The sequence below is a fragment of the Corvus kubaryi genome, unplaced genomic scaffold (assembly GCF_017639235.1).
Source record: "Corvus kubaryi isolate FWS band 111438036 unplaced genomic scaffold, C.kubaryi_AGA036_p1.0 65485, whole genome shotgun sequence".
NCBI classification, from domain to species: domain Eukaryota; kingdom Metazoa; phylum Chordata; class Aves; order Passeriformes; family Corvidae; genus Corvus; species Corvus kubaryi.
Genome location: NW_024582043.1, coordinates 7,501 through 64,342, shown reverse-complemented (window position 1 = coordinate 64,342; position 56,842 = coordinate 7,501). Strand labels below are relative to the sequence as shown.

Sequence of the window (56,842 nt, the reverse complement as noted above, 5' to 3'; positions counted from 1 at the left end):
CCCTTCCCGCGGGCAGCCGGGCGGCAGCGGGGCGGCGGCGGGCCGGGGTGCAGCCTCGGAGGAGGAAGCCCCCGGCTGCGGGGAAGGGCGGCGGGCGCCCTGCCCGGAAGAGGGGGCGTGGCGGCGCCGTGGGCTGTCCCGGCCGGCGGGCCGAGGAGCCGGGGGCTGCTGCCGCCGCCCTCCCTGGCCGCCGGGCCCCGGCCGCTGGCGGCCCCTCGCGCAGGCTGCCAGGGGTTGGGTTTCAAAAAAGAGCGCCTGACCCGCCCACTTCTCGCTCCTTCGCTTTGCGGTCCGTGTGGGAGCTAATTTGCCTTTTTAATTAAGGCTTTACAAAGCATAGGACCTCTGTGGGATGCTTCCAGACAGAAACAGCTGAAAACGAAATTTAAATGGAAAAAAGTTCAGTATTTTGTTGTAGCTGGGGCGTCCTGGGACAGGCCAGCAGTAGGTGGTGGGTGATGCTCCTGGTTTGGTTTTGCTTGTTTCCTTGTCTGTGGCACTCATCTGGAGAAACTTTTTATGGTCCCAGTGGAAGTTTCTGAGGTCAGTAAATTGTGAGAGAACTCTGAGCAGAACTGGAGATTCAATTTGAAAGGTAGAACTTGTGTTCTTTGTAATGGTAAATATCTAAAAAATATTGACATAAAGTGAAGTCACTAAGTTTGCAAGAAGCACCCATTTAAAAAGCATTGCCCATTCCTTTAAGGGAGAGCTCTGTATGTCTGTATGCAAGGCCTTGATTATGAGTTGCTAACTTCTTTTTTTTTCTTTTAATATGTCTTCCCTTGATGTTTCTCAGTCTTGAATTTCAGCATGTCAGTTATTGAAATTTATTTAGGAGACTGAGTTTTTGGAGAACTTCTAACCTTTAAAACATTAACAAGCCTGAAGAAATTTGAGACTGAGTTGATAAAAGTGTAATGAGATCATGAAGCTATTTTCTCCACCTGGGTGGATGGGTGTGGATGACTTCGTGGATTTATGCCTCTTTCAAAAGAGAAGCTTTTTCTGCTCTGGTCTCTTAGTCTGGCACTTCTGCTTTTAAATAAATAATGTACATGTTTTGGAAGTAGAAGAGCTGCTATCTATTTTTTTCTTGAGTGAGTCAGGTAACAAAATTGGTAGTAGTGTTTTCTTAAGATTCTCTGTTCAGTGTTTTTAACGATTCTGTTGTCTGTTTTAAGCCTAGGACATGTTGCAGCTGTCTTACTTGTGTATTGAATCTGTGATAATGGACGTGGAAATAAGTTCAACTGCACTACTGCTTAGTCAGTGGCATGCACAGCTCTGTGCTAGAATGCAGCCTTCAGAAGGGAAAAGTGCTATGCAATAATTCGTTGGTTAGGGAATGGGAAGGCAGAACATATGGAAGATCTCTTGCCATGAATAGCAGGATATTAGTGGTGGGTATGTGGAGTGGCGAGGAAGGAGGAGAGTTTGAAGCAGTTGAAGACAAGTTGTGTTGTCATGTCAAAAAGAAGAGAGGGGAAAAAGGAAATCATAGAAGATTCTCCATCTCCTCACTGAGGATTCAGTGACTAAACTGCAAATGTGAATCTAGTGGCCCTAATCCTTTAATACCTCTTTGGGGAAGGGTTTTGGTAGTATTATAGACTTGCAGAGCAGCATCTGTAAAGCCTGTCGTCATCATAGCTCCTGTAAAATCACATGTGTAAGTGACACTTGCCAGACCTGTTTCTCTTCTGAGCATTTGCCAGATATTTAAAAAAACTTGCGTAGCAATAGCTCTGTGAATGTGTTATTGATATAAGTCAGTGTCACCAATAGCTCATGGATGACCTATTCCCAAAAGATCCTTTAACACTTCTAGTGGAGAGGTTCTCAAACTATGGTTTGAAGGAAAATGGCACACACAAAGGCTGTGTGAGCATCTCTGTGTCTCTCTATGTCCACCCCTAACAGCAGTGGCAGTGCTAGGAAAGCAAGCTAGATTTGCGAGCTTTGTGCTAGCTTTACAGACTTCTCAATTGGCTATTTGACATAGTATCTTGATTGCAAAACACTATGAAAGCCATCTATCTCTGTAGAAATATCTGGGAAGAAAGTGTATGCACAGATCTACTGCAATACCTGCCATGCAAAAACTTACCTGTATCTGCAAAGTCACAGGTGTGTAAAATTCTTGGTGTTGGATTGGGTTTGGAAAAAAAAAAAAAAAAGACTGCTGTTTTACTGAGGTGAGTTGCTGCAGTAGTGATTATTTTGAGAATTTGTTCGAGTCCAAGGGGTAATTGCTTTTTCCATATCTCACCCCTTTGTGGTACTAATTTGGCAGCAGCAGAGCTAATTGGCCCATCTGTTCCAGCTTAATTTTCATGGCATTTCCAGTATGGATTTCCTTATCTTTAAGGATTGACTTCTGAAACCAATAGGGCCTATAGTTCTGAAGTCCTTGGCTTTCTTAAAAGATGATGAGGTTACCAGACTACAGTAGTGTTTGTGCTAGTGAGCAGTGCATATCCTATACATATTAACTTGTTCTAACAGCCTCAGACAATTTGAAAACAAATTTGGATTGAAATATACCTTTCCATTTTTGGCCAAAGGAAACTTAATAAATGAGATAATAATCACTTACATATTATTATTCTGTCTAGCTAGATCAGTGCTTTGTTTTAATAAGTGTTGGTGTTTCATTCCAGAATGAAAAAGGTTTGAGCCCTGGTTGGGATTGAGTATTAGTTTACTGTCAGGGTTGTTTTGAACTGATTATTTTTTCGTTCAACAGATAAAAAACTTGTAAATTAAATGACTGGAGAGAAATTCTGCCATCCGAAAGTTCAAAGTCCCTTGATTCAACTACCTTCTGATGGAAAGTTGCTACAATTTTAGTTCAGGAACTTAGACCCAGATCATCAAATTAGTGTTGTTCATGGGTTCCAGGTTTGTAGGGTGAGGTGAGCTGCTTTTGCGGCTTTGGAACTGTTTTAGTGTAATTTGATGTGCAGAGAAGACCTGCCAATGTAGTGCTTTTGTATAGCAGATGAAATCTTTGAAACTGGTTATTTGAACTTAAAACTGAGCATACAAAAGAAAATAGTGCTATCATGTGTATTCTTACTGATGAGAGCATAAAAAGGAAGTAGATTTATTTGAGAAGCTTTCTCATGAACAGAAGGATGTTAATGCTGAATGCCTAGAGTGACAGCTGAAAAGGAACACTGAGTTATGCTTATGGGAAGCAGAGGAAACAACTGGAAATCAGTATCTTGAATAATCTTGCCCAGTACTAAGTTTTTATAATTGTTTTTCTGCTGGAGCATTTTGGTGTCTCTTTTCGCAGTTACTTTGTGCCTGTGTTTTTGGGACTCCCTTCTGGTTAAGTATTTCCAAAATAAAAATGACTTTGGCCACATCTGAGCTGATCAACTGACTTACAAGATGGCCTATGAATCAGAAAACTGGATTTAAAAATAACACGTAGGTAGATAGCAAGACTATGGCTTTATGCAATATTTTGATTTCTTAAGATGTTGGAATGAATTTGAGAGTCTTTGATTATGTCGTTAGATTGCTCCTAAGTGCTTAATACTTTATTTCTAGCTGTGAATTCTTGTAGAAGATTGATAGCTCTGCCAACATTTGTCCAGAACAGAAGATGGGTGGATTAATTTCAAGGTGGAGGGTAAGTAACATTGTGTAACAATGTAGTAATCTTTACTCTAGAAGACTAGGACATGTTGGCTGTTAATGCTGGCTGAATGTTAGTGCTAAACTTTTCCTGTATGTCCCTTAAAAGTCCAGTAGTGAGGTATCATGACTAAAAGCATTCTTTGCTAAATCAGTAAGCTGTGAAACTCTGCTGTTGTCCTTTATTTCCTCTGTAGTACCAGTCTGTCACTGGCTTGGTTAACTTAGAAAAATAGAGTTTTAACTCTTTCTGTAAATCTAAATACTTTTGTGGTGCATCATTAGGATAGAGACTGCAGCATCTGTGACTTGAGAAGTTGGTGACCTAGGTAAAAATGAATATGTGCAGAATACATTTCTGTCTGTTTTAACAAAGTTTGGTAGCTTCTTAGTCCTGTACAAGTCTGTCTTCTTACCTGCTTTTACTGCTTTGTATGTTCTTGAGTGGTGTGCTGAGTTTATGAGGAAGAAGGGGCATGAGGTTTTTGACTACTCTCCTGGCAGGTGTGAGTTGTTTGAGTCTAGAATTGCCTTTGCTTATTAGCAGTTGGCTTCAGAGCCTTCCATACAAAACTCCTTTACAGGTGAAACTTAGGTGGAATGTCAGTTTTGTATAGTAGAAACTCACTTTCAAGGGTGATTCACTGTGAGCTATGCTTTTTGAATTTGTGGTGTGAAGGGTGGGGAAAGATTGTGGCTTGATAATTCTCAGAAATTAGGAAAGATTCCTAGAAGGTGGATTTCCAGTTGCTCCTATGAGGAATTTTATTGGAGATGGCAACACTTACTTGCAGTTGCTTATGATTTATTTATACTATGTGTCCTTATATGGAAAGAATAGTAAGAAAAAGCTGGAGTACTCAGGTTAGGGCTTCCTCTCTATATGCTCTGTGTTTTGCCTATTTCTTCCACTCATCAACTCTGTTCTTGTTTTACTTTCCACCCATGCATTCATTATTGCTGTAGATGCATTATAGGTTTTCATTTTTTGTGATGTAGGAGAGGAGCCTTCTGTTAAGAATAATGCCAGCTGTAAAATAGTGATTCATTATGGTCCCTTCTATTTGTCACTATTAAAGTAGGAAAACTTCTTACCTTTATGTAAAATAGATAATTTATTAATCTATTATGAATATGTCTTTTTGTTAGGAAACTGTTAATGTACAGTAATCCTCCAAATACTGAGTTTTTAAAAGTGAGATTAATATCTTTGTTCTTTCCCTTGTAAGCAGGCAAAACCTTCCACTGTAGAAGTGTTAGAAAAAATAGATAAGGTATGTGTTTGCTTTTTGGTGCTTTGTTTGATTTTTGTTTAGAAATATGCCTCATTTTTGCTGTCCATGTATTTCTCTCATATTAGGTAAAATACTCTAATGAAATTTTAAATTATTTGGTAATTATTCCAGTAGTAGAGATTCTGCATTTCAGAGGAATTATCTTTTTTCCCCTTATTGTTTAGTCATTTATAAAATACCAATACTGTATAATAGATAGTGAGAAACTACAGGGCAAGTATTTATTTAGAGAGCCTGAAATGGGAATGAATATTAAGCTGCCTTGATTACACAATTCAGTTATAACTAATGGTTAAAGTCCCATGTAATGGAAAATGTCACTAATGCAAAGTTCCATTCATCAGGTTGATTAGAAAAGCTTCAATGTATGCTTTTATATGTAGAAGTTGTAACTGTAGTGGTGGTAAGTAAAGTCAGGGGCAGAATAACTGGATAGATTGTTCAGTAATCCATTGTGATTTTTCACCAGCATTTGTGACAGATGTCTGTACTCTGTGGGGAAATTAACTGTTTTGAAATATGCTGCTGATATTTTTGTTTTCCTTTTAATGAAAGTGCGAGTACTTCTGTTGTCACTTAAAATCCAGTCAAAATGGTTCACATAGCAGAGCATTGCTCCATCACTTACTAATATGCTGGAAGCATCATACAGATGTTTAGGATTTCACTTTTAATGTGAGGAAAGCACTGAAAGGAAAACAAGTGAGGTGATGGAGAGGTTTCAGCAATTCCCCATGTTAGTAAAAAGTGTTAGAGGCATTTAAAATTCCACAGGTACCTGATGAAAGATTTAGAATGCTGAGTATGGTTAGTAGTGACTTATGTGATTGTGAAGACTGCCATTCATAAGATACTGGTATTTTTCACTTGTCCCAAATATACTAATGCATTACAAATGTGGAAAAGTGCTGATTTTTGACTTTTCTTACTGATTGCTAATAAGGTGCAAGTGGCCCATATCATAACCTTAGTAGTGTCATTTATCAAAAAGGTGCTTGACTTTTCTAATCAAGTACCAAAGTGATAGGGCTGATTTTAGGAAACAGTTCAAGGCAGCTTAGTAAAACTACCTACTAATTTCACTAAAAAGGCTGAACCCTGTTTATTTGCAGGAAATACAGACATTAGAAGAATTTAGAGAAAAAAATCAGAGGCTACAGAAACTATGGGTTGGAAGGCTTCTTCTCTACTCCTCACTTCTTTACCTTATTACTTGCTTAATTGTATATTTGTGGTGTCTTCCTGACGAATGGACAGCAAGGCTGACAATGACACTTCCATTTTTTGCATTTCCATTGATGTAAGTAAATATGCCTTTTTATTTTGTAACTGCTGTCTCTTTGATAAAAGGAGATGGAAAATACATCTCAGCAGGGGTTTGGGTTTTCTTTGACAATCCTTGAGATGTCATAACTTGCTGAATTTTTTCTTCTAAAATAAATTCAAGTAGTTAGGCAGACACTTTCTTTGAGGGGAATGTCTCTCATGGGTCTGGGTTTAGTATAGAACAAAGTCTTGTCATCAAAAGATAATAGCATCTAAAGTTACTTGGTTTGTCCAAATTATACTGGGGCTAGAGAGCTGTATCTGAACAGCTGTAATGTATAAGCACAAGAGCATTATCTTGGGTTTTATTTTTACTGCAATTTGAAAAGTAACATTACTATATGGAAGCAACCAAAGGCATGTCACCTGCACGTAAAATGTAGTGTATAAAGCCTGGGAAAAATACAAAAATGAATGGAAAAACTTACTTTCATGTGTTAGGTGGCTATTAACACAGAATTGACTTGAAAGGTCGTCACCCTAAGTGTATTGAAGACCAGTTTTACACAATTAGCTGTTTTTCTGGAAAATCATTGACTGTTTTGTTCAGCAAGAAGGTATGCAGACTTCATCGTATGTGAACTGGAGGAAGTATTGCCTACATTTTTGTTCCACTGAGCTGATTGGCTGCTTATCCTGATGAGTGGCTTTTGTTTTCCAAGAAATCTACTTTTCTAAAAGTAATAAAATGGGCTTCCACCTCACTGAACAGCTGCTTTGCTGTTCCAGACCATCAGGGAGGTGAAAGCAGCCTGCTGAGCATCTTTCCTACCGGCGGGGAACACAGTGCATTTGCTAATTTGCTGAAATGATCATGAGTACTTCTGTATTTGTACAGCACCTTTGTGTGAAAGCATGGCTTATAGGTGCCTTAGCTTTAGACTTGAAAGGCAGAGTCAAAAGTAAATATTTAAGGCCTTGCAAGTTTGATGAGTGTGGGTCAGCATAACATGCAGAAAACCCCCAACCTGAAGATGCTTTTTGTATGTCGTACTTTGTTATGCATAATATACTGATACTCTGCTGTTGTGGGTTCCTGTGGAGAAGATACATGGGCAGCAGTATCTTGACTGGAAAGGATTAATATAGAAATTAGAGCTCAAATTAATCTTTGGCAGTAATATGAATTAATTTTGTTCTTAAGGACAAGCATTTTGAAGTCTTTGTTGTTAGTGTGTGAGGCTTGCTCATGCTGATAGAGAAGCTTGTAAAAGAGGAAGTATTACCTGCCTCCTTTTGCATAGATGTGTTAGAATTAGTGTAGAAATTTTATTATTGAAGGTGATGGCTTCTAGTGCTGTGGTTTGAATTTACATGTTGGACTTCAATTCTCTAGTTTGTCTTCCAATTCTGCTTGTTTTTCTCAGGATGGCTCTCTGTAAAACTCTGACTTAGATATCAGCTTACTAGGACTTAGATTGTTGTTCTCTTATGACTTGCAACTGTTTATCAGATTTTTTTCCTTTAAGCTATTCCTCTTCAGCTTTTTTTTGGCAGATATGAGTGGCAAGCAGCTGCCAGCTTGTCTTTGTTCTCGGTCAAGAGGTGACTCCATGCTGAATGCCTGGTGCCACCCAGTAATAGCTCTAGAGATTTTTCAGCCCTAATCAAACTGGAGTATGTCTGCCTTTTCCAGCTTGCAGTCAGTCACCAACTTATTTCTGCCTTAGGTCAGTCCCTCAGGGTCTCAGCAAGTTACTGATGTTGGTGGAGCAAGTTAAGTTTTAGGAATATAACTTCATTAATTTTAAATGTATGCTGAGATACTGGAACAGTTGAAAAAATATGTTAGCATTTTAGAAGGGTGCTCTTCTTGAACTGATTTTTATTTGAATTAGTTTTAATTTGAGTGTTCTGATTTTCACTGAAATATGGTGGGTTTTGGTTTGGTTTTTTTTGGGTTTTTTTTTGGTTTTTTTTTTTTTTGTTTTTTTTTTTTTTTTTTTTGATAAAATTGGTCTGAAATGGTCTGCTATTAAATTTTCATCTTGGATTTCTTAAAGTGGAAATGCTTTTTTATTTCATGGTGTCCTACCATATTTAGAATACAGCTTTAGGCAGAAGACTCTAAGGCATACATTAAAAAAGAAGTAATGCTTTTGCCTGTGTAACAAGATATTTAAGGCAATTTAAACCCTGTAAACACTTATTTCTTCTGGTAGTTTATGAAGACACGTTTTGTGTTGTGTAAGCAGATAAATCAACCTGTATTCTTAGATCAGTTATTTTAGCACACCTTTGAACATGAAATAGTTAAACTTCTTTGTTTTTCCTACCTTGGATAGGTTGCTCTCAGATTCCAGTTGCATCATCTAACTTGCCTAATTTGGGTTGTGTTGTTAATGTGTGAGGACATTTTTAATTGGGCAACCATTATATAAATACAGACAATGTTCTTATGAATTAAGTCAAAACTATTTGAAATCTTAGAGCCTTTTGCGTGCTTTCTTATGCATGTTGTTAGTCAGATAACCTTTCTAGCCTTTATGATTGTTTTTTTTTCTTAGATGAAACATTGCTAATTTAGGCTCTATTATTTAATTAACATTAGGAGGGCTTTAAATAAGATGCTTGGAATAGCTTGATGTATGAGGTTTGCCCCTTGGCTTAGACTGAATAACTTACCAGGAAATGTATTGGCTTAATACTTATAAGCAATTCTAAGCTTTAAAACAAATGAAGTCCTGATGATTGCAGAGAGACCTTTCAAATGTAAAATGGTCATAGATCAGTTTATCTTGACATAAACTGCTCCAGCTAAGTCAGCTGAAACCCTACAGAAACTGAGTAGACTTAGAGCTCTAAAATCACTAGGACTCAGGTCAGTTAATTCTGCTTGGGAGAACATTTATACAATAGCTGTATCTCATGGTTTTCGTTGGTATTAGAATTCTTCCCACAAATCTCTGGGGCCTTAATTTTGGGCCTTAACTGGTAAGTTTCTTTTTTTGGAAAAAATACATTATGAAAGTATCAAATAAGAAGTGATGACTAAGTAATTTTCAGCTGAACATTTTTTAGCAAGTGATGATGTTGCTGCTGCTGCCTTAGTATTTCTGCCTTAAGTAACAATTGTAGTAGAAAATACGATTTTATTTAGAGCAATGTTGATGTCTTGTTGACAAGATGCTGATTTAATTTTTAGTTTTTATATAAATACTGTTTGAAGTTTTCTGTCCTTTGTATTTGCAAAATAAAATCTCATCTGGTAAGTATTCTGTTTGCTAAATGATTTCAGAAATGTTTGCTGTAATATATTTTAATTAATATAATTCTTCTTTGTCTTCTAAAGAATCTGGTGTATAAGAACACTGCTCATTTTTTTCTTTTCCAAACGGACAGAAAGGAATAGTAAGTACTTTCTCCTTGTGGTGTTTGTTTGTTTGCTTTTTTAATATGTAGCTAGTTGAGAATGATGCTTGCTATGATAATGGAAATGCTTTGATCATTTGGCTTCCAGGAGGACAAGAGTAGCCTTTTAGTTGATGCTGGGTAGTATGAGCTGAACTTTTTTTCTACCACATAATTCATGAAAGAACAGGAAGGAAACTGCTTGACCTTCCACTTCATTTATAAAATTGTGCTAACTTTCTCCTGTCTTTGCATGTGTCAAAAGTGTAATGGAATAAAATATGGTGTAGAAGTGGGAGCACGGGGAAAGGAAATATAAACAATAGTAGTAGTTCCCTTGATACTTGCATCTCGCAAGTATTCCAGCAGTCTTAATCTGTTATCCTTATACAAAAGGGAAGAGATTTATAGCTGATGTGTCTAATTTATTTGTCAAGATAGCTTTTCTCTCTCAAGTTCTCCAAAGCATACTTACGTTTTCCTGAGTGGGAAAGGTGTAAGCAGGTGTTTTTCTGCTTTTTTTAAGAGCTAAGGAAAATTGGAAGTCGTGTAACAAAACCAAAAAGTAATGGAGGTGTTCAAATATATATAAAAAGTTGTTAAATTTTGCATTAGAATGAATCTGCATGCTATTTAAAAACAGCATCTGTGGCACTTGTCTGCAGTAGTTAGAATTCATTTGAGACTTTGCTTGAAAGCAGTCCAGCCTGTAACAATATCTCATGGTGATGTGAGCAATAATACAGGAAAACCTCAATGTTGCACTGTGTTTTATGACTTGCAGAACAGCATGATGTATTTAATTTGTGACAGCTTACAAGTTAAACATCACTTTTAGAATTTTTCTTAAACTTAATGTTTGTATTTGATATGCAAGTGCAGAACATACATTTTTATGTAGAAATAAAATTGTCCATATATTCCATGGTGCTGTGTGATTCATTTCTAAGGTGAAATGAATGATTTGCATTTCATGGCTGAATAGGAAAAAAAAGTATGTTTTTCTATTTTGCTTAAATGTCTTTATTGCTGTTTTGAGCATAGAGGCAAGTCTAGTGCTTTTGTTGAACCTGTGTTTAAAGGGTTTAGTAGATGATAGAACATGCCAAAAGGGATTATTTTTGTGTGGTTCCAGAGACTGGATAAAAATGAAGTGTTTTAGCTCAGAGATAAAAGTCCTATGTTTGAAAAAGAAAAATCGGCTGTAGAGTTGAAGCAGTAAAGCAGGAGAAAGTGTAGCTGAGAGAGCAAACTGTCAACCAAGTTGCTCAAAACTAAGTTTTTATTCTGGGATAAGTTAGTATAACATACTGAGACACTGGAGGTGGTTATTTAATACAACAAAGCCCTGTGCTGGATAACCAGTATACACCAGATTTGGGAATGATGCTGTGAATGAAGAAAATTTTTAGCTAGACTCCAGGAAAGGCGATGCAGAGAAATGATAGAATTTCAGTTTTTAGGACTGGTCAGGCAAACAACTGTTAAGGGAGGTTTAGGCTGATCTGTCCCAAAGCGTGGAGAAAAGAAATGAGGTATATTGCAGGTATTGACTTCTCTAGTATGAATTCTTTTTTTTTCTGTAGGTTTAATTAAGATGAGATATATTAGTTTCTTGAGAGTACTTTGCAGTAATTGCCATTTGGCTACATTAGAAGGGGCAGGTGTTTCATGAGGTTCTTGTTGAATACAGGAGGTACAGTGATCAGAAAGAAACACCCACACTTTAAAATGATTGCATTGCTTCATGGAAGGCTATGCCTGAAGATGTTCTAGGCATTTCTGTAGCAAAAGCAATTTCAGTTTCTTGAGTAACCAGCCATTAACAGTTGGCTGTAGTCTGCTGTTTATTTGGCTTTGTGATACCACACTGCATTGCAGTACATTTCAAGATGTTAATCTGTGTGGAGCAACATGTGAGATTGCGTTCTAATATAAATGTAAAATTTATTGAAAGGAACCTTACTAATTTGAAGATGCACACTTTCTGGAATTGTCCAGCTTCTGTGCTCCAGCCTAGTATTAAATACGGTCTTGTTTTCATGTCCTATTAACAAATACGGATAGTTGTAGTTACCCTTTTATCGCATAAAAAATAACCTTTTGGATATGTGCATGCCAGTTTCAGTATTGTGGACATTTAATAAGAGGTTTATTTGATCAAAATGGATTTTCTGCATTCTGCTAGTAATTATTTGTTCCCTTAATTTTAAGTAACAGTTTTCCTGAAGTAAATTTAAATGGTATAGGATACTTACTTATAAATAAATAAAGGTACAAAAAAAAGTGTATTTAGTTTGGTTGGTTTTGGTTTTGTCTTATAGTTGTATGAAGCTTTTCCTTTCTTTGAAATCTAAAAAAATGGGTAAAAATAGGTAAACTGCTGGTGTTCAATAGAGCTGAGAAGGGGTAAAAAGTTGTACAGCTTATTGTTACAATCTTCTTGCTGTGAATGATGGTAGTAGAAAGCTAATTTGTTGAGAGAGTATCTTCTGCATTAGGTGATGGTTCATTACAGTGAGTTTTCCTTGAGTGTCAAGCTCCAAACACTGACTTCCAGGAAAATCCCACATGCATTTGGTCTTTCTTCTTCCTCTTAGAGAGGTTAGGTGCTGTGCCTACTTGTTGTAACAGTTTCTTAACATTTAGTAGTAGAATGACCTTCTGGTAGCTGTTCTTACAAAACTGGGGGGTTTTGCTGTAGTCTGAATGTATAGAAAGGGGGAAATAGATTGAGCTTTGAAGCTTGGAATTGACCTGGCATTTGAAACTAGTATGTGTTAAGAGGTTTATGTGGAAATACTGAACCCAGTAAATCTGGTGCTCAGATATATTAATGCTTAGACCTCAAGCTTTTTTCTGTATTTTGACTCATGAGATTAAATGTATTTGGTCCATTGTTTTACCAGTTTTAATGTAGGTCAAAGCAGGGCACTGGCTAGAATTGGTTTGCTTAATGAGGAAATGGTACATAAAATTTTTTAATAGTTATAACTGTAAAGTGATAACAGTGGGCTATAATTTATAAGTGATTTCAGCATTTTAAGTGATTTATTTTCACATAAAATCTCTAGTTATTTTATACAAAGTTTACTGATGTGTAGAGTTGGTAGTGGTCAGTGCATAATTTTTCCTCATTTCACAAGGCGAAGTCAATGTTTAGAGTGTGCTAAAATTATCTTAATTTATATTTGAAAACTAATGTATAATATTCTTCTTTTAGATGATGCGCTGGAAGATTTAAAATCTCAAAAGAAAAAAATAGTAAGTAAAATGTCAAGAAAAAATGGTTGCTATGGTCCACTAAAACTGGTGTATGCCACATATTTGCACCAAACTTGATCAACATTTAATCTTAGACAAATTTAGGATGGAAAAGGTTCCAAGTCTTGGATAACTTGCCCTCTTTGCAAAGTTTGTAACACTGAAAGCTGTTTCCTCTCTGTTTAATAATTCCATAAGGAAGCTTGCTGTTTTCTCACATGGTTGGCTTCAGCTGCCTTGTAAGGCAAAACTTAAAAGCCACCACAACCCTAACACTCTCAGCCCCCCCAACCCTACCCCACCAAAGCAACTCCTCCTCCCTCCAAAAACTCCAAAAATTGTATTATGAGGCTTTGTTATTAATGAGTTGCCCAAAGTGTTCACCTCATACCTTCTGGATTTTGCCATGGTAGCTAAATTAATAGAAAACCCACAACAAAGGTACCAAAAATGAGTTGCATAAGAGTCTGGTATTATGTCATGATCTGTGTTTTACCACTTCTGAAATGTAGATGTAGAAAAGATAACCTGTAACCTACTGATGTCATTGTCCTTTGGTGTAGAAGATTTGCTAGTATTTAAATGGATGTGTCCTTTGGTTGTAGTAGTGATACAAAGGGGTTTGAGAGGCTTACATTTTCTGGGAAAGAAACAAATGAGCATGACAACTGCATTGTTACGTTTATTTTATGAAAACTGCTTAACTGAAATTAGTTAATGTTTCCAATTAACATTGTCATTTGGTAGCGTTCAAGGAAAAGTTCTTGAAGCCGAAAAAGCGCAGTGGAGAACAAAAGAGTTTTTGGAATCTTAAATGTAAAGTCTTCATTTCAGTTTAAGTTTAGTTTTCTGTAATCATGAAAATCTTTATTGTAGAAGAACTAGTAATGCTGAATTTTTGTACGTGAGAAGCAATTAAGAATAAAGGCATTGAATAAAAGATTAGTCAGGAAAAACCTAAATGTGTATTTTGCATATGCAAAACATCAAACCAGCATACTGTAGAAGAACCAGGAGTAGTTAAAAATGAAGCAACTGCACAAATACTTTGTAAACAATAATGAAATTATAGTGTAACTACGGGGAATTTAAATCTGGAAGTATAAATTGCCATTAGTATATATGCAAGTCAAACTTTAATCATTAAAGACAAACTTCTAAATAGGATTAGTGAAACTGAGTTCTGGGAAGTCCAGTAACATATAACTCAGATATTTTTCACAGTCTGTGATTATCACGTGGTCTTGTGGGTGCCTGGTTCCTAGCAAGGAACCAGAAACAGAGGACTTACTGCAACTTCTTGAATCAGTGCAGTGTTGGTATTTTTTACTCAGAAGATGGACTCAGGAGGTTCATCATAATTTAAGATATTCAATTAAGCATTAAAATTAGATAATTATACACGATACAGAATATGTTGAAATGAGCTGGAAGGGGATGCAGGTAACAAGACAGAATATAATTCATGTTTTAGATAAAAACACTGTTAAAATTGCATTCTTTAAAATTTTGTTTTGATAATACTCAGATTTGATTTTGTTTTGTTTTATTAACTTCCTAAGGAGTGCCTTTGGCTATGAGTAACCTACTTTTGAGTAAAACAAAACAAAAATCAAGTGAAATAATGGGGAGGGAGAGGTTTTTTTTTTCCCCTGTTGAATTCTGATTTGCTGCTAAGTTTGCAAATAGGATTAGTTACTAAGAAATTTACATTGTGGTCCTCAAAGTATCTAGGGTAAGTAAATTATGTGTTTCCTGTTTATTTGTAATGCAAATTGTTGCCTAGGCACAGATCCTGTTGAAACAGCTGTGCTTTTTCACTTTGTTGGAGCTCAGCTACCTAATTGCTGGATCAATCTTATACTGAAGACAATTGTCCTTTTGAAAAATGTTACAGTACTTGTGTTTTACTGTCATGTGGCCCACCTTTTCCCTACAGACATTACTTGCATGCTGAAGGGATATAAGGCTGTTACAGGGCTTACCTATAAATGGTGTAAGCTCCTCATTGGCTAAAATGTCCTTGTGGGTTTGCAGTGACTGCTCAATAGAAATTAATTTCTGCTTAATTTATGTTCTGGCTTTGGTGATAGTCATGTGGATACTCATGTGGGTAAAATACTTGACAAATACAGATGCTTCATCTGGAAATTACCATTAGTATTGTCTATCCTGTACTTTGACTTAAAGTTTGTGTAATACTTATTTCTCACAGAACTGACTGTCTTATATTTTTTTCCTAGTGAATACTTTAAAGCTTGTTGAGTTATGAGTTAGGGGTAGGGATTAAGTTAATTAGCTGTAATTAAGGCACTACTTCAAGATACAACTTTGTTTCCCTCCTTGATCATAAGGGATACTGTGGTTGTGTTTGTGACTCTTTAGCTGTGATTTTTGGCCTCAGAGTTTCTCAGTTAATGAGGATGTCAGCCCTTAAGCCTGAACATGGGTAGATGAGCAAGTTCAGAGGGTTAAGCATATTAAAGCAAGGGCGTAGGACATGTATCAAGCTGATACCATGGGGAATTAGTGGAGAGTTTACCTGGAACAGCAGTCTTAAAGATAGGATAATTCTTAGCCTGAGGACAAAGTCGTGAAGCTAGTGTAGTAATTACCTTGCTAATTTTAGAATTAAACTTTGCTGAAGCTTGCTCAGCTACTCTGAATAGTAGGCTAAGTGTAATATTAGACTTTGACAGACTTCCTAGCCATTTCAGGTAAGAGTTTAGAAAGTTGCATTTGTTAATCTAGGAAAAAGCCCCCAACTAGTCTGATTTCAAGGCTGTCTTGGAGTTATGTTAGTAATGGGAAAGAAAATTCAGCATATGAGTTCTGCTACTTAAAGTAATTACTCTTTAATCAACTTTGTCTTCAGCATTCTAGGTGTAGACAACCTTTGATATTTTGATAACTTTCATATGTGATAAAAACACTGCGAGGAGTTGGTTGTTGTATAAGCTCCATTTTGTCTACCTGGTATATGCTAGAGTACTGCAAACATGCAGTTGGAAACTCAAAATACAGTTAAAAATCATATTTACTGACGATGGGTCAAATGAATTATTTCTTTCATGTAGCATTCACGCAAAGCAGTTACTTTGGTGGTTTTAATGTTGGCATGGATCTGTTCAGAGTACACTTGATTACTGTGACTTAAATGATTTATTTTGGATTTTAATGAAACTTCTGTTATGTGTACTGTTATATCTTAAATGGTGGACTGGAATGAGTGTCATGGCTTTGTGTGAACATAAAGAAAGACCTCTTTGTAGTTGGATTTGAAATACCAAGTAATTCTCAGTTCATGAACTCACATAGTAGTATGGTGAATAATGAGTGGTTGGCACCACACCAATACTTAAGTCTGTGGTTGCTAAATTGCATTTACAAGAAGCTTAAAATACATTACTTGTATTACTTTTCAATTTAGTCAACTGATGTTGTTCCCAAAGGAATTCTGTTTGGTTGCCTGTTGGGAAGGAGTTCATTGATACAGTTGCTCATGTGAAGAGAATGTGATTCCATACTTCTTTTTTAATATCTGATTAATTCCATGAGAAATTCATGATTAGGCTGGTATTAACTTTCTTAGAGAGTTCACTTGTAATTCTGGTTGCTCAGTATTATAATTTTATTGATAAGGATAGACTACAAGTTAGCCCTTGGCAGAAAGCAGAAAATGGTTTTATAGGAAAAGTTTTGGGTCTCAGAGAAGACTGTATTACAGAAAAAGAGGAAGAGGTGTTGAGCAATTTGCTATGTTAGTGAGCCAGTGCTCGGTGTTAAGTTAACCCTTCCCAGATTATGCTTCAGGATGGTGAATGTTCCAGAAGTCAGTGTGTTGGTTTACATTCATCAGTGAGCTTCCTGTGTTGGCACACAAGCAGTTTTCCTCTGCTATGCAAACATAGAAGTAGTATTTAAATTTTACACAGGCTCTTACTTTCTTCTAGTAATTACACTAATTTGCTCACAGTAAGTAAACTTGGACTTTTTTGGTTCTTTATTTGGTATTGTCAGCCAAAATGCAATTTACTTTAGAAGAGTATATTCTATAAGTGAAAGCATGAGAAATGTGGCTATGCTTATAGAAATCCTGACAATTTCTATATATTTTCAAGAAATTTGTAAAGAGTCAGTTGTGATATTGAATTCTTGTTCAGATTCAGCTTTACTAGAATTTTAAAGCTATATATGAATTTCAAAATATGAAGAGTAACTCGTTGAATTATCCAATAACTGTGTAATGTGAAGGATAACTTCGACATCTGAATCTTGTGGTGAGAGTTGAATTATGTTTCAAAATAATGTTACTGTATTTGCAAAACTTATGTATCCACAAATAGCTATGATACTGTCTAATACTGCTGTGGCAGGAAGTGCTTTAGATAAAGAAAGTGTCGAGTGATGGTGGAGCATTCTGGTTTTTCTCTCCCCGAAAGGTCACTTTGTCCTGCAGAAGGTTATTTCTCTTTTTGGCTATACAGACAACTGCATGCATTTTATGTTCATTGATGTGAAGTGATTTGGGTTTTTTAAATTTTGATTTGCTGGCCAGATATTAGCACTGACTGTTAATGCTTCCCTGCTTTGCAGCTTCACCTCACTAGCCTTACCCCTTTATATAAAAATCTGTCTTACGATTTTTACTTTTATAAGCAATAAGTACTTTATTTTTCCTATTAGGCCATTAATTCTGCTCTTATTGCACTGTGTGGCATTTGTTTTATGAAGTTAGTGGGTTAACTCCAAAGTGATGCTGAAATACAAGTTTAGGAAATTGATTTTTACTTCCTTCTTCACTCCCTTTTGTTTCAACAGTCCTTAATTAACAGCCTGGAAAGTATTCCTTGCCTCAAACGTCAAGAAATGTGTGGAGGAGTGAGTGTTAAATGAATACACAGTAGCCATTAAATGGAGTGAATTTTTATTTAGCTTCTGAGGTCTATTTGTAATCCTGAGGTCTGTCAAAATGTAAAACTCCTCCACAGACTGTATATGCAGAATGGCTGAAACTTTAGTTTCTCACTAGCTAAATAATGGCATAAAATTCATGTTAACCTGCACCATTTGTTATTTTAGCAGTGATAAATGAGTTTGAGAGAATTTAATTTTTTGACCACTGACCTTTTCAGTTTTGCAGTTTATGCCAACAGCAAACTTCAGAACAAACAAAGCCCCCACTTTTAGCTGAACATGGCCATTAGTCAGCATATCTAGAAAGGTCTGCTTAAGATACTGTAAAATGTATTATAATTTCTATACATATTAGGTATTTGTCATAACTTCAACTATCTCACTTTTAAAGTTAAGATGCTTCTGATGTTGGCTGTTAACCACTAAAATGATACTTTACTAGTGATTACTTTTTTTAATTAAGCCTGTGTATTAGCAATAAAGCCACTTGAGTGCATTGTAAATAAAATGCTGTAATAATGAAGTGCTTTAATTACACTCCCTAAAGTATGCATAGTTCTCAGTAAATTTTTTTATTTAAATTCTTAACGTGTTCCTTTTTCTGAAAAGCAGTTTGAATTGCTGTAAAGATGTAGATCTAGCCTTTAAAGTCATTTGAGCAAATTCCATGGCTGTTCTCTAGTTAGTGAGTTTTCACAGCATTTGCAGCAAGCTAATTGCTTCTGCTAATAAATAATCTAAAATCGATGCTGACAGCAGTTAATTGGCACAGGGACTTTATTCTGTAAAGCACTTGGCTAACGACCTTCCTTAAATTAATAGCATTAAGTGCTATGAGGAAATAAATCTAAGGAATTGCCTGTCATTTGCTTGTCATGTCTAATAACTTCCAATAATGATGGCTGATAGATTTTTGCACATTCCATTATTGAAGTTGGTGCTTGTAATTATTCTCCTCATTATATGTAAACAATTAGCAATATTTGGTGTTTCCTTGCAATAAAGCTGTTAAGTACAAGTAGTCCATTAGAGTTCAGAAACTCTTTTTGGAAGCAAAATTTATTTTCCATTGAATACAGCAAATCTGCAGGTATCTGAAAATGCTACTGGTTCATTGGATGAGCCTCACCTTTTGGTAACATTAATAAGATGCTTGTAAATGGGAGGCTGTGGTGCTATGGTGGGGGAGAAATACTTTGAAAAATTCTCTACTGATGTGTGGAACCTTTTTGTTTCCAGCTTGAGGAAGTAATGGAAAAGGAAACATACAAGACTGCTAAACTAATCCTTGAAAGGTTTGATCCAGAATCAAGTGGAAAGGTGAGTCTTGTTATTGATACTGATGTTATATGAAAGGTACTATGGAGCTGAGCATTCAGATAATGTTATTTATAATTAATTGGCAGGAGACTGAGCTACCATCTGCTGGAACATCTGCAACCCCAAGACCTGGACAAGGTAATAGCCCTGTAAAACAGGTGCTCTTTAGCATAGATACTCATCTTTCACAGCAATTTCCACTCTAGAAGTCTGTCTGTGATAAAATTTGTAGATCAATTGACCTTTATTTAGGGTTAATAGACTGTTCATTAGGCTGTGCCCATTACTGTTCTGTATTTTTCAGATAAGGGATCTATTACTAAAGCCTGATGTTCTAGACAGCAGAATATTTAATGCTGCTTGATGTTAAAGCTGAGAGAAAATTAACTCCTTGTGGCATACTTGCAACTTTTCTAGAATACTAAGGTGTTTTCAAATCTAGTGTAATATTCATTGACTTAGCTTTTCAATTGTGTTTCTATTTATGGCTAGTTAGACCTTTCCTAATGCAGTGCTTAAACTACTTCTGTTTAGTGCCCAGAGAGGAAAAAGAAGCTGGTGTGTAATTCAACTACTTTCTAGTTGCAAAGAGTGGACACTTCTTTACTGGTTTATGATGTTCCATTTAAAGGTGCTATTGAATAAAATAATAAAATAGAAGGAAAACTTGAATGTGTTTCAAGGAAGCCTTGTTTCTAGATTATCCACACAAGTTTCAAAACTCTAAAGATATCACACACAGTAGAATGCTTACATTAAAAAGGTGGTATTTATGCAAATATTTATGTGACCAAGCTACTGTTACTTTTTGTTAAGGTTGAGTGTAATATGCTGTGCTGTAGTTAAACTGAGTATGCTTGTATGAACACAGTATGAAGGCTGCCTCGTATTATACTACTGAGGATTGTACTCGCACTTTAAGAGAGATCTTTGCTGTTAACTTGCTGTTATAACCTGAAAGGGCTGATGCGCAAAATAAACTGCAGAATCTGATATGCATAATTTTTCATAAAATAGACAGATTGCTTTAGAATTTATTATTAGAATTGTCAACTTTGTGTTAAATTCTTGTGAGTAACCAAACTTCCATTTTTCCCATTTCTCAGTCTTAGTAGTCATTTTGTTGGGTGCAGAGCACCTGGATTTACTGACAAGGGTATTTAAAAACTGCACCATCAAATTTGCTGTTTTGTTGTTCTTGCTTAGCTTCAAATTGCCATGAAAATGTTTTAAAACTATCCTTACTTGTTGACATTGACAGTGAATAGTTGCTGTGCAGTACCTCGATAGTGAAGCTTTAATCTCTTCTGGTGTCTTAGGCACAACAGCTTTTTTTCAAGTTTGCTCCTTACCTGCTCTCCCATCATTCCATTTCTTCAGCATTCATAGTTTTATTCAGGCTGAAGGGCCATTCTGACACCCTGTTCTGTTCTCTGCCTTAATACAGCTCATGTGTGGTTGCCAAGAATTTTCTGTTATACCTGTAATGTGTAGGTAGTCTGTTGGCTTTTTTTAACTCTTTATAAAATTCATCCTCCTTAAGCTATGTTAGAAATTACTCCAATAGTCTGGTGGTAGGGTGACAGATCTGCTTATAGAATGCAAGTAACACTGACCAGGGTATGAAACTGCCTGGAAATGTGTTTCTGTATAGAAATCTACAGATAATTAGCTATAAATTAGATGGTGATAAGTCTTTAGTCACTCTGGCTTTATTAAGAGAGAGCAGCAGCAGTTTTGAAACTCCTTTGGAGGTACATGACTGATCTCTTCCCCCCTACCCAGGCAGTAAGGAGCAAGTAAGTGTAAGGAGCAGTGCTGAGAAGTGAGTTGGTGAGTCTCTATTAATTAGTCTTGTGTGTGTTTGGGTTTTCAAAGCATAGTGCCCCTGCTTTTGATCCAGAGTCTGCCAAAAGCAGATCAGTTGGGTCCAGCATATGCTGTGTTGTGTTGATTGTGTCTTGACTGTTAATAGAAGGGCTGGGAGGGAGAGGTTCTGAGATAGAATTATTTCTGAGAGCCAGTGACTGTAGGCTGTGGTCTACATTAATAAGTGTGGTATGAGTCGATTTGTGAACCAGTTTTTGCTGAGGAGTTTGCTCACACTGTGCTTTAGAACTTTTTATTTAGAGCCAGCTGGAAACAGGTCTCATGGGCTTGGTGGAAGGAATCTTTTAGTACAGTTTCATTTGCAAAGAATGTTCTCTGAGACTGTCATGTTGTGAACCAATGGCCTCTAAGTGGGGACACAACTGAGAAAATGTACAGTTCTCTTTCAAAGAGATTCAACTTTTTGGGGTGCATGGACATTCTTGCTTGAACCTGAATAAAAGTGCAGTTTAGCTTTGGGAAGGATTTTGGAAAATAAATTTTCTAGGTTGTCATGGCTTATAGTTGGATTTTATGATCTTAAGGATCTTTTCCAACCTAAATTATTCTAGGAGTCAATGTAACTTTGTTCATATACAGCACAATTTTATTTTATTTTTTCTGATCTGTTCTCTAACACATTGAATTTGGAATCGGTGCAACTTTTATCTCCATGTAAGTGGTTAGTCAGTCTATTCTATTTGGAGGTGTGTTATAGTTCAAAGGGACATGCTGTGTTTGGCTTTGGCTTGTGAAATTATGGAGACTTAATTTCCAAATAACTTGTTCTTGTTATATGCAGTAATTATTTCAATTTTTCGCTATCAAAAAACCTGCTAGCTTACTGCTGTTCACACTAAATGTCTGCCCAAAATGAGTATTAGCTTTTGTTCTGTGCAGTATATAACTTACTGTAACTAGATGACACCTGCATTCTATGTGGTTGTGGTATAATTTGGTGCATGTAGTATGTGGTAGAATTAGAGTGGTTAGGAATAATAAAATATCTGTTAGCAAGTTAACATTAAATCTTCCCTGATCTTGTCTTTGCTCACTTTGGACACAAGCTAGCTAAGCAACAGAACTCATTTTCTTGAGCTCTGTAATGGAGTCTTTTTGAAAAGAGGGTAAATAATGACTGATATATAATCAAGTTGGACAATGTTGTGTGTGAGTCAGCTGATGAAAGGTTAGTTAGTTGGTATGTTTTTGACTTACTGGTTGAAATGAAAGCTTGCACGTCATACTAATTGGTACAAAGGTTTAATCAGTATTGCGTAATAGTTGGTTCTCAGAAAACCAACTGGTAGTGCCTCAATTTTCCTGTGTATTCAGCTCTTTTTGCAGTTCTCGTGATTTTGACATGTACTGCTTGAATAAGTAATGGTAGTTTTAACAGATGATTTAGGTCAATCTTGTGTTTGGCATAAAAAAAGCCATGAGGAAATCCAGAAGGAAAGGAATTTGAAAATTTAAGTGCTATTTTATCTGTTCAGAAATGTTTTGAGGGGTACAGTTAGTGAATATATGCTTATTCAGTACTTTGGCCATAGAGAAAAATAGTGTAAGTATATATTTGCAGTGGAATATTTATCAACAATATCCTGTTGTTACCTGTTCTTCTCATTTTGCTAACACCACTGTTAGCAGGGGTGTATTGTAAATGAGATCACTCTGTGACCTGAATTAAAAGTAATGCAATAAAAGATGGTTGCAGGCTGTCGGATGGATATAGGCATGAGGAGGAAGAAAGAAAATTACTGGTTGGGCTTTGATACTAAAGCCAACAAGTTATGTAAACTATCTACTGACCTGCAGTGTACTGTAGCTCTATAAAAATAATATATTCTTCTCTACAAAAGTCAAGGTGTTTCAAAGTGAGGGAAAAATAAAATAGTTATGCTTGTAAACATGAAACATATCACTGCCTCGCCACTGCAGCATTGTAATAGTCTTTAAGAGCTCATACTGAATCATCAGTTGAGTAGATACCTCTTAAGTAATGTGTCTGCTTATATGTGTGAATTGTACAGTGCCTGTAACTGCAGAATTTGAACTGTGTTCTATTTTTAAGCTATTTGTCTGTCTTCATGCAGTTGACTTTTGGATACACAAATACCGTTACTGAAGAGAATCCTTGGAAAATGGCAAAACTTCGTTAAAACTACATCAGCAGTACCTGTATATTGTGTTAGTGTTGAGGTCAATGGACATGTTTCTTAGCTAAGCTGTGTAACTTGGAATTACGGAAATCTGGAACTTTGCAAGAGGCTCATTTCTAACACGTTGTATCTTAAGGCAATTTGAGAAGTATATAGATCATATTCAGTTACATCAGAAGAATATTAGGGCTGCTGTTGTGGAAGTGCACAGCAGATTTAAAAGGAATTAGGGGAGTTCATGGGTAAAGAGTCCACATGTGATACTAAGATGATGAGACAGGGCTCTACTTGCTATGCCCATGACAATGCATTTATGGATCCTGGGGATGCTATCAGAAATGTAAGCATCAGAAATTCAAGTTTGTGTGTTGTCACTGAATAACATCTGCAGCCACTCTATGAAAGGAAACACTGGAATGGATGGGCTGTTGGTCTTGCCAAGGAGAGTGTTTCTCACTTTCTCATAATGCAAGTTCTGGTGACTTCTCTTACTTGGGGAGCAGCAGAGTGTTGGCAAGTTCTCTTAAGTATGAATCATAGAATAGAGTGAAAGCCAAGTGAACTTCTAAGTGAAGGCAAAAAATAAAGGCATTGTGCATAACCTAATATTTTGTGGAAATTAGCAATGAGTCTTGCATTCTTAACTCTGTAATGAGACTAAAACTACTGAAGCACATCTCTCTAATACTGACGGTAAAGTACTGGTTCAGCATCTTTATAGGAACAAAAATATGGGGAAAGAGTTGTTAAAGTAGCAGTATCTTTTTAATTGAAAGTCATTTAAAGAAGACTTGCCAAAAATGACCCTTCAGAAAGAACAGGCATAAGGGGCAAAGCTCTTGCTGGCGGCACGGAAATTGCTTAGAAATAGTGTATTATGGACTCAGAATAAATGTGAGTATAGCCATGACCTATTGAAACAGACTCAGAACTCTTAGCAATTAAAATTAATATGCTTAAACCACGTGATCTAGTAAGACAGCCTTCAAAATGTAAAACTAACATCCATTTTTGGATTTTGTTTGGTTTTGTAATGAAAAAAGAATGGTTTAAGATCTCTTTTTATACATGTTGAAAATTATCTTGGAACAAGTGGAATTGGGCTTTATCACTCATTTTTTGTACATATGTGGACCAGAGAAGACTTGAGAAATTACATACCTTGTAGCCTGATTTTGGAAACTAACACACGACTGGAAACTGTAAACCAAACTTGACAATAATGGTTAAATAAATCATGGATTTTAATCAGTATTTTGTATTTGGAGGTGGGTCATGCCTGTTGGTCAGATGGCATAGAGAGAATGCAGTTGTCCTAGTGTAGTAAAACTTGAAAGGTTGCTGCTAATGTCTCTCACAAAAAGCTCTTGAAGACATGTTAATGGGGAGGTTCATCATAAATGAATTCTTACTTCAGATAAAACTCTCAACACCAGGAGCAGTTTTCAAACTAGAAGCAAGTCACCAAGGAAAAGCTGATGGGATTTCTGCAACTACCTCACCAATTAATCCTGGTTTCCAGATTCTGAGCATCTTAAATAGTGAGGGGGCAAGCATTAACTTCTAACTTGTTAAAATCAAGTTAAAATACAGAACCTTCAGACTTATGGGGTGATGTAATTTGGATGATGAAGTTGTGTGAAGTAATGCAGCTATGCACATGAAGGTGTGGCAGGGGAAAAGTAGTAATTTGTTCTGCTTTGTAGGAAACTGAACTAGATGGATTTTTAGTAAGACTGTAGTTTTTTAACTTGTAGTTTTTAAAGTGGTGATACCAACAAAATTTTAATTCTTTCTTCTGTTGTGTATTAATCCTATTTATATGTACAGATAAGTAGGCAAGACCATAACCTATGTATGTTGCAATTTTCATGGCACTAGATTGGCTGTTTTCCCACAGAATTGTTATGTTTGACCTAGTACTTCAGTGATAGCAGCTTTTTCTTAGCTAGTGCAAGCCGATGTAGCATGCTCCCCTCCTCCACCCAAAGCAGGAGCTTGGCGTGGTAGTATTGTACTTTTGGGGGCAGGGATCGTTCCTTCAGGCTCAGCACACCCATTTTCCAGTGGCTGGTTGCCAGTGGACCTATAAACTGCCTGCGAAGCATTTAAACTCTTCCAGCCTGACACAAAGTCAGCAGATAAAATCCCTCTAATCTTGACACTCATGGAAATGATTTTAGAGTCCAAATGTAGTGTTAAATTCCATTTGCTGTGAAGGAAGACATGCAAGCTTGTTCAAAGTGACTTGGGTGCTATATGCTAACTGTGTAGGGTATTACAGCCTTAGGTGTGGGTGTTACTGGGGTGTCCCTTTTAGAGACTAAGCTGGTACTTTTTAACCATGTGAATATCTGCAGACCTAAAGCAATGGTTACATTTCAGTTCAATTTGTTGCAATAGTGACTATTACAGCATTGAAACCATAGTATATTACTCTGGTGATATTTGGCTTCAGGTAAGAACAACTGAGGAAGTATGTTAAGGTTTTCGTGATAGAGATTCAATACTAACTGATAGTGGTGTGAGAAGAGGTAAAAGTAGGGATGTGTTCCAGCAGAGCCCATTCTTGCTTTGTGAGAATCCATGCATGTGGTTTGATAACAGGGTTACTGAAACAAGTGAGTGAAACTACGTTACTTGAAAGAAGCATTACCTTTTCTTCTGTTTTTAGAGTTGTTTCATTTATCCAATGTGATATGTTAAAATAACTCTGGGCACTTAGCCTGGGCATTTTAGGTACTGACTGAGTAATTTTGGTCCCATGAAAAGCTGAATACTTGGAAGCATTCTTAAGCCATGGAGTAAAAAGTGGTCAGTTCTGTGCATTGTGGTTTGAGTCTAACTATTCATATGTCCAGCATTCTGCCTTAGCAGATACTTTATGATTCTGTTCTCTAATTGCCTTCTAGAAGAATTTTGCCCAAAGTGTTTAACTGTTATGATAATTGCTATTGAAATACAGTATTCTGTGGTATTTACTTCTGCATGGTATTTACTTCTGTGACATGCTCAGCTGATGATATTTAGTTTAAGACCTTCCTGGTTTTGTTTGATTCTGTAATTTGCTAATTGGTATAACGATATTAATGTACCTTTACTAATATCTTGCCTATAATGCTAGATACTAAATTCAGTATGTACATGTTCTTGTCAGAAATTCGTCAGAGGACTGCAGCTCAAAGAAATGTTTCTACACCTCAACCTGCAACTCCTAAACAAGGCTCTCCAAAGTCCCTGCTTCCAGCATCTCCGAATCTGCAGAGAGAGACACCAGCTGTGAGCGGGCTCCTGGAAAGAGCTGCTGTGGCATCCTTGCAATCAAACGTTTTACCAAGACGCCCTGGATCCCCTGCTACTTCAGTGCCTGGAATGGGTAAACACAGCACTTAATGTTATTTACAGTTTATATTGTTTTCTCTGGTTACCAATAAAATAGGCCATTTTCAGACAGTATGGAAATGGCATTTCATTTGGAGATAGCAGAGCAGTTATCTGATTAAGCAGGAGTTCCATATTCAATTAGCCATAACTCTTTACATCTGGCACCTTTTGATGCTGAAACCTATTGCCTGAGCTCATTTAACTCTTATGGCTTCTTTGTTTAAATGGCAATAAAACTTTGCAGTATTCTGTAGTCAACAATATAGCATACCTTTTTATGTTCTTAGTTTAGAAGAGCTCTATGCTTGTATAAATCAGGTACAGAGGAGAACACTTTCAGAATACATTCATGCTTCTCACTAAACCCTGCACATATTTTTTTTAACATGCATTTTGACATTTATTTAAATTTTTACTCTAGAAGGTATAGTCATGCAGCCTCTACTCATAGATTAAAGTGTGGAATACCAAATACAACAGAAAAGTTGTCTGTGTTGTAGCTGAATGCTAAAAAGGCATTGTTATTTTGGTACAAGAGTCCAAAGTCTAGCAACAGGTTGAAATCTGGTAGGAATGAGTAGTCCTTAAAATTTGGTTTTGTAGCCTGAAAATGTTTTTCACTTGATTTCTTATTTGGTATTCAGATGGGATGGACTTTCAATAAATAGAATATGAACTAAATGGAATTGGAGGAATTGCAAAATTTGAGAGTTTTGGGTGGGAAGCACAGTTCTTATTTTCCTCATGGATGGTAAAGCTGTGTGTAAAGGATGGTTTGTGCCAGGCCTTCCATTCTTCATGGGATGTTTGACAAATTGGATCACAAGGCAAGAAAAGATATGAAATGCTGTCTTGAAAATAGAAGGGGTACAACTTGCCAAGAATCTCGTGAGCACCAGTGTAATGTGGAGTAGTTCTTTGCTCTATGTATACAGGGATCAAGAATATTTTTCTCTGCCCTGTGTTCCTGATTTTTACTTGAAGCTACTTAAGTCTTACCAGCTGTATGCCCTTCCTTACTAATTTCCAAGATACAATCTAAAAGTAGACCTGTAGATAATATATTGACACCTGCTCTCTAAGATCTTGGGAAGCTGAATGTTAAAATGCCTTTTCCTGTTGCTTAGTGGAGTGGAATAAACTTGTCATGGAAAGTTGTGATCTCCCTTCTCTGTAGAGTCCATTAAATCTTATCTGTTGTTAGTAATTCTTTACCTGTGTTATGAAACTGCTAAATTTGTTTTTATCCCTGAAGTGAACTGTAAAGGCAAATTGTTAGTAAGTCTTGATTATCTTGAAGTACCAGAAATTAGCTCCTTGCACCAGGAAATTGGTCATTTGGTTGCAAACCACATTCACTGATATCTGATTACCAAAAATTCCATAATGAGTTTAAAATTGCATGCTTCTTTTTAAGGAAGCTGACTGTATAATAAGGTATCAGCTGTATAATAGCTTTGTTCTTTGGGGAAGATTCAGGCACATTGAATAAGCTGGATGAAATTCAGCCTGTACTGCATAAATGTTTTAGAGGAGGAAGGGAAATAAAGTAACTGACTTGTTTGAAAGGACAAGCTTGTGATTTAAAAATTTCAATGTAGTAGTTTTTGTGATAATGCCTTACAGACACTTTTTCCCCCACTAGTAACTGGTATTTTGACCAAACATGTTACTTTGCCATGAATAACAATGGGAGCCACTGCAATTGTCAGTTAAGATGGAAGTCCTCTTTTTTTCTTGAATTTCCCCAAACCTTGCAGGTGTATGAAATTTGTCGTGTAGCTGTAGCTGTAGTGAAAAGTACATAAATTCAGTATCTATAAGAACAATATTGCATCTAAGTTTATGCATGGCCTGCAACAAATATGAATAGCCTTAATTATCTCTATTTTACAGAAGATTAATAATTCATTTTCATTATACTATATTTTGTAGGGGAGAATCAATTTAACGTGTATTACCACAGAGCTCCCATATGTTTGAAAATTAATAACCAGCAGGTAGTTGAGAGTTTGCCAAGCTTTGCAAAAATGACCAGTCTTTCTACAATGATTGCTTTTGATGTTTATATTAATTACTGGTGTCCATAACAGCATGAGAACCGGGATGGTTGGTTTGAGTTATTAGTAGGCAGGTAATTGAAGTTGTTGTTGGAGTGTGTTGTGATGTTTCACTCTAGGTAACTTTATTCAATTTTTACCTTGGTTATTGACTTTCAGAAACTTGATATATTGGTGATTTTCAAGTCATATGAAAACTTGGTCTTTTGAATAAATTCCTAAGTAAACATTTGAGTGTAAACCAGGTATTCACAAAGTTGTTCTAGAGCTTTAATTCTAGTGCAGATTGTATCAGTGCCTTTTTTTGATGGAAGTATTGGATCTTTTAGGTTTTTATGAGGCTCTAGGAAATGAATTTTGCCTGACCTCTACTTTGGACAGCTTTAGCAGAATCTAGCTTATACTGCACTGAATTTGTTCTGTTTTGCTGCTGTGAGGGTTTTGTTGCTGTGAGGGTCTAGGTTCCTGCTTGAGGACAGAATACAGGGGTAACTTGGAAATGCATTCACTGATTGTTATCTCTTGAATTCATTTCTCTTGTTTGTGAAAATTTAAAAAATTTTTAAAAACATTTGTGTTGAGTATGGAATCTTTTTACTTAACAGATGGGTTGTAAATTGCAGTATTTTCTGAACAAATTTTCTTGTGCTCCTAAAGATTAGGACAGTCCATTTAGGTCAAATATCCAATATTGACAAGATGTGTTTTGAAAGACTGTTAGAAATAATGCAGCCTTAATGTCAAGATTAGTCTTGTTTTATGTGTAGCACTGCAAGAGGGCACTGCTGAAAGTACTTGATTCCTACAATGTTTGACATTTGCCATAGAGGATGGAGGTTATCTGTATGTGGCATTGAGCATGAGGTTTACCACAATGTAGTACATTCTGCCCTTAGTTACTTTTTCCTTTGTTGCTTCTGTCTGTGAAGATTGAAAGGCAGGAGGCTTGAGATGGTAATTTGCTCGCAGTTATTTTTAATGCTGTATTTAAACATGAAGCCCATCTTGGATCAGGTTATTGAATAGTAAGACTTGCTGTTTTCTCTGCCTCCTGGTCTGGAGGTGAAGATTTATGAGGAGTGCCTGAGATACTTGATTCTTTCAGCCTGAAGAAGAGGAGACTGAGGGGAGACCTCACTGTGGTCTTCAACATCCTCATGGGGGGAAGGAGAGGGGCAGGCACTGATCTCTTCACTCAGATGACCAGTGACAGGGCCCAAGGAAATGGCATGAAGCTGAGTCGGGGAGGTGTAGGTTGGGTATCAGGGTAAAGTTTTTCACCCAGAGCACTGGCATGGGCTCCCCAGGGAAGTGGTCACAGCACCAAGCCTGACAGAGTTCAAGAAGCGTTTGGACAGCGCTCTCAGGCACATGGTGTGATTTTTGGGGTGTCCTTTGCAGGGCCAGGAGTTGGACTCGATGATCCTGATGGGTCCCTTCCAACTCATCATATTCTATGAATACTCTACTTAAGAGGTACATGTTACTTCTATTTGTATTTTATCAAAGTGCTGGAAGCTATGATTGTGCATGTCCTGATGCTGTCCCTGGCTGAGTTGCTATAAGAAAACTAAATCTGAACAATCCTGAAAAGCTTGAAGTCAACTGTTTTTAACACAATATCTTTCAATCAAATGTCCTTCTGAAGTAGTTCAACATACTAACAAACTATGCTCTCTTAGTTGTCCTTTGTTTGGATTTTTAAAAAATCCTATTTTGCATTTTTAGACAGTGCGTTTAATCTGTTTTACTCTGTTGTATATTGAGACAGTGATTTTAGTTTGTTTTACCCTTTAACTTCCTCTTTGTTTATTGGTCATTACAGGGGATTCTGTGAAACATACCTCAAGAAAAACACTGGAAGCATACAGCAAATTGAAAAGAGAATTGCAGGCTGACTTCTGTAGTTACTAAAGGCCTTTCTTTTAAGCCCTGCTGTTTCTATATTTGTTTTTACTGGATGTAGTGAGAATAGCTACAAGCCAGAACTTTTTGCACCTCCATTATTTAATTTCTATGAATTACATATACTTAGTTCTTGCAGGGCTTCAGGTTGCCATATGCTCATCTCAGTACAAAACCTGCTAATACTAGCTGGTTTTTTTTCCTGTCTCACCTTCTTAGCTGTCCTGAGCTTGTATAGGACTTCTGCATTTTTACTAGTAATTTTGTCATTGGTTTAAACCAAGTCTTATTTGCAAGGAGTCACAGTTTTGTCTTGAAGTGGCTGAAGCTGACCATTTTGTCCCAGTTTGAGAGTTCTGAAAGACTGGTTCGTTGTTCTACTCAAACACTGTTTATTTTGCTTGTTTGTTTTGTGGACTTTGAATGTAATTCATAAAGCTCTTATGGGAATAGATTTTAAGTCTTCCCTTCTCTTCCCCCAAATGCTGCATTATCTTACACTCAGAACTGTTTGTTGAAAGTACTGTAACATAATGCTTCTGGTGCTTAAATGTAAAATGTTTCCTCTCCATACTTAGTTATTTGAATGGTTGCATGACACTGAACCGTGCCGTAAATCAAGTCCTTCTGGATGGGAGAGAATTTGCTGAAAGTCCTTGCAAGGAGTTTCAAAGATAAACCGAGACTTTTCCTTGAGTTTCAGTGCTTCCAGATAGTTGTTTATTAAGTCTTATCAGAGGAACAGAGCCACTAGCGTGACCCTGGTACAGCATAGAGCACAGAAAAGCAGGAGTGAGGGCTCTCCATCAAGATTTACACAGCCTTTTAAAGATATTTTAACCAATAGTTACTAAAAATGTACATTATTTTCACTTCCCTACAATTATTCAGTAACACGGCCGGGAACTGCGGCATTTTCTATCCCATCATTCCAAACTACTTTTACTGCAGAACATGGAGTAGTAGAAGGAGAAGTTTTAGAGAGCAACAACAATCCTCCATTTTGATGTTTTTTATTCTTATCTATTTACTACAGAGAGAAGCCCAAAACCTCTAAATTTTTCACCCTGTGACAATCTTACATAGTAGTCTATCACCTAATTCACACCACTGTGTATTCTAGTTCTTGTCTAACTGTTGGTAATTTTTTCCAAGGTTTGAAGCTAAAACAGTGTTGTTCAGGGGGGTAAGAACCCTTAAAAACAGGCAGAGAAATATTCTCAGCCCTCTGGGTTCCTACACTTGCATTGGAATGATTCAGACCTGAGTTGCTTATGTTAGGCCTAGCTTATTCTGTTTTAAGGCTGCAAGAGAAAGTAGACATAAGAACTCAGCTATATAAATGGAAATTGGTAGTTTGCATTGGTCTTATACAATGGACCAGATGTTTTAAAACTTTGTGGAAAGAGAAACTTGTGCCAGTGTTCTAATTTAACTGCGGTGTGTAGAGGTGAAAAAGTACCAACCATTGCTCTTACCTTTTCTTTAAGGAGTTTCGTTTTGATAGTAGTTTGTTAAATGCATGGGGGAAATAGTATCTTTATAGTGGCCTTCTGGCTTCTCTGACTAAGCATAAATCTGAAAGTATCCAACTTGCCGTTAAACGAGGGATTGCCGAAGTGACAAACAGCTGGACAGATTTAATGTAAAGACTGAATGCACACTGAGGGCATGCTCATGTGGTATAGTAATTACACGGAAACCAGGGGGTGTTTCAGTGGTGACAACTTCATAAAGTCATAGAATGGTTTGGATTTTAAGGGATCTTAAAGATAATCTATTTGAAAGCCTCATGCCATGGACAGGACACCGTCCAGGAGACCAGGTTGCCCTGATCTCTAGTTCTGCTGTTGTCATTGATTTTGCCAGATTTATTGGTATAAACTAGAAGTATAAATTTGCAGAGTTGAGAGTGTATGAAGAGAACTTAGTTAAGTTGTTCTTTCTTAAAAAGAAATATGTTAATAATCATTGAATACTATTGATACATTAAGTTCTTGAGAAATTAGAAATTTAATTACATGCCCAAGGTGTAAAAATGGAGTGATTTAATAAAATTGTAAGCTAAAGGAGCAGAAGAGGAATTTTCAACTATTGTGGGTCGAAGAATCTTACAGCTTTCCTAGTGGACTAAGAAATATGCCCATGTATATTAAGTTGATGCAATTATTTTGTTACAGTAGCACACACAGTAAAATACGATTTGTAATAATATAGTGGAAAATAATTTTGATATAATTCATGTCTTCTAGGTCTTCATCCTCCAGGCCCTCCATTGGCAAGACCTGTTCTTCCTCGAGAAAGAGGAGTTGTGGATAGAGTTATTGAATATTTGGTTGGTGATGGTCCTCAGAACAGGTAAAATGTTCTTTAAGAAATACCTAAGCACTTTGGGGAAAGGAAGCTTCTTAACCTTTTTGTTTAAGCCAGACACATCAAGGTTAAAAGAATTGCAAATGAACTTGTTCAAAATTTTCGTAATTAAGAAATGGTTCTTTCTCAATGATTCAGTTGAAATCTCTTTGCAGGGAAACTGCTAATATTTGGGCAAAACTAACCTCTGTTCTGAGTGGTATTAGCCGTGTGATACAAAGAAAAATCTGTACTCAAGTGGGTGAATGACTTATATTTTGAAATAAAAAAATATCAATTGCCTCAGCACTTTAGCTTTATATCTGCTATAAATGCCTTTCAGATGGCCTTCAGAACTATCCAGACATATCAGAACATAACACATTAACTGTGGTTACTTTTCATATTAACTGTATTCTAAAGAAACAAAAGCTTAATTTGTGTGTTGTTTTCTGACACTGATGATATTAAAAATATGTTGAACTGTGATTTAAAGTGTAGCTGCGAGTATTTCACAGTGGTTAAACCAACTTCAAAAAGTATTATTTAATCTACAGATGTAGTTTGCTTTCAAGGGTAATAATTTCATTGTGGACATCACCTTTTAGAAGAAAAGATCTAAGGTATTAGTCAATATGCAAGGTAAAATACATCTTCCTTCAATGTGTTTTTACTTAAAGGTATGTAATTATGTATTATTCATGTTTTCTAGGTATGCTCTTATATGTCAGCAATGTTTTTCTCACAATGGTATGGCTTTGAAGGAGGAGTTTGAGTATATAGGTAAGAGCTAATCTTTTTTAGACTTACTTGGTTTATGTTTCATAACAAACATGAATCATACTTCATTTTGGTTGCAGCTAAGTACTTAACTGACATTGTGACGTATCACTTCATGTGGGATATTTTTTGCTAACTTATTACTCTGTATCTTAAGATTTCCTTCAAGACTTAGAGAAGTACTTTATTGCAACCTCCAGGTCATGGATTTTATGTGTAGAAAACTATTCAGTAGAAATAAGCTTCCTCCAATACATCCCTGAACATTGCTACTGGCTATGAATGGTTCTCAGAAGGGTTTCATGTTGAGAAACTATCTGACATTAAAGTGTGCCTCTTTTAGCAGAACTTAAACTAAATTTTCCTTTGGCAAGAAGATCTTGGGGACGTATTGGAAAAAGTGGGAACAAGCCCTAGGGGCCTATACGTGAATTTATGGCTGACAATAACTTAAGACAGACACAGCTCTTTATTGAACACAGATGTTGTATTTTGCCTGCTTTCTACCACAAGTGTAAGCCTGATGCTTAAGAAACTATGGATTCTTAGCTAAATCTTCTATTTAATTTTGTTTTGTTTAATTTTGTGAGTAAATATACTGCACTGTAAGAATAAGCTAAATGTTTCCTATGAAACCAAAGATACGTAGTCTATATGTCATTTTAGTTCACAACTCCACTGTACCAGAAATTGCCACTTCCCTACTTGTCTTGGTGAGAGTGGGGAGGACAAAAATAGTTATTTAAGTATTAAATGGTATCCAGTACTTCTACAAAACAAAACTGCTTTTTCTTAATTAAGCGTCACTTGAGCAGAATGCTCCTCAAAAGGCAGAACGAGACATACCTTGTGGAATTCCTAACATCTCCTTACTCAGGTTGTGGCGAAAGTGGCATCTTAAGGGGAGGGAAAAAAATTCATCTGCCAACGTAATTCTTTTGTAGGAAAGAATAGAGCACCATGCGGCAACATCTGGTGCTACTGAATTGCATTATTTTGTTCATTGTGGTCAAATCTTTCACAGTGTTGGGCAGTACACAGTGCAGCAGAGCTTGAAAGTAAGCAGGTTTGCAAAAAGCAAATGCCTGCTCAATTTAGAGAAGGACCTGTATAGAACAGCATATGTAAATTTGATGAAGGTACTCTCTGGTACTGATAGTCACTTAGTTAACTCTCTGTTTTTAGTATTTTTGACCATCAGAAGATAGTGTAGGAATAAAGGTGAAATGTGAAGTTAATTAGTGAGGCTGCTTACTGGGTGTCTCTGTGTAGCATTTAGGTGTGCCTACTGCTTCTTCCTGAATCCTGCAAGAAAAACTAGACCTCAAGCTCCACGACTTCCAGACTTCAGTTTTGAAAGAAAGCAATCTACAGAATTGCGATCTGAAACTGAGCCTCTAGAACCTAGAGAGAGAAAGCCCCAGGAGACTCAGCAGACAAAAGGTATGTACTAATCTCGTGAAGTCTGCTCTTTTTTAAAAGTTTAATGAAATTCCCCATTGTCTCTCTCTGTTGAGCTAAGTTTTCTTGTAAGAATGACAACAGCTGAAATACTCAAAACCCTGCTCAAACAGGGTTCCTGGTGAGATGATCGATGACTGAAGTCTGTCAGTGTTTGAGGCATTTGGACAATGCCCTTAACATGCTTTAGCTTTTGATCAACCCCCAGTTGGTTGGGCAGTTGGCCTAGATGATTGTTGTTGGTCCATTCCAACTGAAATAGTACCGTTTATTCTGACTTCATAGTAAGTGCAGTTTATATATTTTTTCAGTTCTTGTCTCTGCTCCTAGCTTAGGTCGTTGATAGTAGAGTCTTCTTTCCTGTACCCTAAAATTTCTTCATATTGGTCATTGTCTTGTGCAAATGATGGCATAACAATTTTTTTCACTCTAATGTTACTCACAAACAGATAGAAAATAGCACTGTAAATTACAGAAATAGTTAAGGAGGGAGTATGTCCCAAAGTAGTTAACTTTCACTGTGTTTGGCAGGTCGTTTGGTTGAGGTGTGTTGGAATTTCTGCCTTTGTTCCTTTTGCTCTTTTCCTCAGGGCAGGAAAATCTAGTAAAACTGCCGTGTTTAATTTCAGGTAGTTCAAAGACAAATTGTCATTTTAATTTAACATAGTTCCTTTTGAGACATTTTATAGTCTGCAGATACAGTAGACATCTGGTGTACAGCCAACAGGAAGATGCAGTGTTTTAAAAGACTCCAGAAATCATGCTTTCAAACCAGAGGATCTCCAGTTAGATGTGCTGTTGAGTGCTTGATGGGACTTCACATTATTTTAAGCAGGGGTCCTGAGGGAAAACTATCAGATAGTGTGCAGCGCTGAGGTTCAGGCTACTGAACCACACAGCAACTGTGGGAAACTCTCACAGGGTAATAGAGTGCTTCTGCTTGATTATTTTTAACAGGGAGTACAAAATAACATTGGGCTTTACTTTCTGGCATGAGAAAGCTGCAAAAGAACAGTAGGGGAGTCATACCTAATGGTGGATGTCCTTGGGCATGGCCTCATGAGGGTGCATTGTAGTGAAAACCTGGTTGGTTTCTTTTCCTGTGCCATACTGCACTCTTACCTCAGTCCAAGTGCTGTTACTGACATGAAAGTAAGACTGAAATCGAATGGATGAAACGAAGAGAATGAAAATATCTCATTTTGTCTTAAATCATAGAATCATGATTAAGCGAGGGGAGGGTAGGTTAGTAGCTTCTTGCCTACTTTTGAATTTAGAAGATTCTTACAGAAAAAGACATACTTTGTTACTGGGATCTTTAAAAGTGTGCTTGTTTTCCTTTTTCTGACTCAAATAGAGATCCTTAAAAAAGGCTGCTCAACTCTTGTGTGCCTCAAGGGCTTCTGAGTATTATCCATTATTGCAGGTTTTTAGAGAGTTAAGGAGAGGTGCTTGCTAATTAATCTGGTATTATCGTTGAAAGAAATTATTATCAAACTGTGCCTATAATAGGTCTGAGATGCTGAGTCAGTCTATAGATGTTGTAAAAAATGTAAAATCTGGAGTATTAGTGTGAGATTGCTGTTTAAGCACTTCAGATGTAGGAATGAAAACTGCGAGAACTTGCTTTTTTTTGGAAGCAGAATTTTATCAAGCATTTCAGCAGAAAAAATAGGATGGATTTATTGCGGTAAATTTGATTTTACCAATTTACCTTTAATAATGAAAATTACTTGTTTTATTCTGATGTTGTCTTGTATTAATGTGCTGTTTTACTTAAAAACAGCAGGAAAAGAAACGACTGTGAGCTTCATTGCAGAGTTCTCTTTTCCTGATAAGAAGTATATGGTGAAATTTTGCAGCAGAGGCATAAGAAATAAGTAAGGGGTATACAGACTTTTGGTTTTCTGGGTTAAGTAGCTGATCTTTTCTGAATATTTATTCTCCAAGATGATACAAACCATTCTATTTTGGTAATTGCTAAGCAGCCAGACATAGAGTATGTCTTAGTATTTTACATAACTGTTATCTGAGAAATGTCTTGTTGATGTAGAGGAGGCCAGTGCCTGCTGTGACTTGCCACAAAGGAATCTCTTCTGAATGAAAAAATATTTTCCGTACGTCACTTTTTCCATCAGAACTGTAATATGAAACATAACTGCTTACATGCTATTGGGTTTTATTAGCAAATGAACATATCCCTTGATTGTAAGTTTAAGGTACAAAGCTATCATTGAGGTAGAGCTCTGGGGAAGGCTTTTGTTCACCTCAGTAAAATAGCTGCTGTCATAGCCAGAATAGAGAATATTTTCACTTACTGATGTAGACAAACATTAACGTCAGGAAACCAACTTCACCACAATGTTGACAACACAGGGGAGTACAACTCTTGTCTGTAATTCATTTAAACCATAGCTAACAGCAGTATGATGTGATACAGAAATGCTATAAATATTTTTTACCAGTCAGCTACTTTGACTAATGAGTAGAGCATGAAGCTAAGTCTTTTTTTCAGTTGTGTGCTCATGTAGTGACAAGCATGCTACATGGAACTCCTGTAGATAAGAGATCTGAAGAATGCTTATGGGGCATGCTGTTGGCACTGAACTTTGGAATTTTTTTTTAAACCTCTGGAAATACGGAGTCATCAGCTGTCAATCTGGTGCAGATTACTGGCACAAACATCATGCTTCCTTATTCAGCAGATTAATGTAGGAAATTTTGGTACCAGAGTGAAGAAATACACTTGAGCTCTTTTCTTACCCTTTCCATATATGGCTCAATTTTGACACCCCCTTCTCCCCCATCCCCCCCCCCAGTCAAAGGCTAGTTGGTTTTTGCATGTACGTTTCTTAAATGTACTGAGGTTTGGATCATATTGACAGAGCCAACGGGGAACCACTTTTAGCATCTTGATTAATTTTGCCTTACCTTTATTTAGTACTGTTATGCTGTATTCTTGATTCAGGTTTAGCATTTTGCAGTATTTTGAAACAAAATTGAAAAAAAAAAAATTGCTCTGTCAGTGTTCTGTGTTGAATGTCCGGTGCTGATATTCAGAGGTTTTCATTAGATGTCTTTGAACTTCAGACTTCACCACAGTGGTCAGCACTTCATGGACTGCTTTATGTCATATCTGTAGATTTGCATGCAATTCCTTGACCATCTTGCTCAAATATTTTTATGATGATTTAATACTCTGTCACTTATAAGGATTCTTGGAATACAGCAGCTGCTAGTATGTTTGAAAGGGTTTCCATTATAAAAGCAAGTGCAGAGACTTGGCTCGTTGTTCAACTGAAGGGTTCACAGTAATGCTCTACCAGAAATAATGCCATTTCAAGTGTTTGCTCACTGTGAGTTCTACAAGTGGAGCTTGGCTTTGGGCAAGTGTTACAGATGAAACAAACTTTTTCTGGGAATAAAACTGATGGAAGACAAAGGACTAATAAGGCTTGAACTCAATGATTTCTCAAGCAGACACAGGTCAACTCACCTTGAGTTTAATGACTTGTAAACAAGTTTTTTTTGATTTAAAAGTCTATTATGTTTCTAGTGAACCACAGTTCAGTTTTGCTGAGTAGCGTAAGTTGCCTTTTTGGTAGGACATAAAGGGTAGAGGGAATGCTGTGCTATTATCTGAATTGTTCAAAGGTTTCACAAATAGCTTTCTCTGATATCAAAGCCAATAACAGATTACTGTGGGACACACATCCTTTAAAGATACTTCAGACATGTGGCACTATGTGGAAATCTGTCTTAAAGGGGAGCTCTAGTAGCAAAGAAAACTTGTCCCAAAGCTGCTTGAAAGCACAAGCAGCTATATTTTAGAGCAATTTCAACATTTTTATGAATTCCCACTTAACAGAGATTTTCTACTTAATTTAATAGTGATGCAGTATTGTGATTTCACTGGTTACACAGTGAGATGCTCTCTACAACAAGAGGAGGGGTGGCTGACTACTTACAATGTGAAGTCCATAGGCTTTCTAAGTACTAAGCATTAAGCAGGAGTGTTGGGGGGAAAAACTGCTGTAGCCAGGAGCAGGTTTTTTAAGGTTGCATTGCTGCAGCTCTTAAATATGCAGCAAGCATAGGGCTGTGTTTGTTGTTAAGATCATGTGAGTGAAGCTACATTCTTTGATAAAATCATGGATTAAGTATTACTCTTCAAGGACACTTACATTTTCTTTTGTCATCCTTTTAAGTTTGTAGTCAGAGCTTTCACTTGTTGGCTACTGCTCTCACAATGACTTTAATCGTGTAGTATTTAAATCAGGTTGACTTTGGGCAAGCTTTCCATTAATTGCTGTGTTTAAGATGGAATCTCTATATATTTTTAATGAAGACTGATCATGTTTATGGTTGGAGTTAGCATCACTTACTCTGAATGCCCTTACTACTCATTTAAAGGACCTACTCTTTAGTTTCTTGTAACTTTCTCAGACTTAATTATAAGACCAAATTTTTCCATGTAAATTTGTATTACTGTATATTCTGGAGAGTTTCAAGAAGTTTAATCAAGAACAGAGTGAAGGGAAAATTAATAAAAAACCTGTCAATTTTTGCTTAAATAAGCAGTGTCTCCATACCTTTTAGTGAAATATAAAAATGAAAGCACCATCCTCTTCCTTTAAATATAGTTAGAATATGCATTTCATCAGGTTTTCTCCTTTCCATTAGAAGCTGGTGGCTGTGGTTGTCCCTAGGTCTTACATCAAAGATGTTGTAGATGCTTGGCATCCTTCTGATCAGACTGAGCAAACAGTCTCTTTACCTTTGTCAGAGTAAGAACAAGTCACTGCTGCAGAGTGCTAAGCATTATTCAGTTGAAGACTGCAGGACTGAAACTCTGTAAATAGGTAATGGTTGGGCTATGCTACAAATGAGTTGAGAGGGCATGGAGCTGCCTCTTCCTTGCATCCCATACTTTCTTTGACTCTAGCCTGAAGAGTAGCAATAAAGGAATGTAACTCAAGTGTGGACGGTTGGAGCAGGAAAATGCACAAACTTATTCATAGAATTTGAGGCTGAAGAAAAAATGCAGAGATGAGACAGAAAACTGACAGTTGGGAGATAAAGATTGAGCACAGACAGAGATGGGATCAAGATGGAAATTGAAGAGCAGGAAGAGAGAGTGGGATGGGCTGGAAAGTAACTGGGGACATTATTTTGCTTGGGCAGAAGTAGGGTTGAAAAATTTTGGAACAAGAAGCCAGGGCAGGTGTTGAGCAGCTTGTGGTTGAGAGAGCAGGGAAGGAACCAGGAGGTGAGTCAGCTGCAAACTTGCTAAAATGAAAGATCGAGTCTGAGAAAAGAATGGAGAAGCTGGGCTGCTCTGAGCAGTCTGAAATGAAGCCTGGAACTAGCTAGGTGGAGCTTTGTGTGGGAAAAGGGGTCTTAAGTTCTTGGTGACAGATGGCATTTGTACAAGGTCTGCTTGACATGGGTGTGCCAGCAGCTCCTCCACTCAGTCATGGGCCAAGAAGCCAGAGCAGTGCTTCTAAAGCTTTTGTCTCTGCTTGAATTCTGTATCAGCCTGAAGAGTCTGATTACTTTCAGACACCCAACACATTTAGATGAACACGAACACGTGGCACTTGACTGACACTGTTTTCCTCAGATGTTGGTATTGGGACCAGCACTGCATGATATCTTTGTCAGGGCATGGACAGTGGGATTGAGCACACCTTCAGCAGATTTGCTGATGGCACTGAGCTGTGTGGTGCAGGGAAGGGATTCCATCCAGAGGGACCTTGAGAGTCTTGAGAGGTGGGACTGTGAACCTTATGAAGTTCATTAAGGCCAAGTCCGAGGTCCTGTGTCTGGATCAGGGCAATCCCAAGCACAAATACAGGCTGAGCAGAGAAGGAATTGAGAGCAGCCATGAGGAGAAGGATGTGGGGATGTTGGTTGGCAGGAATCTCAACATGACCTGGCAATGTGTGATTGTAACCCAGAAAGCCAGCCATGTCCTGGATTGCATCAAAAGCATTGTGGCCAGCAGGGTGAGGGAGATGATTCTCTCCCTCTGCTCTGCTCTTGTGAGGCCCCGCCTGGAGAGCTGTGTCCAGCTTTGGGGGACTGACCTGGTTTCAGCTGTGATAGAGTTGATTTTTTTCTTAGTAGCTGGTACAGTACTTGGTTTTGAATTTAGTACAAGAATAACATTGATAACACATGGATGTTTTGGTTATTGCTAAGTAGTGCTTATTTTAAGTCAATGACTTCTTGGTATTTCATGCTTTACCAGCATGAGGTGCCCAAGGAGCTTTGGGGGGCATAGCCAGGACAGGTTATTCCAGGGTTATTCCATACCACAGAATGTCATGGAGAGTGTGTAAACTGGGGGACTTGGATGTGAGGGGCTGAACACTGCTGGGGCATGGGCTGGGCCTCAGTCAGCAGGCAGGGAGCCATTGTATTCGGCATCACATGTGTTTAATTTTTTTTCCTTTCTCTTTCCCCTGCCCCCCTGCTTAGATACAGTTATTTTTGTTGTAGTTGTTACTATCTTAATTTGTTGAATTATTAAACTGTTCTAATTTTAACCCTGGGGTTTAACTTTTTTTGTGATTCTCCTCCCCATCCCACCAGGGTGGCAGGAGGGTGGGTGGGGAGTAGGCAGGTGTCTGGGCTGCAACCCAGTTGCAGGCTGGGTTAAACAACAGGCCCCTGGCATAAGAAAGACATTCTCCTTTTGGAGCAAGTTTGGAGGAGGGCCACAAGCATGGTCAGAGGGCTGGAGCACCTGTCCTGTGATGACAGGCTGAGAGGGTTGGAGCTGTGCAGCCTGGAGAAGAGAAGGCTTTGGGGAGACCATAGAGCAGCCTCCCAGGATCTAAAGGGGTCTCAAGAAAGCTGGAGAGGGACTTTATACAAGGGCATATAGTGATAGGATGAGGCAGAATGGATATGAGCTGAAAGGGTAGGTTTAGGTTAGATATTGGGAAGAAATTTTTCACTGTGGAGAGGGATGAGACACTCTAACAGACTGCCAACAGAAGCTGTGGGTGCCCCATCCCTGGAAGTTTTCAAGGCGCAGTTGGATGGGGCTTTGAGCAACTTGGTCTAGGGGAAGGTTGGAACTAGACTGATCTTTAAGGTTGCTTCTAACCCAAACCATTCTATGATTCTATGCAGTTAGAAACATTTGATAAGGCTAACATTTTTGAGCTGTAACTTTGCATCAGTTTTGCAAACTGTTTGCATTCACAGTATGCATTAGTACTGTATAGTATTGACTAATACTAGTCAATAAATCAACTGCCATCAGCAATGCCATTCTACAGTACCTTTGTGTCATTTAGTGCAACCGCATTCAGTTTTTCAGTGCTTTTGCTTACTTCAAAATATGACTTTTCATATGCTACTGAAGTCCTGTTGTGAAGCTGGAATTTACTTTAGAGGCAGTACTTAAAATAAATGTTTTTGATCTTAAAAATACATGTGTTAATCGAAGAAAGTCCCATCCCAGATGAAGAATAAGTATATTCCTGTTCAACCTTCCTGCACTACTCCATGGAAGACAGAATATGTAGTAATTTTCATTGGCTGGTTTGATATGTTTGTTAGGGTTGGTTTTATGGGTTTTTTGGTTGGGATTTTTTGGGTTTTTTGGTGTTTTAATTTTTTTCTGGGTATCAGACTCCTTACATTTAAAATAGTTTCCATCAAGTAGAATGTTTTAATTTGTGTACAGATTGAACCCTTATTAAAAAAATAAAACAGTTGGTGAAACTGACATTACCAAGCACAAAGAAACTGAATTAACATGTGTCTAACATCTCACATTAGTGAACAAGCTTAGAAAGCTTCTGTTGAGGGTGAATGTATGCAAATAATAAAGTATTTTTCTAGTGGGAGCTAAGCTCTTTTCCATAGTATTTTCTTTTTTTCCTTAAATTTTAATTGTTTTACCTGTGACTGTCTTAGAAAAATCAAATTTTTTACGAGTTGAGAACATCGTGCAGTTACTAGTCAAAACCTGTATGTGATTGCAGAATGTTTCATTTGCTTTTTAAGAATATTAGTTGCCTCTTAATTTCTGGAAATGTAATTTTGCTATTTTGTAATTTTTCTTTTCACAGAATCTGAAGATGATGTGGCCCAGATCGTTGAGACAAATGACACAGATGATAAAGCACCAAGTTCTGAGCATCTAAATGATAAGCTAGCTGAAGAAGTTGAAAAAGAAGCAGAAAACGTTTCAGCAACTGAAGAGACTATTTCAGAGTCTGCTTCAGCTGAACAAAGTGAAGAATCTTTAATAAAAGCAGAATAAAGTACTTCAAGTGCCTTCTGTAGCTAGTTTTTAGCTTTGTTCATGCCTGTTGTTACTATTCAGGTGAGCTTTTTTTTTAATGGTACAACTTAATAATCTTGCTTGGGCTTAAACTGCCTCAACTGCCACAGTGTGTCAAAGCTATGTGTAAAAGTGGGTATTGTAAACTAAGCATGTCTCTTTAAGTTAACACATAGACCATGTAGTTGGTTGAAGCTTAACAGTTGTAGCCCTTGTTTAGTTTGCGTCTTGAAAAACTTCGAAGTACAAGCTTTGCTAAGGGTGACTTACAGTTTGACATCTCTTTAACTGTCACACATAAAGAGCAATTACTGATGGCATCTGACCTAGTAAGTTTGGTCTAGTGAACTTAAGATACTTTTTAATGCTGCCTTGTTAAAATGGATTGAGTACATGTTTAATACACAGATGTTTACAAGCTAAAGGGTCATCCGACATTTGACTTAAGCATATGGAAGTGTCATTGCAGTGGTGTTAATATTATTCATTGTCTAACTTTTTGACAGAATTCAGTTAAATGGCACTTGGATAAATGGCATCTCCTTTGGTGTTTGTGTTGTAGATGAACCAGAGGCACCTTCATGCAAAACTATTTTGTGTTTACATAAAATATAGAAAGTCTCTGCACTCGATTGTACTTGAATACAAAGCACTATTTATACCTGTACAATAATTACAAGATATAAGTGAATTTTGTGCCTTTGTGTATTTTGTTAAAGGAAAATAAAGACATCTAGCAGCATTACTTGCTTTGTGATTCCTAAAACTGAAGAGAGTTCGTTCTGCTGTATGCAGCTATTCTGCCATTACTTTGTGCAAGTTCAGAAGGAGTGTGCCACCTTAAAAAGGAGCATGTCTGTATGTAGCTAAGGTGGCTCTGATAGAATAGAAATAGATCCCTGATGGAAAGGGAAAGCGCATGTGCATTTGTCAAAAGGCTTCTCTAACTGTACCTAAAACTTGTTACTATTTAATGTTACAATTGCAATGAATATTTGCTGCTGGAGTACTGAAGATTTTTTTTTTTTTTTTTTTTTTTTTATTGCATTGCTTTTTAAGATAAGGACATTTGTTACACATTTCCTGTTAAATGTAACAGCTGGGATCCTGGATTAGAAGTTTTCTGTCTGTGAGGTACCTAAGTCAAACAGATATTTTTTTTAGAAATAAAAGCTGACAATATGTAACTTGGTTGATTTAGTAATACTTCTGATAAAAGTATTATTTTGTGCAGTGTTCTGTATCTTACTACAGAAAGAGGGGAAATTTCAAAACCAGTTTTAATCTGTTGTCTTGGTTCCAAATGGAAATGGTTTTTACACTGTGAAGACAACAAACCCCATAAATCTCACTATCTTAAGAGTCTTCTACAAGAAAAGCATGTTTCTAAATGTGACCTTAATATCCATGTCTTTATGCAAGACATAATTGTTACATGAACAACAATGCTTAATTTTGTTTTTCAAATACATGCTTAATTTTCTGATTCTTTGGGGATAGTTTAGAAGCTCAGCCTTGCATCAGTCAGAATCAAGTTTGGTCTGTATTTAGATTACAGAGGAATTTTTTTTCTGCTTCCCTATGTAAATTGCAATTAATATTTTAATTACTGAATTTTAATTATTCTTAATAGACAGAATGTAGGCATATGATTAAAGGAGTACTTATAGGTGCTTGTCCATACTTACATAAACAATTAGCAAATAAGCATTTTGTGTGTGACTGTCTTAGTTGGGAATACAAAGAAAACAGTCTCTTTTCCAAACATGTTGGACAGTATGAGAAAAGTAACAGGGTACAAAGTGATAGGGGAATTAATCTTTTAATACTTCTAGAGAATATATTTTAGATTACAGAATTTATTTAAAATGGAAATAATTTTGCCTGAAAGGTGGCGAAGCTTATTTATTGTTTTGTAAGTTGTTAATCTCTACACTGCACTTTGTACCTCACTGATTTATCTGTTTAAAGGCTTATTTCTTTGGAGAGAAAAAAATCACAGACCATGTGAGTAAATCAGTACAGTTAACTGTTGGATGTGCTTACATTATAAGCTCTAAAAACAAGTAAAATTTGATATCCTAATCCATCAAAGGGGATATGAAGGCATGAATTGCTGTCAGTTCAGAACTTAAGGTTACTCTAGGCACAGATATTACTTCCTTTTAAAAATGTACATTTGAAGTGTCTGGTCTTTTGTAGAGGAATTTTAGGTCCCTTCCATGACAAACAGTGGCTGAGCTGTTATGCATGTAATATCTATAGAATTGACTGAGAAAACTGTTGATATTGGATCTATATATTAACAATGTTTTAATTAGCCTGGGACATGTATATTTTCACATGTCCTGCATTTGCCAAAGAAACTGATGCTTCTTAGGATTTTGGGAATATGAACTTTTTTTTTGAAAAAGGAGACTCAGTATTTGGAGTGGGGTGGGGTGTTATTTCTCCCAAGATTCTTAAATGAGACATGAGCAACTTCCCACAGAAGGGATTGGTACTTTTTGTTTAATATATCACTGAAGGATCAAGTAGAGACAGTCAACTGATGTGAAAACAAATACTTTTTAGAATGTGAAAACCTGCTTTGTGACCTAAAAATGCCTAAAACTTTTGAGCACAGGAAGATGAAGTCCGTTTTAAGTGCATGATAGAATTTTCTGAAAGACTTTCATACTTTAAAAAGGTGTCTGAGCAGTCATTTCCATTAACTGCTTCAGAAGGCTTGAAGATTATGTTAAGGATGCCCTAGAATTTCGGTAGAGAAAGATCTATTTTTAACTTTCTAGGTTTTCAGGGTTTTAAAGTAGCTCTAGTAAATGCGGGCACAGGGTTAATCTGTGGGTTAATTCAGGCTCATGATGATACATATGACTGTTGTAGACTGAGCTTTTCTCAATTTACAGTAAGCATTTGCATGTTACTCCTGCCAAGTGTGGGTGCCCCAGTCCTGATACGAATATGAGAAGAGGATTCTGTTTCTGCAGCAATCGCTTCTTGGCTTCTGTGTACTCTAAGTGTGGCAATAGTAAAAGGTACCTGTCCAACAGGAGTTGAATCGAAATCCAAAAATACCTGTAAATGAACTGCTGTAGCCACACTTAGTCATGTCTTTGTAACTCCAGAAAAACCTTGGAAGTAGGAGTATGTAGGCAAAAAAAGTACGGTAATTGTCAGTCATGTTTAATCCAGTTGCAGTTTGACTCTTAAGGATGGAAGAAAGTAGAGGGAAAAAAATAAATACTGGGGTTCCATGTTTTGTTGTCTTCTGACTTCTTGGCATGTACTTGAATCTCAATTTTTTCAAAAGTACTGAGACTTCTCACAGGACCAGACTTCTAAGATGTCATAGGAGCCCCATTTCTTTCTGTGGCTGGGATGAAAAGCAAAATTAAGTTGGGTAGTGAAGTAATACTTAGCAAGCTTGTTGGTGCAGTGTTTTTATTGACTGGAATATTGTGAATAACTGCAGAGATCTCCTTGTATTTAAATATAGTTTATAAATTAGGGAGGAGCTATCTCGGCTGCTTAAAAACTCTGGCACAAAAGACAAATGAGTATTCTAGTTCAAAATAAATTGAAATGGGGCAGTCAAATTTAAATTTTACTTGGAAGTGAGCAGAACAGGGTTAAAAAAGGCAATATTATTTTAAATTCTAGTACTTCTTCTAAAGGAGAACACAATTGATTGCCCTTCGACATTCTGACATAATTAAAACTTTTAGTGGAATCTAAATGACGATTTCTCAAAAAATCTGTTTAGCCTCCATGCAGGAAAAAGAAGCTCCCAAGGAATGGCAAATGAAGATAATGTAGAAAGCTGATGGTTTAGGAATGGTTAGAGATTATCAAAAGCAAGTAACTAGGGTTGGGTATGGTTGCCTTGAAGTCAAGAAGATTGAACCCCAAGGCAGTTGGAAGACTTAAAAGAATGACAGAGTCATTCATGAGGGAAACATATAGGGGGGAGGGAAGATATAATGTTTTTTTTATTTTAGAACAGAGTCTTAATCAAGAAATAAAAAATACGTGCTTGAAGAGATTTTTTTCAGAAAACGTAGTAGGGTTTGGCTGTTACCACATGGCAGTACATAACTCAGGTTAATATCATGTTCTTATGTCAGAAATAATAGGGATGCAATTGACAAGGAATCATATTGGAGAGGTTTGTTTGCTTTTTAGAATTAATTCCAGAATAAGTGTATGACAATCACTTGGTAGAAAGAAGCTGTCTCGCTATTATGAGAGATTTATAACCTTTTTAACCTTCAAAGGCTAGGAGAAACATTTCTGTGTTGGTACATGGTTCTGAACTTAGCAACGTTTGTGCACTTGTGGATTTGTGGTGCTGGAGGAGTGAGTAGGCTAGAGGAAACTTCCATTATTCAATAGCTAAGTCTGCTATTAAAAATTTTAAAAGTCTTAATCTCTATAAAGTCTGAACACATTCAGTACAAGAGTAGTGGATGTAAAGAAAGTTTAGAGTAAGCTGCTTCTCCTTATTTATTCTGCTTCTGGAATGAGGTTTTGTTAGGTCTTCTACAATGAGGAAGGCTGTTCAGGGAGTAAGGAATGTCTTGTATGGGAATGTTGCACTAGAACAATAACCTTAAAGATCCATTTTGTGTCTTTGGCAAATAATCATTTGACCAGTTCACTGAGTGTCTCATGCAAAATCTTTAGGCCTTCATTTCCTTCCGTGTCTTACAGACTGTTTTTTGTTTTGGTTTGTTGTTTTTTTTCCCCTAATCTCTCTAAGAGGTTCTTTCCTGTCCAATCACATGGTTAAAAGTTAATGCCTCAGATGTCAGCATCTCATGTTTCAGTTCCCTTCTAGAATTGGTAAATGCAACCCTGTCCAGATTTCTGGTGTAGTAAGGCTCTGAAGGAGACTGTACAGAAAACATGTATGCCTAATACAGGCTAATTTAAAAAAAGGCTGCAGTACATCAAGTGCATAAACATTGGTGGAGAGTAAGTTTTTTAGGAATTAAAACTGGAAGTTTGAAAATTCCTAATAATTTGGACAAATAGCCTTGCAGAAGGCATTAGATTTAAAATGACATTGGAGAATGAGAGGGCAATAAAAGATTGCTCCATGACCAGTGGATTGTGTTTGATTGATGACATGTGCTTTCTTATTATTAAGAGTGTATTTAATGGCAATATGTGGATGGCAGAGATTTTTGGCGGTTGTCAGAAAGTTTTGATTCACTGATAGGAAAACATGCGTGAAATGCTTACTGGTCTTTGGCAGTGCTCCTCTCTTCCATGGTGTGGCCTTTAGGTGGAATTTATATATCTCAGGTTTGTGGAGGGTGATGAAGGCAAGGAATTACAGCTGATTGGGTTGACTGGCATAGAGTGGTTGGCTCCAGGCCCTGGTGTGTGGTAATGCACCAAAGTGTCTGTCAAACTGTAAACTTCCATCAGAAACGTGTCCTAGTTGAGTTTGTCTGATAGTCTGAACTTCAGTGTACTTCATGCTTTGGATTCTGGGTGTTTGGAGGAAAAGGATGGCATCCTGAGTAGGTGGGAATTTCTTAGCACTAGGTTTTTACTAGAGGTTTGTTTACACAACAAATAGAATAAGCTCTAATAGTGTTTAGCAATAGGAGCTGCTACCCTCAAGCATTAAAAAAAAAAAAGAAATTGAGTTGTCCCTTAAGATCACAATTCTCAAGGAATTTGACTTCACCATTGCTTTTGATTTGTGGAACTTTCTGGGGTCTTGTCAGGTCACATTCAATCTTTTCTCTGAAAGAATAACGATTCTGTGATTCTATGAAGAATAAGACCGAGAGAGGTATATGATAGGCAGGATAGTGAGAAGGGCTTTAAAATGAAATGTATTGATTATACAATAATTTGTTCCCAAACCATAGGGTTTTGAGATTAAAGCAAACACTTCAAAGATTCTCGATAGATTATTTAACTTTGGAACAGTGAAAAATCTAAAGCACTGTATCATAATATAACTTTCAAGGTTGCATAAAATCAATTTGATCCTGACTTAAATTTTTGGTTAGAAGGGGGTGTCCTGACCAAGTCTCATAATACTGGTTATTTTTCACAGTAGTCACCGTGGGAATAAACCTATTTCAAGACTGCCACTGTATATGCCTCACATTGTACTGCTAGGATTTTCAGTGAACAATTACTAATGTTTTTCAGGAGGGCTTCGTAAGCCTCTGCCACTGTGAAATCATGTATTCTCCTTTTGTTGTGTGACAAAAATAATTTGCAAAAGGGAGATTGCAACTGCCAGGGAGGAATACATGCAGCAAAATCTTGAGATAATCAGATATAGGAGAAAACAAGGGGTGCAGATACTGGAGAGCTGACAATTTTGGGTATTCAATTTGTAAATTCAAAGTCATCTCTAAATTTGTAACTTATGTTGAAATAATAATTCTTTCTCTCTTTCTTTCTCCATTTTCCTGCCTCAATGAAAATAGAGAAGCTGAATTTGTAGAAAACTCAAGCAACAAAGACCTTCCAGCTCTTCTCAAGTGGTCTGCCCTCTAATTCCTTGCATCACTTCAAGGACTTCTGCTCAGTTGACGAAACTTAATTTTGACTTGTTCAGCACTCAAAAACATTTTACAAAACCACCAGGAAAATTCATTTTAAGCAAACTGTTTTGAATGATGTTTTAAAGGAAATGTGAAAGTTGTTATTTCTTTAGGAATGTTTGTACTTGTATTTTTTGTATGTTGAGCTTTTATTTAAACAGGAGATCCTGTATATTTATAGATGCTATTGTTGTAATAGCCTTGTTGCATTAGTAAAGGGTATGTGTGTTTTTGTACTATAAATAGTATCTTTAATCAGAAGTATCATTTTAATCCTAGCTGTGGCCTTCACTAATACATCACCTGCAGTTCAAATTCCATTAAAATCAATGGCAAAAACATTCATTAGTGTGAGTTCTTAGGCTCTAATAGACTTCATGAAATGTCTGTCTTAGCTTTTCTGCTTGTAACTGAGAAAACATTTGAGCTTGTGCTCTCCCCTTTTGAAATTTACTATTTTACCAAATGAAGCAGATTTTAAAGCATATGAAATTAAATTGCATAGCTTATTTGAATATATGCTGTCTTTGCTGTGTATGTAACTTCTCAAGAAAAAAATTGATTATGAAAAAGCTATTTATTTACCTGAGCTTAATTTATGATTTAAAGTGATAATTCTGTTTAACAGTTCTGTCTGTGCTGGCTGTACTCAATCAACTTGAATTTCGTAGTTATTTGGCTTTTTTTAAGGACTGCATGTTACAAAAAAAGAACGAGGGTGCCCCTGCCTCTTTAGTGCAGTCCCTGCCCCCCAGTTGGACTGGCATATGTAGGAGAAGAAAGTTGTTCAAGGCTGAGTAGTTTCTGATAAGACCCATTTATCTGTGCTACAACCAATTGGGAGAACTCCTGGCTCATGGCATGAGCAGCCAGCTCTCCACCCTCAGAGGTCAGGCTGGCACAGGACTGCAAAATGTTGTGTGCGCTGAAGTAGAGGCAAGGAAAACCTGCCTTGACTCAGGATTGAAAGTATGTGGCAGCTTCAGAGGGAATTGTGGAGTTGCAAAGATGCTGACTTTGACCCACGATTCCATAGACTTTTCAGGGTGGGTGTTACAGGTTTTATTGTATCTAAATGGTGATTTATGTCCTTATTCCTCCATTATTGTCCACAAAGTACTGCCCTGTGTCACAGGCCTGTATCACCTAATTTTTTCAGGCTGTTTCATTTTCATTAGCACAGCTGCTTTAGCTTGAGATCAGTGTACTGCACCTCATTGATAATCTAAGAGGGTATTAGATGCACAGAAGTGACACGTAACCCTGTCAGTCTGGCTTGATTGACCCCTCAGCTTCCAAAACATGGGTTCTTTTTTTTTCTAAACCCACGTTAGCCCACATCCATTTTTGCACATATTCTGGGCAGTTTAAAGGTTGGTCGGATTCGAATATTGCTCTTTCAAATTTGATAATGTATGAGTGCAGAACTGTGACCTTTGATACGTAGTAATACATCAACATGACATGAACAGTAAGTGCAGCAATTACCTTTACTACACTTCAGATTGTGTTTTAGTTCTCATCTTGCAAGCAATTATTTCAGGAAAAGAGGGATGCCTTTAAGTTAAATATTTTTTGCAAATAGAATAAGTGCAGAAATTAATCTCTGGGGACTTTCTGATTTACAGGTGAACATTTTCAAATGAATCTTGGCTTTCAAATTAACATTGTTTTAGTGGTAGAAAGGAGTCTGGTGCCATTGGCTTTTACCGTACTTTTTTTCTGGGAGAGTTTCTTTAACGATTTTTGTTGTGTTCTAATGTAATCTAAGTTTCATATTCTAATTTATGGCTAAAGCCTGATCCTGCAGGCAGTTGGCATGTCACTGTGTTCATGTTGGTCCCATGATAATACTCGTGAGTTGGTTATGTGCATGGTAATAATGCAAGTTTACATGCTTTTAAGTGCCTTTCAGAACATCAGAGCATCTCAGATGTGCATCACATACTGATGTAAGAGGCTGTTTTTAGGTACCCCAGCAATGTTTCATTGAGCAGATCAAGATACATTTGGTTTATTTCCAGATGTTCTTTCTCGCTTGTTATAAATTATTTGTACAATGATAGTGCACAACTACTACCTGGTAGTGCTATAAAAACACAAATCAATACTCCTTGCCAAAGAGCATAAGGCCTTGAGAGGACTGATAGCAGTTGTGGTTTCTGTTCTGTGGACTAAGAGTCAGAATAAAATTACTGTGTCATTCTGAGCAAGCAATTGAGTAACCATTGAATGGTGACTTTCTGTCACTGTTGTCTACCACAACCTGGACTCAAAGGAATAATTTGAAGTAGAAGTTCATGTTCTTCTGAAATGCCTGCCTCCTCAGTAGCCAAGCGCTGAGCAGTGTTGGTGTGCTGGAGTTAGGCACTGAACTTTAATTCAGGAGCTGTGGAAATGTTTATTTTGTTCTGTATTGAGACGAAATCAGCACCTTTTGCAATGTCTTTTTTTAAACTGTCAAAAATCTAAACTCCTAGTCCCCAGTACCATTTGGCCATTCTGGGGCACAGAAGGCAGCTGACCCCAGTGGCTGATGTGGAATAGGAACTGAATTGAGCCAGTCCCTTGCAAACCTACCATGAGCAGAAGGGTGCTTTTGCTAGGCTGGGTTTGTCATTGAATTCCTGCCTGTGGAGGTTGCTCTCTTGTTGTACATATGCACTTGTTGCAGCTTGATAAAACTAAAAACTTTTCTAATGCAATGGAAAGGTGTCTTTAACAGATTTGCTCATTATTTTCTAGCAAGAGAAAATTCTTAATTATTGTGGTGGTGTTTGTCCTCAGGGGGGAAATACAAAACAAATATATTAGATCATCATAGAAATTGCTCCTAAGCAAGCTCTTGACCATACAAATTGTTTTGCAAAGCCACAAGGAAGGTGCTACCTGGGGACAAGGTGCAAACATTTCTGTTTCATGTGTTGTTTCTTGTTGCTTTTGGCCTGTGCCACTTGAGAGCATTTGGGCCCTTAACTCCTTTACAATACACAAAAAAGTAGAGGTGTTGGGTTGTTTTACTGTCATTAATTTTTAGATGGTAATAGCCAGTAGTAACTTACTTTGGAAAAAATCACCCAACCTACTTTTCTGCAGTTTTCCATTAGAAAATGTACATATTGTGTGTATGGAAATCTTAAGTCTGTGCTGCTGACTTAGCAGGGGATGATGGTTACAGCAGCTCAGCGAGGAAGTTTGTTTTTCAACTGGGGCTCTATGGCCATAGTAAAGTTCCTTAGGCTGAAAGGCTGCCCTTGTGCAGGTAGGTGACTCTGGGCAGGGAAGTGCATTTGTTACTTGACTACAATAATAAGAGGAATGCAATGGCAACTGCTTATTGCCTGTCAGTATTTGTTGATTATTTGCTCATGCTGAGTTTATTACTTCTGGTAACAACTTAGGCCTCTTTAGTTCTCTGTATTGTATATTAGTAACCATTTTTTAAAAAGAGCTGACAACACTGATATGCCCCAACAGTAGGATCCTTTTTATAGTATCTATAAAATATTTCCTTTCTCTCATATTTTAGGGAAAGGGATGAAGGTAATATTTTTTCCACGATTCCTACTGTAGCAGTATGACTAGAAGTATTTATTTTTCAGAAATGCTAGGATTTTTGTTTGTTTCAGCTATTTGCCTACATCTGTGTGATTTTGGAGCTTTTTAAAAAATGGTGAATAACAGCCTGGATACAGAAGGTATTTTCTTTTAAAGGCTTATCTTAAAAGAAAAGACTTAGCAGTTTGCAATGGTAAAATCCTGGAAGGACTTTGTTGGATTATTAAAGAAACGGTAGGCAGCTGAAATTATGGACACTTAATGGAAATTACTTGACTAAGACTGTGCACAACATCCTGTGAATACTCCTGATATATCATAATAAGGTGTTATGTTTGTGTAGTCATGAAGTCTGATCTATTTGATTTTAAAATCTCAGATTGTGAGATTAATCTCAGTTTCTGAGTAAGTGTAATGATTCTGAGAGCTAGAATATTGTTTGCCATTGTCAACAGTAGTGAAGGAGTCTCAGGATGTATAATGTAATAGATGTAGTTTCGAGTTTTGTTTGATTTTTTTTTTTTGCCTAGGCCTATTCAATTTTGATTTATTTGCCTCATTAACCCAAGGATTCAGAAAATTGAATGCTACCTGAGTGAGGTATTATTAACACTAGTGAAATATCTTCAAAATCACTTTGTGCTTATAAATTAGTCTTTTGAAAGCATTTTAAAGATATAATGATACTGTAGTGAAAATGTACAGCATCGTTTAAAAATTGCAAAATGCTTATTTGATTTCAGAAATAAGACTTGGTCACCTGACTTAAATATATACTGATCTATTATTTATGCTTTGAAAATAGAGCTGATAAAAAGCATAAGTGTTCTTGATATTATATTTTGTCATATCTAGCTAAAAAGATTGAAATCCAGAGAAACAATTTTCTGAAGAAATGAAATAGTATGCCCTCCTGAACCCCTGGGGAAAATAGCCTCTCTGTTTGCTCAGAATATGAAGCAGTAAAACAGTATAAGTAAAATAGACAGCCCATGTCACATTCCTATTTGTACAGTCTGGAATGATGTTTTAAAAACATTTTCTAGTTATTTTTGATAAATAAATGGCACAAATAGCATCTGCAAACCAACCCTGCTGATGTAAGATTTTTCAGATCAGATTTGTTTGTCAGTGAAAGTTTAGAAAATTGCTTTGCAAAACTGAAGTTGTATAACTCCCAAAAATATGCATACCAAATGTACAAGGATATATCTCGTTCTCCTTTTGCCTTCCCTCAGAGAAACTAATGCTGATTCTCCATTATCTTTGCTTTTGGGCTCAGAAGGTAGCTTGTTAAAGATACAAAATATCAAAAAGCTCAGTGGCTAAACACACGTTTATGAAGCGTTAAATGGCTGCGAGTTCATGTTTATAGTGGATCATCCAGCTACTTATTTGAAATAGTGTATTTTGTTTGGTTAAAGCTCTGAGGTTTCCCCCTGAGCCAGTACTGCTGCACTGAAAACTTGGCTTTGTGGTTGTAAGATCCTTCCACTGGTGCTGGACCTCTGGTCAGGGTGTGTAAAGGACAGACATGTCTTGCCTGGCTGTTGCTTTCTTCAGGTTGTGCCATAGGCTGCCACACTGAGTCTGAAGGGAAGTTCCTTCAAATATTGTGGCTTTCAGAAATGCACTCTTCAGTTTAAGGATGCTGCTGCTGATGCCTTGAGTGGCCTCCGAGAAACAGAGACTAGACAGGAGTAAGGGAATAGGGCAGGTGTTTCTTTGAAAGGCCTCCAAAGGTCCCCCCTGGGGAGCCAGAGGCTACTGCCAGGATGGACCCCAAGATGGACAACAGGTCATGAGTTCTTCACTCTTTTATAGGTTTGGTTCATTTGCATAGCAGGGTTAATTCTCCAATTAAAGCTTCAGTTTAATTATGTAATTCCCCTCAGCTTGCCCCCCTCTCAAAGACTTCTGGTTTATACTTTTGGGGCCTAGGATGGTCTGGGTGTCCTTGAAGAGCAGGCCTGGAGAGGCTTTGTTATGTCTACCTAGCACGAGAGAGCAGAAATTAACAGGCTACAAGGAACTTCAGAGTTACACTAGGCAGTACAGGATTTGAAAAATATAAAAGTTAAAACCTAAGGCATCACTGCCACTCTTAATTTCCGTCACTGACATAATAGCTGAGATGGAAAAAACATTCCTTGGGCAGCAGGACTGAGAAACGTGATGTCAGAGCTCTACAATGCCCGGTTACCCGGGACTGGCTCTACATCCAGGTGTGTCTCTACATCTTCCAAAACATGGCTCACTGGGGGAGTGCATTTTCAGCCACATTTGAGGAATTATGTCTTCAAGACTGTTGTTATGCTTTGGACTTCTGTGCTCTGAAGAGTTGGTTAAAACCAGCTTTAATTTTGTTTTTGCAAGGATTCTCAGTCAATGGACTCCATCTAAATTCTGTGATACATCTACAGATACAAGATGCCTGTATTTTTAAAATATATATGTGTTTAATAGTGACCACCCCCCCCTTTTTTTTTTTATTTTCCAGTCTTTAAAAAATAATGATTTAATAAACTCTTCTCTCTGAGCTTATATAAGGCTGTAATATTATCTGGTGTTCTAATACCTGAACAAAAGATGGGGTTTACCAGACTAACATCATTTAATGGAGTGATTCTCCCTTCATTGAATGAAAAAAAGGCTTAGGTAGGGAGTTTTTTTAAGGATCAGGGCTAGAATTCTAGAAAAGTTAATTTTTGTGTTCTATTTGTATGTGTTCACTATTGTATGTAATTATAGTGGTGATAACTGACACACTGAAATAAACTGAATATTTTGCTTCTGTACAGCAGGTATAAGAAGGAATGGTAATACTAAGTTCTAAATTCAAGCACTTCTGATCCACCCAAGATTCATTTCAGGTTTTTCTTTAGCAAAAAGCTCAAGTGCCTCAGATCATACAGCATGATTTGTCTACCCATATTTTTCATTTTTAATGACAAGGACAGTGTGTATAGGTCTAAAGGGAATCACCATGTTTTTATTGAACCTTTGTTGCATCAATGATTTCCTCAGAAATCTTATTCTAATGTGGTGTTTGTCCAAGTAATTATGAATTGAAATATTAGTTTGGTATTTTTGATAAAGAGTTGATGGTTTCTGTAATGCTTAGTTGAAAATTCCTTAGTTGTGTGCAATGTGTGTCATTTTCCATGTGAGGTGAGAGGCCAGGAGATGTTAGAGAGAAAAGGCACTGTTCAGATGTTAGCTTACTGTCTTTTATGCTGAAAGTATGCTAGGACTGCAAGTAAATTATTTTAAAATTATTATTTACTGGAGTTCTAAGGCATGT

General features: G+C 37.0%; 1 protein-coding gene across 4 annotated transcripts; it reads left to right on the top strand.

Annotated features, from left to right (window-relative positions):
• The first annotated feature begins 3,564 nt into the window (after positions 1–3,564).
• On the top strand, positions 3,565–50,495 carry LOC121673546 (endoplasmic reticulum junction formation protein lunapark-like). 4 transcript variants are annotated; one of them, XR_006019233.1, is made up of 13 exons: positions 3,565–3,646; positions 4,881–4,925; positions 6,059–6,246; positions 9,565–9,623; positions 12,847–12,887; positions 19,044–19,124; positions 19,211–19,262; positions 26,313–26,531; positions 32,757–32,862; positions 33,569–33,639; positions 34,909–35,079; positions 43,188–43,444; positions 49,864–50,495. XR_006019233.1 is itself a non-coding variant. In XM_042046915.1 (12 exons), the coding sequence occupies exons 1-12, from the start codon at positions 3,620–3,622 to the stop codon at positions 43,379–43,381; spliced, it is 1,251 nt and encodes a 416-aa protein (XP_041902849.1). In that variant the 5' UTR covers positions 3,565–3,619; the 3' UTR covers positions 43,382–44,147. The 4 variants fall into 4 exon arrangements, 2 of the variants coding, with proteins under 2 accessions (XP_041902849.1, XP_041902848.1); XR_006019234.1 differs by having other exon boundaries at positions 49,855–50,495; XM_042046915.1 differs by lacking the exon at positions 49,864–50,495 and having other exon boundaries at positions 4,884–4,925; positions 43,188–44,147.
• Positions 50,496–56,842: the final 6,347 nt, after the last annotated feature.

Bases quoted from the DNA above. Each gene is read 5' to 3' on its own strand.
- LOC121673546 (XM_042046914.1), top strand. From the start codon at position 3,620: ATGGGTGGATTAATTTCAAGGTGGAGG. The intron at 3,647-4,880 runs GTAAGTAACATT...TTCCCTTGTAAG, and splicing joins GATTAATTTCAAGGTGGAGG to CAGGCAAAACCTTCCACTGT. The intron at 32,863-33,568 runs GTAAAATGTTCT...CATGTTTTCTAG, and splicing joins GGTGATGGTCCTCAGAACAG to GTATGCTCTTATATGTCAGC.